At 34.0% G+C, this 72089-nt stretch overlaps 3 protein-coding genes across 4 annotated transcripts; 1 reads left to right on the top strand and 2 right to left on the bottom strand.

Moving 5' to 3' along the window:
* Positions 1-19846: 19846 nt before the first annotated feature.
* On the bottom strand, positions 19847-28916 carry LOC124944123 (eukaryotic translation initiation factor 2 subunit 3-like). 2 transcript variants are annotated; one of them, XM_047484596.1, is made up of 9 exons: positions 28783-28916; positions 26557-26684; positions 26359-26420; positions 26097-26209; positions 22678-22780; positions 21457-21684; positions 20916-21134; positions 20558-20818; positions 19847-20492 (listed from the first exon to the last, which is right to left on the bottom strand). In XM_047484596.1, the coding sequence occupies exons 2-9, from the start codon at positions 26660-26662 to the stop codon at positions 20190-20192; spliced, it is 1395 nt and encodes a 464-aa protein (XP_047340552.1). In that variant the 5' UTR covers positions 26663-26684; positions 28783-28916; the 3' UTR covers positions 19847-20189. The 2 variants fall into 2 exon arrangements, with proteins under 2 accessions (XP_047340552.1, XP_047340551.1); XM_047484595.1 differs by having other exon boundaries at positions 26557-26711; positions 28783-28907.
* Positions 28917-53398: 24482 nt separating this feature from the next.
* On the top strand, positions 53399-53878 carry LOC124943450 (nuclear transcription factor Y subunit B-5-like). The gene has a single exon (XM_047483952.1). The coding sequence runs from the start codon at positions 53399-53401 to the stop codon at positions 53876-53878; it is 480 nt and encodes a 159-aa protein (XP_047339908.1).
* Positions 53879-56759: 2881 nt separating this feature from the next.
* Positions 56760-66323, bottom strand: LOC124942349 (pre-mRNA-splicing factor ATP-dependent RNA helicase DEAH7). The gene is made up of 18 exons (XM_047482829.1): positions 66152-66323; positions 65281-65537; positions 65041-65187; positions 64698-64901; positions 64228-64304; positions 63270-63612; positions 62896-63066; positions 62654-62790; positions 62151-62245; positions 61626-61734; positions 61296-61473; positions 60928-61157; positions 60667-60846; positions 59913-59984; positions 59640-59816; positions 59462-59523; positions 59128-59280; positions 56760-58531 (listed from the first exon to the last, which is right to left on the bottom strand). The coding sequence occupies exons 2-18, from the start codon at positions 65288-65290 to the stop codon at positions 56932-56934; spliced, it is 3945 nt and encodes a 1314-aa protein (XP_047338785.1). The 5' UTR covers positions 65291-65537; positions 66152-66323; the 3' UTR covers positions 56760-56931.
* Positions 66324-72089: the final 5766 nt, after the last annotated feature.

The raw sequence follows: 72089 nt of genomic DNA, 5'->3' as shown, positions 1-72089 counted from the left end.
TAGTTTTATATATGCATCTGCACAAAACAAATAGACATCTTAGCTTTATTCACAACTAAGTTTTAACAAAGATCATCAAAATAAAGTCAACATAAAATAAGATTATTCTCTAGTTTATTTTAGTCAAAATAATTTGACCCAATAATTTTCCCATTTTTGATGATGTTAAAACTTAGTTAGAAGATTAGGAAAATAGACACAATCGACAAACAACAAAAGTTCATATATATATTTGCAAAAGATTTGGAGGAAGATAAACAACTTAATAGAGATTGCCCAAAAGCTACATAAAGTTGGGTCTTTTTCTACCCCTTTCTACCCTTGATTCCCCTCGGGCCTTAGGCCACTTCTTTTCCCCCTTTTTAACATCATCGGGAGCGATAGAGTCCTAATATGCTCTTTGAGCTCTTAGGAGCACCCAATTTATTCTTTTCAGCTTCAGTCTTCCTACCCTAAGAACATAGTCAAGAAATCTTTGGTTGTTCAAGAATTTGGAGGGTTTGAAGTGGACACCATGTCCAATATCTATGAGGAGACAGTAGAGGCGCATGCTGAGAGGAGAATCATATCCAGATGGTTTCTTTGGAAAAGAGATCATCTTCACCAAGTTGTTGAATAAAATCTTCGACCAGTTGATGGCTACTCCCTTAGTTATAGCCACCATCATTTCAAATGCCTTTTTGTAGTAGGTATAGGAGGATCCTTTAGCAAAAAGGGACTTGGTGATGATGTCGTTGAGTAGGGCGAACTCAACTTTGAGGCAGGAGCTCTTCCTGTGAGTTTTAACAGGGATAAGATGCCCTTCGAAAGAATTTTCTAAGAAGATGAGTTTCATCTCAGATAGAACTTCATTAGAGGATGAAGGAAACTCAGATATCCCTTCAGATGGAAGCTTGAAGAAAAGGGCGAAAGTTTCCTCACTAAAACAAATATATTTACTGTGAATTTTTGCACGGATGAACTTATTGTTGAAGAATCCTGCAGTCTTGAAGAATCAACGTACCACCTGTTCGTGAAAAATACAGTGAACGCCCAGAAACTTCTTCAACCCAGAAGTTTCAAAAGATTTGAACATAGTGACCATTTCTGGAATCGCTACAGAAGAGACATTTCGATTTAGTGTTAGGAGAGCTTGGGATTCAGACTACTAAAAGACAAAAGAAGTTTTCTTAGAGAGAGAAGATGAAGATTTAGAATCACAAGAGGGATAGTAAATCTCTTCAAATATGAATGTTACTTTTATAGAGTGAAACTGACACATGACTATAAAAATCATTGAGTAGATAGACCGTCAAAAATGTAGAAACATATTCCCAAGAAAATCATCATTTAAAAAAGTGCAGCATTTAAATATGATCATAAAAGTTTATCATTAATGCTAAGGCGTGAAATAGAGGGACGTCATAAATTTTAGTCATATTTTTTACATTGAGAGACACGTGTCTTCAAGTTATTAGAAAAATAACTGTTCAATTTTTGACGGGAAGCGTACATAGACAACTCATGTAACGGTGGATAGCTGTCCCACTCGTCTGAAGATGAGAAGTCTAAAGACATACGTAGTTAGACGTCTAATTTATTATCTGCATTCCTTGTGTCTAAGTTGGGTAGACGTCTATTTAGACATGGGCATTTAACTACGCTTGTCTCACAGGCGTCTAACACATGTCTGCTTAATACATAGACGTCTAGCCAACCTAAAAGCGCAAGTTTCTTAAACAAGTATACGTCTAAGTAGGTATTTTCTTTAGACGATTGATCTATTAGACCGATTGAGACCTCCGTCTACACACGTCTGTCTAGTTACTTTTAACCAATAAATTTCTCCTCAATTTGTGCATGATCAGTTCAAATAAATTAGTCAAGATCTACAAGTCTTAAAATATTTCTAAAGTGAGAAAGCTTAGCCTCGGGTAGTGGCTTCGTGAACACGTCTGCCACTTGTTTATCTGTTGGGACATATTCAAGGTGAATATGCTTATAACTAACATGCTCTTGAATGAAATGATTTCTTATTTCGATATTCTTTGTCTGAGAGTGCAGCACTGGGTTATAGGTTATTGCAATTGCACTTCTGTTGTCGCAGAAAATCGGAGATTCCTCTGCCTCAATTCCATAATCCCTCATCTATTGTTGAACGCACAAAAGATGAGAGCGGCAACTCCCTACTATAAGCTATTCGGCTTTAGCTGTAGACGTGGTAACATACGTCTATTTCTTGCTGAACTAGGAGATCAGACGATCACCAAGGAACTGGCAAGTTCCACTAGTACTTGTTCGATCAATCTTGCACCCTGTATAATCTGCATCTGAAAAACTAGTTACATTGAAACTAGAATCCTTCGGATACCACAGTCCCACATTTTAAGTTCCCTTTAAATATTTCAAAATACGCTTTGCAGCCACATAATGAGATTGTTTAGGATTAGCCTGGAATCTTCCACAAACGCCGACCGCAAATAGGATGTATGGCCGGCTGGTAGTAAGATAGAGCAAGGAGCCGATGATTCCTCTATAGAAAGTGATGTCTAAACTTTGTCCATCTTCATCTTTGTCTAGCTTGCTGGAAGAACTCATTGGAGTGGCTACAGCTGAGCAACTTTCCATTCCAAAATTCTTTAACAACTCCCTGGTGTATTTTTGGATTGGTTGATGAAAATTCATTTTTCAAGTTGACGAACTTGAAGACCGAGGAAGAAGGTTAATTCTCCCATCATGCTCATCTCGAATTTATCCCGTATTAGCTTGGAAAATTTCTCACATAATTTGGGGTTAGTTGACCCAAATATAATATTATCAAAATAGACTTGAACAAGTAGAATATGAGAATCTTTAACAAATCTAAACAAAGTTTTGTCAACTGTGTCAATAACAAAGTCATGATCAAACAAAAATTTAGTCAAAGTGTCATACCAAGCTCTTGGAGCTTGTTTCAAACCATATAAAGCTTTGTCAAGTTTAAAAACGTGATTTGGTAAAGAGTGATCTAGAAAACTAAGAGGTTGTTCAACATATATGTCTTTATTTAAAGTACAATTTAAAAATTCACTTTTCACATCCATTTGAAAAACTTTAAAATTCTTAAAAGATGCATAAGCTGGGAAGATTTTGATTGCCTCAAGTCTAGCTACAGGTGAAAATGACTCCTTAAAGTTAATTCCTTCCTCCTGTCTATATCCTTGAGCTACCAACTGGGCTTTGTTTCTCACAACTAAGCCATCTTCACTGAGCTTATTTTGAAAAACCCATCTTGTTCTAATGACTGATTGATCAGTCGGTCTTGGAGTTAGATGCCACACTTTATTTCTCTCAAATTGGTTTAACTCCTCTTACATTGTATTGATTCAATCTGGATCAAACACTACTTCATCGATTTTCTTTGGCTCAATTTGAGATATAAAGGCGAAGTTTGTCATTTCATCCAATAATTGACATCTTGTCCTAAGAGGAGAGTTAGGATTTCCAATTATCAATTCAGGTGGATGATTTCTGTTCCATTTGAAGTTTGATCCTAAAGGGTTAGACGTCTGATTAGATGGCCCCGCGACGTCTGAACTATCAACCATCTGTTGATTGGAAGTTTGGACATCTGATTGATTATCAACCGGATCAGCATCTTGATCAGACGAACAATTCCTTTTGACAAGAGCTTCATCATCACTATCAGATTCAAGACTTGTCTCTTCTACTCTGTTAGAAATGTCAATGGGATAGATAGAATTGTTTTCAACAGATTCATCACAAACAACATGATAGGATTCCTCAACAGTTTGTGTTCGATTATTGTACACTCTGAAAACCTTACTAACTAAAGAGTAGCCTAACATGATTCCAGCATCTGCTTTAGCATCAAAAGCAGTCAAATAATCTTTCCCATTGTTATGAATGAAACACTTACACCCGAAGATTTGAAAGTAAGAAACTATAGGAATTCTTCCATAAAATAGTTCATAAGGTATTTTGTCAAATCGTTTATTAATTATTGATAGATTTTGTGTATAGCATGCTATGTTTATGGCTTCTGCCCAAAACATCTGAGGAACACCTATGTCGGCAAATATAGATCTCGCTGCTTCCTTCAGTGTTCTTACTCTTCTTTCAGTAATACCATTTTGTTGTGGATTTCTGGCACTAGACAACTCTATCTAATACCAGAATCCTCGAGATAGGAAGTTAGGCATCTGTTGGTGAACTCGGTTCCCCGATCACTTCTAATCTTATTAATGCTTAAAGATTTTTCATTTTGAAATCTTCTAAGTATCTTAATCAAATTCTCAGTCGTTTGATCAATAATTACTAGAGTGAATCTCATTCGTCCCAAGTTTTTTATAGGAATTGGACCGAAAAGATCCATATGTAAGACTTCCAAGCATTGGTTGGACTGAGGTTTCACTTTACTTTTGAACGATGATTTGCTCTACTTGCATAACTGGCAAGTAGGACAGACCTTTTCCTTTGAAAAATTCAGTTTAGGTAAACCAAAAACTAAATCAAGTGAACAAATGTTGTTAATGATTTTAAAATTTAGATGATTTAATCTCTTATGTCATAGCCATTTCGATCATTTTTGGCAATCATGCATATAAGATTAGATATCTTATTTTTCCAGTTCATTTTGTAAGAATTTCCTACCCTACTTCCGGTCAGTAGAGTGTTACCCTACTGATCCTTAACCAGGTTTGCATGTGTTTGAAAATCAATAGAAAATTCATTATCAAATAATTGACTAATACTGATCAGGTTATAACACAAGTTTTCAACAAGTAGCACGTTGTTGATGGTTAGATTACCATGGATAATCTTATCCTTACCCATGGTCTTACCCTTGCTGTTATCCCCAAAAGTGATCTTAGGCCCTGAACAGTCTGTAATTTCAGTTAGAAGTCATTTATCTCGAGTCATGTGTTTGGAGCATCCACTGTCCAGATACCAAACTAATTCCTCCAGGCAGCTAATATGATGTACCTACACAAATACATATTTACAATCTTTTGGTACCCACATTCATTTGGGTCCTCGATCAATCAGTCACTTAGGAATCCATATTTGAGTTATTCTGATGGAATTGCCTTTTGTGTTGTGATAAGTGCGTATGATTTAGGCTTAGCATACGTCTTCCTGTTAGAAGCTGAGCCCTTAAATTTAGAGGATGGTTTTTGTTTAAAACTCCTTGACTTCTTGTCAGGTTTTGGTTTTCCAGATTTGCTGGTTGCTTCCTTTCTAGGTTTCATCCAGCTTATAATCGGCTTAACATAAGTAATCTCATCCTTTAAGGTTAAATCCTTACAGCTTGGATCAGTTCCTTTATCGGTTAAACTCCCTCTAACAAAGTTTATTGAATTAAACTTGTCTGTTTTTGAGATTAACTTTTCATTGAACTTATCTGGGATAGTTTTATCAAATTTTAAACCGAATTTGCATCCGGCTGGCCTCAGCATACAAATCTGTTGTCTGAAAGCATCTCTAGACCTTGTCCAAGAACTGACTATATACGTTAAACGTAGGTTTTCAGACGAAAGAGTTTGAATATTTTCCTTGAGCGTCTCATTCTCAGATGAGAGCTCAACCACTTTGTTTTCAGAAACTTTTAGTTCAAAAACTTGAGATGAAAGAGAGTTATTAGTCTCATATTTTGATTTCATTTCAATAAATGAGTCTGATAACTTCTTGTACTCAATGACCATGTCATTGAGTGCAGTAGTTAAATCATCTCTTGTAAACTCTTTCGAAGTGAAGTCATTGTCGTCTGTCATCAAGCATGTGACGACTTCGTTATCGCTATCGCTAGATGAGTCATCTGAGTCGCTATCGACCCACTTGGACTTGCTTTCAACGCTCATAAGAACCTTCTGCTCTTTTTAGTTCTCCTTTATTTGATCGTTACAACCATATATTTGAATCAGCTTCTCCCAAATTTATTTAGCGGATGAGCATGACTTGATCTCACTGAATATATTCATGTCAATCAACTTGTAAATAATATCTTTGGCGACATTATCCAGATTGTTCATCATCTTATCTTCAGTTTTCCATTCACATCTTGGCTTCTCAATCTTTATAGGACCATTAGTGATGACATACCACATGTCGTAATCGAGGGATGCCAAATGAACTTGCATTCTCATCATCCAATAATCGTAGTTTTCTTTCGAGAGAAAAGGAATGTGGTTGATGACAAACATGTTTCAGGTTCTTGTTGGTGCTTGAGAATAGAAAACGAGGCTCTGATACCACTTGTTGGGATCAGTGCTAGCAATAAATACTAGGGTCAGACTATTGTTAACACCTTACGATAAACTCTTTGATAATAATCCTATGAGGGATTAGTATCTGTATCTATTCTTCACAAATCCTCCAAACACTTGAAACAAATTCAAGTGTAGAAGTGTCCGTCGGATTTGAAGCTTTGAACAACTGAATGTAAAGGCATAAGGTAAAGAACACGCTGAGTTTTATGGATGTTTGGAGATAAAACTCCTACGTCACCCCTTCTTCCACAACCGGAAGGATATCCACTAAATACTTTTAAATCAAATATAACTCATTGAGCTAGCTAACTCTCTGTTGAACAGAACAACCTTTGTTCAACTTATAATATTCTCACAGCTAGACAGTAATTGAATTTATGTCTTGAACTTTTAGGATGTAATAAGTCAGTAAGAGCAAGATCAGTTTTTGTGAATCATGTAACCGAGAAATTCATCCGTTGTCCTTGAGCATCTATTTGTAATAGAAAGACATCAACGGTCGAATCTTCTTTGTGGACACATGGCATGTGTCCGTTGGACAGCCGCTTATAGTACTAGAGTACAACAGACTTTGAGCAATTGGATCGTGGCCGTACTGAACGAGTAGTGTGCCGAATATCCTCAAATATTGTCTTGTACTAGACATGCAGTTAGAAGGATATTCGCGTATGTGGAGTTCATTCATTTAATATAATTAGCTGCCTTATCAGACTGCACATAAATGAGTGGATTATGATTAGCAGACAACTAGTTGATCGTGGTTAGACGTATGCTTTTTTCAGACGGCTACTAAAGAAAGGCATTAGACGTGCTCTTTTAGACCACATCTAAAGGAGTTAGACGTCATCGTCTAACTACGCATCCCTTTAGACCGCGTCTAAAGGAGTTAGACGTACCCGTCTAACTACGTTTCCCTTTAGATCGCATCTAAAAGAGTTAGATGTACCCATCTAACTACGCTTCCCTTTAGACCGCGTCTAAAGATTTAGACGTACCCGTCTAACTACGTATCCCTTTAGACCGCGTCTAAAGGAGTTAGACGTATCCGTCTAACTACACTTCCCTTTAGCCCGTGTCTAAAGGAGTTAGACTTCCACGTCTAACTACGTTTCCCTTTAGACCGCGTCTAAAGGAGTTAGACGTACCCGTCTAACTACGTTTCCCTTTAGACCTCGTCTAAAGGAGTTAGACGTCCTTGTCTAACTACGCATCCCTTTAGACCTCGTCTAAAAGAATTAGACTTCCACGTCTAACTACGCTTCCCTTTAGACGACGTCAAAAGGAGTTAGATTTCCACGTCTAACTACGTTTCCCTTTAGACCGCGTCTAAACGAGTTAGACTTCCACGTCTAACTGCGTTTTCCTTTAGACCGCATCTAAAGGAGTTAGACTTCCACGTCTAACTACGCTTGACGTTTAAGATAGCCTGCTTTAGACCACGTCTAAAGTAGTATATTCTTATATATGCATCTGCACAAACAAATAGACAACTTAGTTTTATTCACAACTAAGTTTTAACAAAGATCATCAAAATAAAGTCAGCATAAAATAAGTTTATTCTCTAGTTTATTTTAGTCAAAATAATTTGACCTAACAGATTGTTATTTATAAACTGCATTTTCTAGGTTCATGTTGATACTTGTATAATGTTGGATATATATTTTGTTATGCGGGTTAGTATAAAATCAAGTAGGTTGAGCTTTGGAAATTGATAAGAGCAATAAAGAGTTGCTGAAATCGGGTTGAGCTAATTGTTTTGTAAAAATTTATGTTCTTGTGTCTGCAAAATAAAAAACAATAAGTGTCTCCCGGAATTGAATTCTAGTCAATCTTTACCACCTCAAGCTAGTCTAAGTTTTAGACCTTTGGCCACTGCCGTAGTGACATTTATTAAATTAATAACTTTTCAAATAATATTAATTCCTCTAATTACTATAAAAACAAAAAAAAACAAAATATCTCTTAAGGACTAATTTGTTTGCTATTTTCATTTATTCTTTTTATTTTTGTGCTTTTAAAACACTTCAAAAAAATTTTAAAAATTCCAAAAATATATAAAACATACAAATATATATATATATATATATATATATATATATATATATATATATATATATATATATATATATATATATATATATATATATATATATATATATATTTTCAAAACACTAAACAAACTATTCTCTAGAACTCAATTTTGTTATCTCTTTTAATTTTTTATTTTTATTTTCATTACTTATATTAAAATAAATTTCAATATATATATATATATAACATGAAATGCAATTATTTCTAATAAAAATATTAAGTTGTTGGGATCGGCGTTAACAACAACTAGAGGGGTTTGAGTATTGTTGAACGACTATCGACTTTCAATTAGGTTTTAACCCTATTAGAGTTAAGACTTATTTTATTCTCGTGACAAATCTTCGCGAGATCTTGAATCAGATTCAAGTGCGGAATAACTCGCTAGATTTGAAGTGTATTGATACTGTATGAATAAGACAATAAGAAATGGACACAGAGTTGTTTATGGATGTTCGGAGATAAAAACTTCTACGTCACCCCTTCTTCTATTTCCAGAAGGATATACTAGAAGACTTTAAGTTGTATAGCTTAGTCAGAAACTCAAGACTTAACAATGCATGTTCTGAACTCCTAGCTCTCACTCTGTTGAACAGACACCCTCTGTTCAACTTACAACGCTTAATGTTCTTAACGGATGTTTACAACAATTTCTCTCTCAGATTATCTTAATGAAAGTACAGTTTATGTGAATTAGAATTGGGATAGTGAGAGAGTGAATACAGCAAGAACAACAACGTGAACAACAACCTTCTTCTTTATTAAGATCAACTTATATATATGAGTCACAACCGTTTTTCATTTAATGATGGTGTGTTGTAGAGCTCCGCGTGCTGATGTAGCATAGCTCTACTTGAGTGTTGTAGCCGCACTTGAGTATCGTAGCCCTACTTGAATGGCGTGTGACTGTTGAGCTTTTTAGAAGGTTTGTATTAATGATACACGAAAGTTAATGCAATGGTCGAATCTGAATATTAACATGTGGCATTATTCCGTTGATTACTGTGCGTGCTGATGTGGTAGTCTGCCACATGTCGGACAATGAGTAGGGAAGATGAACGGGCGATGCTCTAGTCTTCTATTGAAGCCTAGACGTCTTTTAGCGCTTCTTCCGACCAGAGCGTCTGTTGAAGCCTAGACGTATGGCTGTACAAAAAAACCGGAAAAATGATAACCCAACTGAACCATAACTTATCGATTTCATTTTATCGGTTATTGGTTAATCGGTTCTAACGGTTCCGGTTAGCCAGTTTTTTACCGGTTAAACAGCTCGGTTTTCGGTTGAACTATTTTTTTAGAGGTTTAACTGGTAAATCGGTAATAATTTAATTATATATTTATATAGTAAATATTAGATATATTATAAATAATATTTATTGATATATATTAGTTATTTTAAAATTATAAATTATAATTTATATAGAATTATTTTTAAAAAAATCTAATTTATATTTAGTTTTAAAATTGAGACTTTTAAAATATATTAGACATATATTATAATATATTCCTAAATACATCTATGAAATATTATTGTAATATATTATATTATAATAATAACATAATATATTATAACATAGATAAAAATGGAGAATATAATAAAAATACAACGTAAACAAGAATTTTGAAAGAAAAAAACATTTAATAAATTTAATACTTATTTTAAAAAATTGAATTATCGGTTAATGGTTAGACCAGTTAACCGACCGGTATTGACCAAAAACAGTAGACCCGATATCAATACTGGTCGGTTAATTAGTTTGTAAAATAAGAGGTAAAATTAGGTTAAACTATAATTGTTTAACCGGTTAACCGACCGGTTGAACACCCCTACCTAGACTTCTGCTAGCGCTCTTCTTCAGACCAAAATATCTGTTGAAGCCTAGACGTCTACTAGCGCTTCTTCAGACCCGAGCATCTTTTGAATCCTAGACATCTGCTAGCGCTCTTCTTTAGACTAGAGCGTCTGTTGAAGCCTAGATATTTACTAACGGTGAGACGTCTACTCTTCAGACCACTGCGTCTGATGAATAAGGTCGTTTGAGCGCGCTTTAGACTTCTATTGAGGCAAGACGTCTGAACGCGCTTCTTCACATATATGCGTCTGATCTCATCTTCATCCTTGCACGTTTAATCAAAGGGGCGTCTACTCATGTTTTCTCAACCCGTCTATTGAAGTTAAGCGTCTTCTCGCGCTTTCTCAACCCGTCTCTTGAAGCAATGCGTCTTGTCACAGGATAAATTTCGAACCGTGTGGCACTAGGCTAGATCGACGTAGATTCTAGCTAGTAAGCCCTTTTACATAATACAAGAAGAACTTAGAGAGAGAATTTGAAAATAAGAATTGTATATTGAATACTTGGTTATTACAATGTAATACCTTTGAGGTAATAGGACTTATAACGTACTATATTAGGATTGTCTTCCAATTACAATTTAACTACACTAATTTAGGATATTCATTCCTTAACAAGAATATCCCTACTTAAATTAGAATATCTCTTCTAATCTCTTCCTTAATTAGAATATCTCTTCTAATTTCTTCCTTAATTAGAATATTCATCAGACCTACTTAGGCGATTGAGCCTCCCCTTGGGCTATGAAGATTAGCGCACTGTGAAGCCAAGACTTTAATGAGCCTCGACACTAATGGGCCGTAACATTCTCTCTCATCTAAGTTGTGGTCGTCCTCGACTCAACCTTGGACCGATACTCTTCAATCTTTTTCCTGAATTCACCTTTCCCCCATGCCGCTCGATTTTAAATGGTCCCTCCCATCTGCGCACAAGCCACTTGTGCAAAGATTGTAGAGACTTACATTGATACATTAGTAATTTCCCTATTCTTCGGTCCCCCTCCTTAAACCCGATTACACACCTCTTCAGATCTGTCCATTTCGTCATCTTCTTGGTGTTTTTGTCCAAAGATGTCCAAACAAGATCTGCTTCCTCTCTTAAGGATTTGGCGAGAGAGAAGGTGAACTGACTTTGACCCACGTAACATGTGGTCAAACTTTGTGGAGTTGATGGTTGTGTGGTGTCTTTGGCCTTGAGCCCCTCGAAGGCTTCGACACACTCTATTTGGACTTCATCGGGTACTTCTTCTTTTCCCTTGGACCCATCCCCATCATCCATCCTAGCAAAAGTGGCAAATGTCTCTTTACCATGTTTACAACCTCGGCTGAACCGCATTGCCAAAAACATGGCCATTCCCTCTAATTCTCTTCTTGTTGGTATCACACTAGTCTTCCCGTGATCCAAATTGATTAAGGAATCATAATGAGGCATTATACAAGCACATATCTGATCGAACCACTATAGTCCCAACACTACATCATAGTCATCCATCATGACTAACATAAACGAGGCCATACCCTTCTAGTCCCTGATCCTAGTGTGTACTCTTTTAGCCTCCTCAGTCACCGTCTTGGTTGTTGAATTCACGGACATTATCGTTCCTCTCGTTGGGTGGATATGAAGACCCAACGCCTTAGCCACTCCTTCACACATGAAGTTGTGAGTAGCTCCAGTATCCACTAGTGCTTTGATGTGCCTTCCCCCAATCAAGGCATCCACGAACATCGAACCCCTCATTGTTCCCTTGATCAGTTTCGTAACACTAGCCTTCATAGCATTGAGATGTCTTAAGGATCCCACTCGAGTTGCTTCCTCTTCCTCCGAAGGCTCGATTCCTTTAACCGTTGTAACATTTCCCCCCTTAAATGGGCACATAAACTTTATGTGATTATGAGCACCACAAATATGACAGACTCTTGGCTTACTCAATTCATCGGTTTGCCTCCATGAGTTATTGTGTAGATGCCACTTCTTGGGTGGGCAGTCTCCCCCACCTTTCTCCTTATCATGTGGGCAGTCTCTCCCACCTTTCTCCTCATCATCTCTGATGAACTTCGGCCTGTCCACAAATACCTTGAGCTCGATCAGCCTCTCTGCAACCGTAATTGCCTTAGAGATGTTTTGCACTTTGGCTCTCTATAGCTCTAACTGTGCCCAAGTTTTTAGGCCATTAACAAACGCGAACAGAGCCTCCTGTTCCGTTAGACTAGGTAATCCGAGCATCAATTCTTGGAACTCATTCACATACTCTTTGATGGTCGTGTTGTGCGCAAGTTGACTTAGCTACTTCCGTGCTTCAAAATCAGCGTTCTCCAAAAAGAATTGGCGCTTGAACTCGGTCTTGAAGTCTTCCCATGTTTCCATTCTCAACATACCTCGTTCAATGTCTACTTCACGCCTTCTCCACCACAATAACGTCATCTCTATCAAGAAGAAAGGGGTCGTCTGCAACTTGGTGTGATCATCAAGTATGCTTGATGCTTGAAAGTATTGTTCCATGTTCCAAAGGAAATCCTCAACTTCCCTTGCACTCCTCGAGCCTTTGAATGGAGTCGTCTTAGGAACATACATTCGATGAGGTGTCGCACCTTGAAGTTCCCCTCCATTCCAGCCAATCTGACCTTCCATCGCATCGAGCCTCCCCATCATTTCCCTTCGGAGAGTGTCGATCATCGCATGGGTTTTTTCTCGGATTGTCTCAGTATTTCCTATCAGATATCTTTAATCTCACCTCAAACCGATCCCAGCACTTCGTCACGAATGCTACGATTCAAATTGTTAATGATCCCCATGACCTCGTTCTCCAACTTTTCACCTTTCTCATCCAACACCGTCATTCTATCGGACACCGCACTAAACACTTCGAGAGCTTCTTGGTGCTCGCCCATGCCTTCTTCAAGTCGGGTCATCTGCGCTTCCATGACAGCATTTCTCTCGACAGACTTATCCTTCTTGAATCCCTTGTCCTTATGTTGGACGGTCGGAACCTTAGTGACGGTAGTACCTGAATTCATCTCTTGCAGTTTGAATGCGGAAATACAACCTTGCTCTGATACCACTTGTTACAGGATAAAATTCGACCTGTGTGGCACTAGGCTAGATCGACGTAGATTCTAGCTAGTAAGCCCTTTTACACAATGCAAGAAGAACTTAGAGAGATAAAGAACTTGAGAATAAGAATTATTAATGATCCACATGACCTAGTTCTCCAACTTTTCACCTTTCTCATCCAACACTGTCATTTTATCGGACACCTTGCTAAATACTTCGAGAACTTCTTGGTGCTCGCTCATGCCTTCTTCAAGTCGGGTCACCTGCGCTTCCATGGTAGCACCTCTCTCGATAGACTTATCCTTCTTGGATCTCTTGTCCTTATGTTGGACGGTCGGAACCTTAGTGATGGAAGTACCTAAATTCATCTCTTGCAGTGTGAATGCGGAAATACAACCTTGCTCTGATACCACTTGTTACAGGATAAATTTTGACCCGTGTGGCACTAGGCTAGATCGGCGTAGATTCTAGCTAGTAAGCCCGTTTACACAATGCATGAAGAACTTAGAGAGATAAAGAACTTGAGAATAAGAATTGTTAATGATCTCCATGACCTCGTTCTCCAACTTTTCACCATTCTCATCCAACACCGTCATTCTATCGGACACCGCGCTAAACACTTCGAGAGCTTCTTAGTGCTCGTTCATGCCTTCTTCAAGTCGAGTCACCTGCGCTTCCATGGCAGCACCTCTCTCGACAGACTTATCCTTCTTGGATCCCTTGTCCTTATGTTGGACGGTCGGAACCTTAGTGACGATAGTACCTGAATTCATCTCTTGCAGCTTGAATGCGGAAATACAACCTTGCTCTGATACCACTTGTTACAGGATAAAATTCGACCCGTGTGACACTAGGCTAGATCGACGTAGATTCTAGGTAGTAAGCCCTTTTACACAATGCAAGAAGAACTTAGAGAGAGAAAGAACTTGAGAATAAGAATTGTTAATGATCCCCATGACCTCGTTCTCCAACTTTTCACCTTTCTCATCCAACACCGTCAATCTATCGGGCACCGCGCTAAACACTTTGAGAGCTTCTTGGTGCTCGCTCATGCCTTCTTTAAGTCGGGTCACCTGCGCTTCCATGACAGCACCTCTCTCGACAGACTTATCCTTCTTGGATCCCTTGTCCTTATGTTGGACGGTTGGAACCTTAGTGACGGTAGTACCTGAATTCATCTCTTGCAGCTTGAATGCGGAAATACAACCTTGCTCTGATACCTCTTGTTACAGGATAAAATTCGACCTGTGTGGCACTAGGCTAGATCGACGTAGATTCTAGCTAGTAAGCCCTTTTACACAATGCAAGAAGAACTTAGAGAGAGAAAGAACTTGAGAATAAGACTTGTATATTGAATATTTATAGGACTTATGACGTGCTATATTAAGAATTGTCTTATAATTACAATTTAAGTACACTAATTTAGGATATCCCTTCCTTAACGAGAAGATTAGCGTGCACTGTAATGCCAAGACTTTAATGAGCCTCGACACTAACGTGTATTGTACCTGAAATAATAAAACTTCAATTATTATAAATTTGCACCGGGTGAGATTCGAACCTGCAAATCTTTATTATATAGAATGAACAATTAACCACTACACCATTTAAGATATATTTATATAATTGATATGACTAACAATTATATATATATATATAAAGTTAGTTTTATCCATTCATTACTAACAATTATATATATATATATATATATATATATAATTAAAGTTAGTTTTATCCAATCATTATCAAAACCATTTCATTCATCCTCAATCATCAAAATCAAGTATGTTAATTATACTAAATCAATTAAGACCTTAATCTAACAATTTTTCCTTGTTGATTATTTAAGCCAATTTCTCAAAACTAAGTGGGTTCATGATTTTAACACAATTCAACAATTTCTCTCTTTTTGATTATTTAAACTAAATTATTGAAACCAGGTGAGTTCATAACTTAATCACAATTCAACAATTTATCCTTTTTTGATTATTTAAAATAGATTATCAAAACCAGGTGAGTTCATAACTTAATCACAATTCAACAATTTCTCCATTTTTAATTATTTAAACTAAATTATCAAAATTAGGTGAGTTCATCATTTAATCAGTTTAGGCATTATCGTTATCTAACAATAGTAAAATATTTCTAAGGTAAGAAAACTTAGACTCGGGAAGTGGCTTCGTGAAGATGACAGCCACTTTAAGTTGTTGCTTGTCATATGCTATGTCCGTCAGTAGTCGGTTGTCCAGATACTATTTGACTCTTCCAAGCTGCTTTCCTGTTCAACCTCATATAAACATTTTATATCTTTGGTTTCCAAAATTAATTATGCCCATGGTTCATCAGTCCCTTAGGAATTCAAATATGCATGTTAATGACTTCTTAGCTTTGTGAGATGGTTTTTGGTAAAACTTTCTTGACTTTTTGTCAAGTTTGTATTTGCTAGACCGGTTGACTGTCAACCTCTCAGGCTTCAGTCAACTATTAGTTGACTTTACATACTTTATCACATCTCTTGAAGTTAGCTCATCACAACTGTGATTAGTTTCTGTATTAGCTAAATGTCCCTTGACAAAGCTTATAGTCTTAAGCTTGCCTTTTACTGGGTTCAACTTGTGATTGGACTTGTCTGGACATTCATAGTCAAATCTCAAACTAGATTTGCATTCGACCGGTCTTTGCTGAGTAATCAGCTATTTGACGGATTCTCCAGACTTTGTCTAGGAACTAACCACATAGGTAAGTCTTTGGTTTTCTAAGGATATATTTTTAATAGTTTCCTTGAGCTTCTCATTCTAAGATGAGAGCTCACTCATGTTGTTTATCAGCGAATCTGGTTAAGTATCTTGAGATGAGGTGATATTATCAGACGTCTGCTTCACCTTTATCTCATCAAAGGCGTCTGATAGTTTCTTGTACTCAATAACCATATCATTGAGTGCATTTATCAACTCATCTCTTGAAAACTCTTTGGAAGAGAAATCAAATACATCATCAGTGTCAGCCATAAAACACTGAACTCCTTCATCATCTTCACTTTTGGATGAGGCGCTTTTGTTTGAGTTGTTAGCCCACTGGCTCTTCCTTTCCTTAGCTATTAGGGTCTTCTACTCCTTCTTCTTGTCGAAGGGCATTTTATTGTCTCTCTTCAGCTTCCTGTAGTCTTCTTTGAAGTGTCCTAGTTTATCTCAATTAAAACACTTCAAATTAGCTTTAGACTCGTTTCTATAATTATAGTTGTTTGAGTTTGAGCTTTAGTTAGGAGAAGATTGACTTTTCTTTATAAATTTGCCAAATTTCTTCACAAAAAGTGGCATTGTCTTCACTAATATGTTCGGTCGTCTTTGTGATAGTGAAAGTAGGTGACTCTTTAGTTGACACCAACGCTTTAGTGATGGTTGAAGTTGACTCCTCCTCTTCGTTTCTCTGATTTAGCTCAAACTCGTAAGCCTTTAGATCCTCAAAGAGATCGTGCAGCTCTACTCTGCTCAGATCCTTTGACTCCCTCATAACCAAAGTCTTTATATATATATATATATATATATATATATATATATATATATATATATATATATATATATATATATATATATATATATATATATATATATATATATATATATATATATATATATATATATATATATATATATATATATATATATATATATATATATATATATATTTCCTTACAATATATCATCTAAAAAGTTATCTATATTAATATTAATTCAAGATATAAAAAAAAAAAAATTGTATTATAAATGCACCTACATTTATACTTTTTATATTTATTATATATATATATAATTTTTTTTTATAAATGCACTTAATTTTATAACTTTATATTATATATATATATATATAAACAATTTCTTTTTGTTATAAATGCACGTACCTTCATAAATTTTTATTTATTTGTTACCTTATATATATATTATTATTTTTCATCACTAATTTTATATAAATACATTTTATCTTTTATCATACATTTTTTCTCTCATTATATATATATATATAATATTTTCTTTATGAGTATAATAATTTTTATGTTGATATAAAAATTAATTAATTAGTAATAAATATTAAATACAAAATATATATACATATACAAAATAATAAAATTATTTCAACAACCATAAGAGGTTTAGCGGTTTAAGTGTTCACATTTCATGCTGAAGACCAGGGTTCAAATTCCAAAACATGTGATTATAATATATGGTATCTTAACTTTTAAACAAATGATAGACATCTGAAACTGTGAGTTCGAAATTAATGGTTGGTTTGGAGAGCATTTAAAAATTTAATCTCACGAGATGGAGGTCGTGTGGTGGGTGGAGCATTTAAAAATTTAATGTCACGAGATGGAGGTCGAGTGGTGGGTGGAGCATTTAAAAATTTAATGTCACGAGATGGAGGTCGAGTGGTGGGTGGAGCATTTAAAAATTTAATGTCACGAGATGGAGGTCGAGTGGTGGGTGGTTTGTCGAGTGTGAGGTTGGAATTAATGGTTGATTTGGCGAGTATGTGGTGGGTGGTTTGTCGAGTGTGAGGTTGGAATTAATGGTTGATTTGGCGAGTATTTTAAAGTGTGAGGTCACGAGATGGAGGTTGGATGGATGGAGGTCGGGTGGTGGGTGGTTTGTCGAGTGTTAGGTTAAAATTAATGATTGGTTTGACGAGAATTTGAAAGTAAGAGGTCACGAGATGAATGTCGGATGGTGGTTGATAATAAATATTAAATACAATATATATACATACACAAAATAATAAAATTATTTCAACAATCATAAGTGGTCTAGCGGTTTAAGTGTTCACATTTCATGTTGAAAACTAGGGTTTGAATCCTAAAACATGCAAATTTATATTTTCAAAAATGTATTCTTGACTATAATATATGGTGGTAAAACTTTTAAATAAATGATAGGCATATGAGGTTGGAATTAGTGGTTGGTTTGACAAGCATTTGAAAGTGTGATGTCGGGTGGTGGGTGGTTTGTCGAGTGTGAAGTCGGAAATAGTAGACACCTGAGATCGGAATTAGTGGTTGTTTTGGCGAGCATTTTAAAGTGTGAGGTCACGAGATGTAGGTCAGGTGGTGGGTGGTTTGTCGAGTGTGAAGTCAGAATTAGTGGTTAGTATGACAAGCATTTGAAAGTGTGAGGTCACGAAATGGATGTCAGGTGGTTGGTGATTTGTCGAGTGTGAAGTCGGAATTAGTGGTTGGTATGATGAGCATTTGAAAGTGTGAGGTCACGAGATGGAGGTCAGGTGGTTGGTGATTTGTCGAGTATGAAGTCGGAATTAGTGGTTGGTATGATGAGCATTTGAAAGTGTGAGGTCACGAGATGGAGGTCGGGTGGTGGGTGGTTTGTCGAGCGTGAGGTCGGAATTAGTGATCGGTTTGGAAAGCATTTGAAAGTGTGAGGTCATGAGATGGAGGTCAGGTGGTGGATAGTTTGTCGAGTGTGAAATTGGAATTAGTGGTTGGTATGACGAGCATTTGAAAGTGTGAGGTCACGAGATGGAGGTCATGTGGTGGGTGATTTGTCGAGTGTGAGGTCGGAATTAGTGATTTGTTTGGCGAGTAGTTGAAAGTGTGAAGTCACGAGATGGAGGTCGGGTGGTGGGTGGTTTGTCGAGTGTGAAGTCAGAATTAGTGATTGGTTTGGCGAGTATTTAAAAGTGTGAGGTCATGAGATGGAGGTTGGGTGGTGGGTGATTTATCGAGTGTGAGGTTGGAATTAATGGTTGGTTTGACGAGCATTTAAAAGTGTGAGGTCACGAGATGAAGGTCAGGTGGTTGGTGGTTTGTCGAGTGTGAGGTTGGAATTAATGGTTGGTTTGACGAGCATTTTGAAAGTGTGAGGTTATGAGATGGAGTTCGGGTGGTGGGTGGTTTGTTGAGTGTGAGGTTGAAATTAATGGTTGATTTGACGTGCATTTGAAAGTGTGAGGTCACGAGAAAAATATCGGGTGGTGGTTAGTGATTGGTTTGTCGTTTGTTTGACGTTGGATAAGAGGTCTTTGATCAATTAGGATTGATTGTTAATTTGTTGAAGTGAGATTAAAAGAGAGGTTGACTAAGATTGGTGAGTAATTTTTCGAGTGATAGAGGCATATGAAAAAGTATGAGTTATAAGATTATGGTTAATTGGTGGTTTGTCAAGGAAATAAAGAGGCGTATGAAAAAGTGTGAGTAATACGATGAGGGTCAATTGGAGGATTATTGATTGAGTTTCTGACGAGATATAAAAGGTGTATCATTAATTGAGGTCGACTAAGATTGGTGGATTTTTTTACCGAAAGGATAAAAAATGTATATGAAAAAGTGTGAATCACAAGATGAAGGTCAATTGAGAGGTTAGTAAATATCGAAGGAATAAAATATATGTTAATATTAAGTTTAAAATTAAATTAAATTTTATCTAAAATATTTATAAATAAATAATATTTATATATATAATGGGAGTCAATGAAAATGGGAGTCTATGAAAAGTTTTTTTACATTGAATACTAGCATTATTTTTTTCTCATCCACCACAATTCTTATGTACATTCAATTTGAATCAAAATAAGAACTCTTCAAGATAATTAGAGACTTATTCAAAACAACTTGTCACTGAATTACCCAGATTGAGTACAAGGCTAAAAAACAATCAAAATCAAAGCAAGCAAATCCCAACAATAATTTAAGCCAAAACTCTAATTCCATGTTAATTTGTTTTAAGGTGCAATTTTGTTTCAAATTTCACAAAAGCATCAAACTTTACAACTAGCCCCTTCATAACAACAAACAGGAAGAAAGGACATATTTGCAATGAAACTTTTCTTCTCCACGGAACAAAAGAATTGTACCAATCAGTTAATTCTCTTCCCTTATCCCATATAGAAAAATAAATACCCATTTCTCAAAATCCCTGAGTCCCAATTAGTAGTCAAATGAAACTCAAATCGGGCAGGGGGGAACATCAAGGGTCAGACCAGCTTGGATTTGGCCCCATCCAATTAAACGCCAATGCTTTTCCACTCTTCTGCTAAGTGCAATTTTCTCTCCTTTACTCGTGCAGACAGGCGATGTCAACTGCAATTTTGCCAAATCATTCTTCACCGCAACTACTCTTGCCCCAGTTGACATAGAACCAATATTCAACATTAGAATCTCCCCCTTTGTTAACTTTGCAACCTTTCCTTGCCTCTCTGTTCCTTTTGTCCTCAAACCCAAGAGCCTTCTCAATAAGAAAAAGTTCACCTGCAATTTGAATTCTTCAGTAGAAATGAGTCATTGTTTACCAAAATGAACTATTTTTTTCTTACCTCTAGTTCAACGAAAATATCGGGAAGTGACCCAACCTCCCCAAGAACTTGACCAACCAATCTATCAGCACGAGTCAAAGTTGGGTCCATTGTAGTGCCCACCCCAATGAGGCCTCCCGGCACAGCAAACTGAAGCTCATTTTGCTCAGCATATAATGAAACTATTCTTGAATATATGGGTGTGCACTTTATATTTCCATTCTCATCTTTTACAACAATACCTGGACGAACTTCAATAAATTGATTAACTTTCAACACGCCCTGCACAAATTCAAAACAATCATTACTCAATTACAATGTTCATTGTGCATCATAGCATATGCTTATATGCTAAAACGAATGAGAAAGATAAACTTACTTTGAGAATGCTTCCACCAGCAACCCCACCTTTGATCTCATCAACCTCAAAACCAGGCTTGTTGACATCAAATGATCGGATAACAATCATATTAGGAGGCGAGATGAAATTCCTCTCTGGAATGGGGATCTTTTTTTCAATATATTCACAAACAACGTCGATATTATACTTCAGTTGAGCAGAAACTGGTATCACAGGTGCGCCATCAGCAACAGTGTTCTAATACAAATAATAAGAAAATATTGAAGAGTAATTAGCATATGCAGCACAGTTTAGAACCACTTATAATTTATGTTTTTGTATCTGTATCAAGATTCAGTGCAGAATGAATGTTAGAATAAATCAAATAAAAATATTAAATTTGAAGTAATTGGTATGTAATGTTGATTTTATATTAAACTGCCTAAGTTAGTTTTCAAACATAATCTCATCCAAATACGTTTCTGGATCCAGCATTTTATATCCAATTGTTTTCAAATAGAACCATAAATTACTCTATGCTGATTTACACACATTGAAAGTACCTCTTGAGTTGACAAACCTGTATGAATTTTTGGATAGCTTCATGTTGATTGATAGCTACATTTTCCTGGATTAAGTCAACCTTATTTTGGAGAATGATGATATGCTTAAGCCGCATTATTTCAACAGCAGCCAAGTGCTCTGATGTCTGAGGCTGAGGACAGCTTTCATTAGCAGCTATTAGAAGTAATGCACCATCCATAATCGCAGCTCCGTTAAGCATTGTCGCCATGAGAATGTCATGTCCCTATGAAAAAAGTGGGAAAAATTACCATTTGAAAGCCATATCATAGAAAACTCTAACAATTAGAATGAATATGTAAGAACAAAGGCACATGCTGCTACAATTTACTTAACTAACAGCATAATGATTAAATTAAATGCAATAACTTCTGTTCATGATTAGTTAGTGATGGAAAATAGGAGAAAATTCAATTCAATATTGTTTGAAGTTTGAGTTGTTCAATGAACAATGTTAAGACTTAAGTATAGATATATTGAGCCCATATGTCATCACATTTTGACAAGAAAAATTTACAATGGTTATGTTTGCCAAAAATCACAATGATCTATTAATAATTTGATTCATAATGTAGAAAATACTGTGTATACCAAATGAAGTCAAAATCAAATTATAATTTAGATCATGATCTAAAAATAATTTGTATGCCGAATGAACCGAAAAATTATACTACAATTTAGATCATGATCTAAAATAATCTTACAATGATGTAGAAAATAATTTGGATCATGATTCTGAAACCAATCATATACCTATAGGAAAACAATTACTTTCATTTTTAATTTTGCCTATTTTCCAAGGGAATCTACGAGTTTTCAAATATTATCATTGTTTGTTATTATAAATGGATCTAGCAACAACTCTATTAATACAGTTTTATCATTTCTAAAAAGAAAAAAAAGGCTGATCAATGTGGCTATTATCCAAGATCAAACTAACTACTGCAGGGCTTTAGGACAAGTTTAGCAATAAGGTCTAAATATTGCGTCTGTTTGTCAAAACAACAAAAGAATTTTCATGATCCAAAAGGAAAACTAGATTGTGTTAGAGATCAACAACTACTTTTGCTACATAATAAAACCAATCAAAGTATGAATTCTTGAGAGGATACAAATATGTCAATCACATACATCAATGCATAGTCAGACATCCGAAAAGGAAACACTTAGTTAAAATGTTACAGACGAGAAAGGAACTAGGACAGTGATGAAAACTTACTGGGCAATCAACAAAAGATACATGCCTGAGCAATTTCATTTTGCAGTTCTCAAACCCAGGCACATCACACATAGGAGTATCTTCCTTTCCACTTCCATATGCCCTATGGGTTAAATAGTCACACCAACGTACATTTTATTTTTTGAAAAATGTAAACTTTTATTAAAGAAAGCGCAAGATGCGTTCGAACGTTACAAAGAAAAATGAAAATAACAAAACTTAAATAAGAAAACGTAAAAAATTTAAATGCTAATAAGATCAAAAAATTATCATCTCGTACAAGCTTCCCTTTTTCGGATTGAAATGAACGCGTGTAACATGAATCCTTTGAAACGCTCGTATTCATAACTTTTCTTTTCGAAAACTTATATTTTTTTCTTCCAAATCGTCCACCGCATGATGAGAGAAATTGGTTTTCAGTCGTCCACGATGTTGTTGCTAGAACTCCCTTCAATCCATTTGACCCAGGGTCGGCTACTTTTGTTGGTGTATCCAATTGAAAATGAATGAGGTTATGCCTAAGAGCCCACATGCTCTTAGCAATGTCACATTGAATTTTTCACTCTTCAAACAAATGTTGCATCGGCTAGCGAGATACAATCTTTTCTTTTTCAGTTTGTTAGATTTGTTAGATGTCTTTTCCAGTGATAGCTTCCCAACAACAAAAATGAGATTTTTGATGGAACTTTTGATTTCCACACCTTTTTCTAAGGAAACCGGGATAATGTCCTTTGGAGAGAAACATGATAGATGTAGCTAGTTTTAAAATTAGGAGAGTCGGTCAGAGAAACTTTTTTTCGCCAGTCTCTAGATCAATCGAAACATGGGTAAGAGTATCTATGAGGAGATCCCGTCTCCCTTCCTCTTCGATGAAAAGTCGTCTATTTAAAAGAATTTTCTAAACAATTTGATTAGATGTGAGACGAAAATAGTAGGTCACTTTAGCCTTCTCTTTACTAAAGTTCTGAAAAAGGTCGCGATAAAATTCTAACAATTTTTACCATTACCAACCGTAAAATGAGATGGGATGGAGTTTCTCCCATGTTTTAGTGATACGGCCCCATAAGCTTTTACCCATAAACTATCTCCCAGATAGAGACATTCATTCGTCATCTCAAAGTCCATACTTATCGATGATTGTTTTCCTCTAAAGGTTTGCGTTGTCATTGAGAAATCTACACCATTTACAGAGGAGCGAAGTGTTGAAAAGGGAGAAGTCATTGATTCCGAGTCCGCCGTCAACAAAGTCAAACTTCGTTGTGTTCCATCTCACCAAGTGAGTGATTTTAGAAAAGTTGGAACTGCCCCAAAGAAAATTCCTAATGATTGTGTTAATTTTGTTGGTCACCGATGTAGGTATATGGAAGAGTGACATAGTGAATGTTGGGATTGTGGCGAGGGAGTTCTTAATGAGGATCGACCTGTCGTCTTTAGAGAGAAGTTTGCTCTTCCAAACTCCTTGTAACTGAATTTGGCATCGAGAAGGAAGCCGTGATATTTTGATGGGAGAAAACCGATTTTAAACCCCAGAATGTCAGTCATTAAGCGGGTGTTAGGAACGTTACTGATGAAAAAAAGTTCAGACTTTTCTATATTAATCTTCAACCCTGAGCATGCCTAAAAAAGAATAAGAATTTTCCGAAGAAAATAAAGGTTTTCTGTTGTATGCTTAGTTAGACAAAAAGTGTCATCTGTAAAAAGTAAGTGAGATATGTAGTTTACAAAGTTGTGGAAAAATCTGCTATTAGAATCTCCCTCCTTAAGCCAATTACATCTTGAATTTTGTCTTGCGTTATCTTCTTCCCATTTAGAAAGAAAATCGAGGTTGTCCATGAGGGTGAATCTATAGAAATTTCAGCTTCAGTCAAATCTCGTTTTTTCTTCCAACTAGTCAATGATATCAATATCTTGGGAAACATTAGTAATGTTAGAACGAAGGGAGCCAAAGTTGACTCGCCTCCATTCTTTAATAAAAAAAATAGATTTTTAAGTTTTAGAGAAAAGATAAACGATGGTCTCCCCACAACTGGTGGTGATCCACCCATCACTTCCCCACCTCCGACAAAAAATTAAGATTCGAGAGAACAGTTTTGAATCTGAAAAGAGGTTTAAGCTAAGAGGTTTGGCTGCAGTTTAGGAAAATGGGTTTGTGGTCGGTTTGTGGTCGGAAAGACGTCTCGATCTAGCATATTGGATTGTTGGGTGATAAAGGTTCTCTCATTCTGAGTTGTACAGAAATCTATTGATGTGAGACATACTTCCATTATTGCTATCACTTTTCTTTGTAAATTTAGCACCCTCGAGAATATGGTCAATGAGAAACGAGTCGTCAATGAACGTGTTGAACAAGTCCATCTCTGTTGTGAAACTACTTCAGTTTTTTCTTTCGCTTAGCGCCCTAACCAGGTTGGAATCGCCACAAAAACACCAAGGTATGGGCCATTGATTTTGTAAATCATATAACTCCTAGATAAAAGTAGGTTTTTTTGTTATAGTCGACCGGGCCATAAACAATACTGAATGCCCAAATGTTCCCTTTGGTGAGGCACTAAAACTTAATGGATATTGAAAATGACCCAAAAATAGTTTTTTCCGCTTGAAAGAGATCCATATTTCAAACAACAACGATTCTGCCCAAATGTCCATTAGCGTTTAGTTTCGCCCATTTAAAATTCTACCTTCTAATTAAACCGGTAAAAGACTTTCCTCGAGATTCGAGACCATAATTTTTAGAGGGCAATAATGTCGCAATTACAAGAGTTAATGAAAGAGAAAACGGAACTTATTTTCCTAGAGTTATTCAATCCCCTCACATTTCTTGAGATTATCTTGTTTAACATAAAGAACCTTAGGTTGACTGAGGTTCCAAAATCACCATTTCAAGTGATGTTTGGGCTGTAACGATCGTGTCAGTTGCCTTTACAGGGATCCCGGTTTTCCTATCGTAATCGGAGTTACAAATTCATTCCTTTTATGGTATTTGATGCCTTCGATCCGCTATCTGCTTCAATGCGAACGATATTTGCGAAACTCATCATATCTTCAAATTTCCCTTCGGATTTGTCGTCGATGCTTTTATGAGAATTATTAACAACGGGTGTTGATGCTCTCACTAGACTGGTCCAGAACAACTAGAAAGAGATTCTATAACCACTTTTGGGGAATTCGATATTGAAGGGTTAGTGTGGTGAAAGAATTTGGAGTGAAATGTAGTTGAGTGGTTTTGAGGTTAGATATGGAGGGATAGTTTGCGATAGGGGGTTCAAGAAGTGAGTTTGCGTGTATGGAAAATAGTGAGGGAAATGGTGTTATATAAACGATGGGTGAGAATATGATTGGGGTGGGAGGGGTCTGGAGTCCTACCACATACATAAGATAACCAAAGTGAAAAAGTATTAAAATCATGACAACCAACTTACTTATAAGACATAGGCCTAGGGCATCTTTCATCTTCACATTTATATATCTTTGCATTGGCATATCCAAGCTTAATAGTAATGTTGCGCTCCAGCTCATTTTTAAAACGAACAGTCTGCATATGCCAAGATATACAAAAGTGTAGACCAAATTTTCATAAGAGTTACTTATTTTTTAATGTTACCCATAATTGTGCATAGCCATTGATCTTTAATTTCAAAATAATATGATTTGAACATGAGTTTAGGGTTCGTTTGATAATACCTGAACACCAGATATTGCTTTTACAACGGTTGACTTGCCATGTGCCACATGACCAATAGTCCCTGGAAGACAGATTTAACACCAGGCTGATATTACTCAACCTTAACAATCTATCTTTTATAAGATGAACATGAAAAAAAAAGGATATTTCAAGAAATGAAAATACAGATAATGTATAAACATAAAAAGAAAAGTTACCAATATTTATTGTTGCTTGACGAGAAATCACTTCAGGTGACAGTGGATGTAACTTTGTCACATCCAGCTTACTTAAATCCTGTTCCATTAAGCCTTTCTTCGACATCTTGGCTTTGTTTTTTAAGTAACTTCAAAGTCAAAAGAAAATGTGTATTCTGCTTAGACCAACATGCAAACAAGGATTCAAACAGATACTCAACCCTATTGAAAAACAAACAGAAGGCAGCAGCAAGATACTAGATAATAGAATATTGGGCAGTTTTGATATGAATTTTTTCATCTCGATTATGATCAAGAAAAATCTACACTAGTTATGTTCGTTTGCCAAAATCACAGTGATGTATACAATAAGCAGGATCACCGCGGAGACCATAGTTGTGGATGTCATGCTAGTTTTCCTTTAATTCCAAAAAAAAAATATGGATCACCATAAAAAAAAACTCTATACCAAGTGAAACCAATAATCACATTATAATCTGGACTGTGATTCAGTAAAAAAAAAATCACTTTCTGTTTTAACTTTAAGATTTTTTAATGAAAATGTGATAGAGACAAAATGACAGTTTTCAAATAGGCTAATTATTAGAAATTGCATAACAGTATTTCCACAAATATATGTTCAAAGAAGTTGACAAGAATCTAACAAATTTAAGCATATAGTTATTCCTTTAGTCTCTCTTTCTGTGCTTCAACATAAAAAAATTAAGTTACAGACAAGCTCATCTAATAGAAGGGAGAAAAAACTTGATCTTGGAACATGCCAAGATCCGCTGTCACATAAAATGGGAATTGGTAAGGTGTAAGTTCATAGTTTCACTATTTGAAGATCGATTGGCCAAAATTAGAGAAACCAAATTCTATCATATTTGCTAGCTAGCGTCCTCCTAGCGATAGTACACCATTTATGAGTTTTTATAAATTGCATTGCAATTGAAAATGTTAGGCTAGTGTGTAGAAAATACGAAGCTTGACAACTACTAAATGCAATTAACTAGTTGTTAAGAAGCAGTTTATTAAATGGTTAAAACCACTAACTAGTTTTCATATAGAAGTTGATTGTCAAGTCCTAGAACATGAGAAATTCGGTTAGGTTAGAGTCAGAGTGAATCAGTTCGATTCACATATTCGTTATCGGAATCTATCTTTGTTGATAACGAAACGCAGGTGTATAAAGTGGTTGTGTAGCCCGAACATCCTAATTTTGTGTCTCTTTTATCGGAAACAAACACATTTTTATATCGGGGGAACAAAGTGAGGTCTTTGTCGATTAGGCAAGTGAGTCGATGATAAATTATGGTCAATCAATGAGTCATTTTAATGGTGCCTAGCGGGTGATTGCTAGGGACCATTAAGGTCCCGGTCTTACTTTATTGACATAACTTCTTCAAACAACTCTGCTCTAGTTAAATGTGACCATAATACATTTTCTGCGATCAATCGCTTCTTGCTCGGACAAAAATCTGAAATAGAATGGGATCAGAGAAGACGTCGTCTTGTGACAACGTAAGATAGGGAGGGGGCCCTTCATTGTCTCTAACAATAACCTGTTCACACTCCCTATTTTCGACATCTGGGGTGTCATTGCAACCCAAGGGGTACGAAGACGGATACTCTTAGCCTCATCAAAATTTGTTGAATCAGTTAATCTATCCTAAGCCTGCTGGACATCCCTCCCAACTAGATCAAATCTCCCAAATTTGACATCTAAACAACTATCAACATCCGTAAAATAACCATAAGGATCCGATCAACGTAAAATGGGGTTATCACATAATCTCAACAGTTCCAACACAAACGGATTCAACAAAGATCCCACTTTGTTCCCCGATACAAATAGGATACTAATAGAATCGTTCTGGTCACACCATCCCCTTATATATTAGGGTTCGTTACTAATACAAATGATTTGGGATAACAAATATGTGGAGCAGTGACTCTAACACAACCGGGTAACTAAGTAAATTTAAATGAATGTGAAGTCCTTCTAGTCCTACCTATACAGTCTCTAAAACCTGAGGAATCCGTAAACCTAAAATTCAGGATAAATAGCGAGTCTTCAAGTCCAAACAAAGTATGTGCAGAATAAAATCAGATGAACTCGAAGTTAGAAACAATAATATTTGATATGATCAGAGAAAAACAGCTTAGCAATGGAAATGTCCACAAATCTAAAAGCATAAACACAATAGACATACGCAACTGTGGGAGAGAAAAAGAAAGTCTCACCGGCTTCCACTTTTCAGGGCAGCTTGCAGGTAGTAGTAGTAGATAGAGAGAAGAAGCTATAAGCCAAATCAGACCGTGTGTTTCGCCACAATTACTTGGCCTGCGATTAAGTGATTTTTTCGGCTCAAAATGATTCGGCCTCTAACGATTTAAGAACGATAACAGACTATTTCTTTCCGTTAAAATGGACGGAGAACCATAAGCAGGAAAACTGATAAAAGGACTGCATAAGTTTGGTCAATTATACAAGTAAGTCTTTAAACTTTAAACAAATATATTTTCTATTTTTGAAGTTTCACTTATTTTATTTTTTTCATTTTTATGATAATAATGCTTATTGAAAAACTATTTTTATTTTTAAATTTGTAAATAGTTACATGTTAATTAATTATTTTTTATAACAAATTTATATATTTGATAAGACAATAATATTATGGTGCCATATAATAGTTTCATTTGAATAAAAATAATATTTCTTAAATATTGTGGTACAAATCAATTAAAATATTTAATATTCAGTTTTAAAATTATATGATTTTATATGATGAAGAATGTTAATCAGAGATTTAAATAAACTTTTACGCATTTAAAATTATTATATTAAAATTTTACTGATAAAAGAATTTATAATTTACAAATTAAAAAATAAATAAACTGATTTAATTAATATTGACTTTATAGTGCTATTGATTTTTTATATTAAATTTAATAGTCTTAATTATATATATAAATAATATTAATATAATAAACTCTTATAATTAAAATAAACTTTTAATTTTAGGAATATATAAAAAAAATTATCTCTAAATAATTAATAATCAATAAAAAGCTAAGGCATGTCTCAAAAACCTGTGGGCTATCTTGGTTGGGCTTTGCGAGAAGCCCATATATTTGAAATCCAAAAATGGCAATTATGTAATTTCAAAGGCAATTTAGTTGTTTATATTGAGGATCTAGATCTATTCAATGGAATCTTTACAACGTGGGCTAGAAGATAGGGAAAGAGAAAGTGAACATGGCTGGATATTCCTTAAGATTCCTTTTTGTCATTTTCCTTTTTCTTTCTATTAAAATAATGGGATGTTTTACTTAGATTACTTACAAATAAATATTTTTTTAACAATTATTTTATTTACAAACTAAAAATATTTAAAATATTAAATATTAAGAATAGATTGATTATTAACTCAAATAACTCATTTTATATCCTCAGATAATTTTTTTTATTGTTTCAAAGATCCTATTTTATTTGGCAGGATCTATGTCAATGGGTTTGGTTTGATTTCTTTGGAATTATAGATACAACTTCTTACCTCTCCAACTCCAGGCTAAAGCTACATAATGAATTTTTATTTATTTATTTAGAACTATGATCACTTTTAATGTAAATATGCACAATAATATAAAATAACAAATAAATCCATTAATTTGTCACATATTTTTTTTAACAAATAAATAGATATATATATATATATTTGAAAAGTGTAAATTGAAATATAAATTAAACTAATTACTTTTGGAAAGAGAATATAAAAGATCAAACACTTTTATTGTATTTGACTCAATCATTTTAATATAAAAATATATCACTTACACATAAATTATGGTGAAAAATTTAAACTATTCAAACAAACTTTAAATCCAAGTTATGATGTAATATATCATAGTTAATTAGGTAAAAAAAATTCAAATTACACCAAAAGGCAAAAAAAAAATTCACAAAAGTTACATACCGAATTTTGTAGATAAATTGAAATCAACTTGAAGTTGATTCTTTATGGGTGACCTCTGGTATTCTCTAAATTTCCATATATGGTGAGTCTTAAGTATTAACCATGATTTGATTTGGTAGAAAAAAAAATTATGTTTCTAAATAGTAAGATGTAATTAAAAAGATTACTATAAAGAATAAGGTCTTTAATTTTTATTGTTACTATTACTGTTGACAATTGGAACTAATTGAGGTTCATTTATTCAATCAAAACTAGGCCTAGATATGCATTTTTCGGAATCCATTTAATATACACAAAACCCTAGAAGCCTCCTTGATGGAGGGTTGTGGGAATTACTTTTAAGAAGAAAAAAATTGGGATAAATTATTCTACGTTTTCATAGTCCAATTGCCATACATCATTGTGCCCTTTTAAAATTGGGTACTTTTGATGCATTTTAATAACTTATAAACAAATCAAAAAAATCCTTAAGCCAATGGGATTGGAGAGTTTCACAATCTTGGAATAAGGATAAAAAACATTGTTCCCCAGTTAGAGGAAAGGGCTGTTTGAATCCACTGTTTGCAAGATTCTAATCATAATCTTGTTTCATTCAAATTAGTTTGTTTTTTTTTATTCTAATTATCTTTAAAATATAGTTGTAATGCATATGAAAGTGATGTGAAAGAGAATAAAATTATACATTTAAATAAATAAAAGTTGCTCCCAATAAATTGTGGTTACAACAAAGAAGTCACAAACTGTTATTTATTGTTTTCTTTAAATCTTTTTAAAATATAAATGTTTTGTCACAATTGCATAAATATTTCTACTTAGATGCATACAAATGATCCGATTATATTTTGTTATATCTTTTACAAATGTTATGAGTTTTTAAAGAAAAAAGCAATAAGTGATTCTAACGCAGCAGCCATGGGCATGTTTGGTCTGGAAATTAAACATTAAAAGAATCATTATATTGATTTACAAAAAGAACTATTATTTTTTTTATCTTAATTAATGTTTGCATTAAACTAATATAATTGCAGAGCAATTAGGAAGTCCCAACATGTTTGGGGATTATTTTATCCAAATATTGTCAAGATGGAATATGCATATATATGTTGCCATCCTATTTGACTATGAAAGCCTTAACTGATTGTCAAAATTATCCAGCTTTAATTAATTGAAAAATCCATATAGTTCTATCTTTATTCTAATTAATCTTACAACCTATTAATATCTAAGCATTTATTTGGAATAAGATGATCACAAGAGTGCACAATTTGTGGTTATAGGTTAAATTATATTATAACTAGTATAAATAAATAAAATAGTCTATACCGATCGGTAAACTAATCGATAATACCTTGATTACAAATCGGTATAGGGTAATACCAATTTGATGTAATCCGATTAGTTTAATAACTAATTAATCGGTATAGGCTACATGATAACATTGATTGGTGTAATAAGCAATCGGTAACACCATTGTAATTAAAAATATATATTTTAATGATATTACAAAACTTAAAATTAAACCAAAATTAAACCCTAAATCCTTCAATGAAATTGAACCAAAATTAAACATATATATTAAAAATCATAACAAATGTTCTTAAACAAACACAAAATAATAATCAGTACTACACCAAAATTTAAATTCTAATTATATAACAAATGTTCTTATTTAATCTGTATCTTCTTTCTTAGAATCACCGCCGTCTTGTTGTTGGGGCTGCACGGATGGAATTGTTGTCGATAAACCTTAACCCGATGATTGACCGACATTATTTTAAATTTTTTTTTTTGGTTAGTTTTAACGCTAAAATATTATATATACGTCTATAATATTTTTAAGAGGTGTTAAAAATAAATAAGAAATAAAAATTGCACAAGACTCTTCACTGTCGTCTATAGTAAACTAGTAAAGCACAAGATAATTGTCAAAATTCTAGATTTTATATAAGTAATCATAAGATGGATTTCCACGGTTATATATCATCTTCGTATAGCTGTGGGCCTTGTGGCTGAATAAAAAAGAGTCTCACTTTATCAAAATCAAAGAACAATCTAGTTATAACTTGGTGGAAACTATAAGTTATATATATATATATATATATATATATATGAAAATATATCAAATTACTATCTAGTCTTGATGAGATGACAAAGACATGGTTCTCAATGACAAGTGGATTAAAATGAAATAAAAACAAATTAGTGTTAGAAAATAATGTATACCAGAAGGTTTAATCGAATTAAGAGTCTTTGAGGTGCAACGAATTGAGAAGGTTGTTAATGATCTATCAATAGAGGAAGACAAGACTTAGACAAGACTTGTAGGAATATGAAAGTATTTGAAGTTTTTATGGAACCCTATTGACGCGTGTATAGATGAAGACATGACTTGTGAAAACATGAAAGTATTTGAAGTTTGTATGGGAAAAAAAAATATTGTCAAAAAGTTTATTAGACAATCTAAAAGTCCAATTTATGTAAATCTAAAACCGAACAAAATCGAGTGAATGACAATAAACACACTTTAAGTATATTGAGAAACCCATAATAGGATGGATGAATAGACCCTCAAAAGATGATGGGTGGACCAAATGAGTAATAGGGATCATGTTGATGAGGTAGGTCAGTATAATATACAAATGCATAGGTGACAATAGTGGAATGACACTGAAGACATAACTGAGTAGCAGAAGATTAATTTGTCTGAGTGTAAGGTCTAATATTACATTCAACCATATAAATATGTTGATTGATGTGTGGATATAAGAGACGATTAAATAATTGTAATACATACATTGTTTTATTTTATAACATCAAGATTAATATGTTTTTTTAATAGAATACATCTAACTTATCTCAATAAAATGAATAGAATCCTAATGAAAAAAAAGTTCATGATCAATAATATTTTCATGGCTCCCATATTAAATTTTGTGCATTCAATTGATTGTTGAGACTATGATATAACATACACTAATATATTTGAATTAATGAGATTGAATTAATTCTATCAAGGTTCATTAATTCTATGACTAAAAAATATTTATATATGAATTTTAGGATTCAATAATCATCTTGCATTTATGATCATTGAACTTCATTTGGTACATATTAAGAATTTGTTTTCCACAGATATGAAGATAAATGTTTATACCAATGAATGTGTTTTCTGTAATTGAAAACCATCAATTATATAATACTTCAAATTAAGTGCCAAGAAAATGATCTTTTTGCGTGTCCTTATCTAACAACATTCACATTTATTAACATATATGAAAAAAATATATTTTCTTTTTGTATAGTTAGACAATGATATTAAAATTAATACCTAGAATTATCCACCATTCTTTCCATCACCATTAATATTACCACTAAATTCAAATCAAAATCTATAATTCATCTTAGTTTCCCATCCTTTTCACCTACATACCCAACCAAAATACTTGCATCTACTTTCCCAACTGATATTGTAACATTCATATCCATGTGAATGGACAATATGCACTTGTTTGTAGATGCTATACGTTTGACAACACAAAAAATACTTTGGAATGAAATCATCTCTATCAACATCCCACAACCTTTTGGGGACCTTTTGTGCTTAAGAAAATTACTTTGGAATATGTTAGTTCATGGATTTAAAATCTTACTTTGAGAACTCTATGGGAATATCTTCTTCACCTCCAAATTTTCATTATCACTTCCATAATTAATGATATTCATCAATTATTTTGCACTATTAAAACAATTTGGTTCTCGTCACTATGGACAATTCAACTCTAGTACCGTCAACTTTATTTGTCAATTATGTTGGGATACCAGGAGATGAAATATCCCTTAATGAAAGAAAGCAACTAAAGAACGCATACACAATATTTATAGTGGTTCGGCCAAAACATACTTACATCCACTTTGAAGAACAAGAGGATGTGAACTTTATTAATTATCAAGATTATTATAGGAGTATTACAATTATTCTCTCATAATGAAAGTTCGCACACAACTCACAATGAAGCGATGCTCTCAAGGCGAAGATTCTTGGTTTTCTAAAGTGTCCGACTACACATTTAAATAAGCCTCAATTAGGTTAATATTAATATCTTGTCTAAAACTCTCAAAAGAGACTCTCCATAATATTCTTACAATATTTCCTAATTGTATTTCCATAACAAAATATCTAATTTCTTTTTGTAAATATTAAAATTATACATCAAAATATATAATTTTGTTTTTTTTTAATATATTTTTTCTTTGTACTAAGATGGTGTACTATAATTAATATACCATATTTTAAATTATATTATAAATCAATTCTCAACAAATTAAATTATTTCTATTCTTGTAAATAATACACCACATTCACATACTATGAATTAGTTAGGAGACTTAAACTTAATGTAAAAATAAAATAAAGGTTTAAGAGGTAATATTATGATTATACATCATAAAATATATATATATTATATATTGCTTATCTTAAAACCACAACTAATCTATTATAAATTTTAAAAATATTTAGATACATACAAGTGTAGTAGGTAATAATTTTTGTTTTGAATTGAGCTTAAACTTAGTACAACTTCTATATATAGATCTTCCACAAATCATTTCTTCCTTTGCATTGACATCTATACATGAATGATGTTAGACTGTTAGTATTAACAAAACGTCAAACAAATCCTTTAATTATTATACCCTTCAAACTATCCACTTGAATGTTTATATGTCTAATTTTGTGAAGGAAACAATGGAAGAGGAAGAGCAAACGAGAGTATACTTTAGGGGAAGGAGAGTTTGCTCTTTTCTTTATTTGATTGGATGATTACAATATGCTGTGTTGTTTTATGACAAATGTCTAATTTATGACAAATGTCTAATCCTTATAGATTAGGAATGTCAATTTGTTTGCTTGATGGAAGGAGTTCTTGGTGACTTACAGTGTTGGCATTAACATACCTGGCATGGTGTAGATGTGGTACCTCCTGTAGAGAAGATGTATGATTGAAAATGAATAATTGTATATATGAATGAGAAATGTACAGGTTATTTATATTACAATTTGTTATATGTAAAGTCTAAATATGTGGAGCAATTAGCTGTGCAATCACTAAGATTATGGAGAATATATTGTGATTTGATTGCATCTTTGACTTGCAGATTTTGTGGAGCAATTAGCTGTGCAATCACTAAGATTATGGAGGAATATATTGTGACTTGATTGCATCTTTGACTTGCAGATTTTGTGGAGTAAGATTGTCTGGTTCCTTAACATTCCCCCTCAAGATGGACCTTCCATTGAAGAGGCCAATCTTGGATAATAGGAACTCAAAACGCGGGCGAGGGAGAGGTTTGGTGAGGCCGTCGGCGAGCTGATCATGTCCACTGATGTGTTGTACCCGAAGTGTTCCAGCTTGGACTTGTTCACGAACAAAATGAAAGGCGAGATCAACATGCTTCATTCGAGAGTGAAAAATCGGATTGGCGGAGTAATTTGTAGCACTTAAGTTATCACAATATATAACAGGTGTAGAAGGTAAGTGGATGTCGAGTTCTTGTAGAAGGGATTTTATCCAATTGAGTTCGGAAGTGGTGTCAGCAATGGCACGAAATTCAGCTTCGGTTGAGGATCGGGCTATCATTTTTTGTTTGCGAGATGTCCAGGAGATAGCTTTTTTGCCGAGATATATGATATAACCTGTAGTGTAGATGAAGTTATCAACATCGCTTGCCCAATCCGCGTCACTAAAGGCATGTAGTGATGACGGAGTATTGCGATGTAATTGCAAACCAATGTGAGAAGTCCCGTGAAGGTAGCGGAGGAGCTTCTTGAGAGCTGTCCAGTGAGCTTCTTGCGGGTGTTGCATGAACTGGGCTAACTTGTTGATAGAGTAAGCAATGTCAGGACGTGTGAGGTATAAGTATTGGAGGCTTCCAACAGCAGAACGATAAGTAGTAGGATCACATGGAGGTGTGGAGGTATTTTGTAGCAGTTGAGGGTGAGCAAGCATAGGGATAGTTGATGGTTTGCAGTCAAGCATGTCATGACGTTGAAGGAGGTTGTGTATGTACTTTCTTTGGGAGAGAAGGAGACCAGAAGTGTTGTGTTGTACTTCCACCCCTAAGAAGAAGGAAAGTTGCCTCAAGTCCTTGAGAGAAAAGCGTTTGGCAAAGTTGGAAATAAAGACCGAGACAAAATCAGGTGAAGGACCAGTTACGATAATGTCATCGATATAAACAAGTGCATATAGGAGATCGCCATTTTTTTGTAAATGAAGAGAGAGGGGTCAGCGAGAGATGCTGTAAAACCGAATTGTAGTAGATAGGAGGTGAGGGCTGTAAACCATGCGCGTGGAGCCTGTTTTAACCCGTATATGGCTTTGTTTAAACGACACACATAAGAAAGGTTGTTAGCGTCGATGAAGCTGGATGGTTGCTGCATGAAGACTGTCTCTTGGAGATCACCTTGGAGAAAGGCGTTGTTGATGTCGAGTTGGCGTAATGTCCAGTTGTGTTGGAGAGCAATTGAGAGGGTGAGTCGAATCGTGACTGGTTTGATAACCGGACTGAAGGTGGCAAAGTAGTCAAGACCAGCTTGTTGATGAAAATCTTTTGCGACAAGCCGAGCTTTGTATTTGTGAATCGTGTTATCAGGATTATATTTGATTCTGAAGACCCATTTACAGCCAATGACATTTCGAGCTTCACTAGGTGGTGCGAGAGTCCATGTATTGTGTTTCCGTAGAGCATTGTATTCAGCAAGCATAGCATCACGCCAATGAGGGATGGAGAGTGCTTGTTTGGGGGTGGTTGGTAATGACGTGGGTGAGGAGATAGTGGTAAGTTGGGCATACTTTGGGTTAGGTTTGGTTATGTTGTTTGTGAGACGAGTTACAAGACGAGGGAGAATGGGCGGAGGGGGGGGGGTGGATGTGGTGGCGTAGGAGGTGTGTTTTGTGGGGGTGTGGCAGTGGTGGACGGTGTTGTAGGGTTATGTGATGGATGTCGTGGCGTAGAAGGTGTGTTATGTGGGTGTGTGGCCGTGGTGGATGGTGTTGTAGGGTTATGTGATGAAATAGGTATGAGAGGAGTGGGAAACCATTCGTGAGGTGAGGGAAGCGAAGTTGAATTTTGTTGGTTTGATAGACGGTGGAATGAAAAATCATGCTCAATGAAAGTGACATGACGAGAAGTGTAGATTTTGTTTGTGGTAAGATTTAGGCACAGAAAAGCGCTTTGAGTTAGGGAACGACCAAGATAAATGCATGGTTGAGATCGAGGATCTAGTTTATTGGAAGCATAAGGTCGTAGTAATGGGTAACATAGACAGCCAAAGGAGTGTAATTGGGAATAGATAGGTTTGACATTTAGGAGTCGATAGTAGGGAGAGTCATTTTGTAAGGTTGGTGTAGGTAATCGATTTATGAGATACACAGCGGTGGAGAATGCACGTGTCCAGTAAGTGACAGGTAGATTGGCAAGAGATAGGAGAGAGAGACCAGTTTCGACAATGTGACGATGACGGCGTTCTGCATAGCCATTGTGTTCAGAGGTATGGGGAGATGTAGTAAGATGTGAGATGCCATTAGCGCGTAAGGTGGGAGCCAATTTGATGAACTTGCCTCCATTGTCAGAGAATAGGGTTATGATCGTTCTTTTGAAATAGTTTTACATGATGGACAATGTTACCCATTTGGTCATGGACAAACCGCCTGAAAACCGGAGTCTCATCTTCACTATCAGAATGGATATTGTTGTTTTCCAATCTGTTGTGTAGGTCAAAGCATGATGCAGTATTACTTTCAACCGATTCATCGAAAACAACGTGAATTGTTTCCTCCATGGTTGAAGTTCTATTATTATACACTCTGTATGCTTTACTCACTGCTGAGTAACCTAGCATGATCCCGGTATTGGTTTTTGCATTAAAAACAGAGAGTTGGTTTTTGCCATTTATATGTATATAGCATTTACAACCGAAAATCTTGAGGTGCTTAAGTTTGAGAACTCTATTAAAATAAACCTCATACGGTGTTTTGTTGTGAAACTTGTTTATTAAGGACCGATTTTGTGTATAACATGCAGTATTGATAGCCTCAGCCCAAAATTTCTGAGCAATGCCGGAAACGGCTATCATGGACCGTGCGGCTTCCTTGAGAGTCCGGTTTCTTCTCTCGGCCAGGCCATTTTGTTGAGGAGTCCTAGCACTAGATAACTCGTGTCTAATGCCGGATTCATCAAGGTATGCGGTTAATGTGCTATTGGTAAATTCGGTACCTCGATCACTTCGAATGCTATTAATGCAAGTTGATTTTTCATTTTGCAAGCTTTAAGAAGTGTGATCAGGTTTGATGCGGTTTCACGTTTAGATGGTAGAAATATTACCCATATAAACCTAGAATAGTCATCTATAACTACCATGGTGTACATCATACCTCCTATGCTAACGACCTGAATCGGTCCAAATAAGTCCATATGAAGAAGATCTAAGCAACTGCTAGATTGGATATTTCCTTTGCTCTTAAAGGTTGACCTAGTTTGTTTACCCATTTGACATGCTGAGCAGACCTTATCCTGATTAAATACTATATCAGGAATACCTTCAACTAGCTTTCTACCGCGAATGTAGTTTAAGGTTTTCATGTTCAGGTGGTTTAGTCTCTTATGCCATAACCAGGTTTGATCAGTCTTAGCTATCATGCATATAGGTTGTTCTACTTTAGTTTTCCAGTCTACCTTGTAAATATTACCTATCCTATTTCCGGTTAGTAGTACGATACCTTGAGAGTTCTTAACTAAGCATGCATGTTTAAGAAATTCTACCGTGTATCCAGCATCACACATCTGACTAATGCTAAGCAGGTTAAAACGTAGGTTTTCAACTAGAAGTACATTATCAATAGTTAGGTTACCATGGACAATCTTACCCTTGCCCACAGTTCTACCTTTAGAGTTATCGCCGAAGGTGATTAGAGCACCGGTTTCTATTCTGATGTCGGTTAGCAAATTGTTGTTCCCGGTCATATGCCTGGAGAAACCGCTATCCAAGAACCATTCAGAGTTTCTTAGCCGTTTCTTTGGATCCTGCAAAATGTACATATTTACAACTATTTGGTACCCACATTTACTTGGGTCCACATGCGATTAGTCCCTTGGGTATCCAGACCTTGATGAACCGGACAGTCTTCTTTGCTAAGGTTTTAACCGTCCTTTTGGCACTCGGTCATGTGTATCTCGGTTTTTCTACATAGGTCTTAAATGGTGGTGATCTTCGGTTTGGTGATCTTTGGTTTGACTTATGCGGTTCAGGATAGGTTTTCATATATTTGAGGATTTTAGCTTTTCTTTTCACAGGGTCAAGCCATTTCTCAGAGTCGGTTGGACCAACATAGTCGTATTTTAGCTTTTCTTCCCTATAGTATGCGGTCAACTCTTCTTCAGCGGTCCAGGAGCTTTTAAGGAATCTTATAAGGGGAAGATTACTTCTTGTAAACCTTACTTTCTCTACAGGTTTTTGGACCTTGGAGCTATCTTCTGTGTACCCTAGGCCGAACTTGCAACGGGGATGTCTGTAATGACTACACATTTTCTTTACTATATCACTAGATCTCTTATATGCGGCCATCTTATATTGAAGTCGGGCATTTTCTTCCTCGGTTAGTTCTCTAGCCGGTTCACTGGATTGTTCGGTCTTAGGATCTAACTCGGTTTCTAAGGTATGGGTATCATCAGGTTGTACGACCTCCGGTTCGGTTATAATGGGTATCTTTGGTTCTGTCGGAATGGGTATTATAGGATCGGTTCTAATGTTGAGGTGCTTAGGCAGTATTGCTAGTAGGTTCCTATATTCTTCTACCATGTCATTCAATGCATTGTATAATTCATCTTTAGTAAATTCATCACAAAGAGAGTCAAATACATGTTCCTCATTTGCCATGAGGCATGTGAGTTCATCATCGCTGTCACTGTGAGCCCACAAGCTTCCTCCATCATCGGCTATCAGTGCTTTCGGTACCTCACTTCCTTCACCGGTTTGTTGATAATTGTTTCGGTTATCTTAATTATCCAGTTTCCGGGTATCCCTCCTTGGTTTCCTGCATTCCCACTTGAAGTGTCCCAAACAGTTGCAGTTGTAGCACCTTATATTGGATTTATCACCATAGTAGTTGTTTGTCGGTTGACTTCTTTTCATGAACCTCCCAAACTTCTGTGCGAGCATAGCCATGACATCCTCTGTGAACTGTTCGGCGGTTCTGATCGGTGCTGGAGCAGGAGCAACCAGTTCTATGGGTGTGATCAATGCTCTGGTTGAGGTTGAGGCCGAAACCTCTTCTTCAGTTCTAGATCTCATTTCAAACTCATATGCCTTAAGATCTTTGAATACATCGTGTAGCTTCATCTTGTTTAGGCAGTTTGATTCCCTCATTACCATTGTCTTTATGTCCCACGCACTTGGAAGAGATCTTAAAGCTTTCATGATGACCTCCTTGTTATCATACCTCTTTCCAAGTGTTGCTAGCTCATCTAACACACCAGTGAACCGGTCACTGTACTCCTTCATTGTTTCTCCCGGTTTCATTTTGATGCTTTCAAACTTCTGTGTAACCACCATTATCTTGTTCTCCTTTGTTCTTTCATTTCCCTCAAAGATCTGGATGACCGTGTACCATGTCTCCTTTGCGGTTTTGCAATCTCTGATTTTGCAGTATGTGTTTCTGTCCACACTGTTGGAGATCCGGTTTCTAGCATGGTTATCCAGGTTGTTTCTCCTTCTATCTTCCGCAGTTCATTCTTTTGTCCTTATTAATGATTATCGGTCCTTCGGCCAGAATGGACTCCATCTCATCATCCAAAGTGATTAGGTGTAGGTGCATACGTGCCTTCCAGTTGGCAAAGTCATCACCTTCTAGCATTGGAGGCCTATCCTGAAACATGCTTGCTTGAGTATTGAAACTAACTGCTCTAATACCAATTGTTAGGATCTAGGTAGCCGCTGGAGGACCGGGGTTGGACCGGTTAGCGGTTCTCACTCGAAGGGTGGTGGTTAATCCGGTTAGAGATTAACACCGGGGCTTCAATACTACACAACCTATCACAAACCCTTGAACTAGGTTCAAGTGCGGAAGAGGTTTGCTTTCAGGTTGAAGCAGCACACTTGTATAATAGGCAGAACCGGTTTCGGATGATGAAGGTTAAAGAGAATGGTGGGTCGGTTTCGATAACCTGGTGATTCGGCTTAGATAAAGTTAAGTAGGTTATAGTGGTACGGGTCGGTTAGATAATGGAACCGGCAGAAAGTAAATGACAAAACAGATTTTATGGATGTTCGGAGATAAAACTCCTACGTCACCCCTTCCTCTCGAAACCGCGAGAAGGATATTCACTGAGGAATACAAGTACAATCCGATCGAGACTTATTTCCTGCTCGATAACACTCTTACAATTTACACCGAAATTGTAAAACACACACTTTTACTTTAGCACTTAGGCTTTCTAGAACAACACAGTCTTATCACTTGTAGAATGAATGCTCTTAGAATTTCTCACTTGTCTCACTGTATGTCACTTGTTTCTTGTCGCTCATTTACTCTTCTTCAACTGCCCCTTTTATAGGTGAAATATGCCAACGGTCATATTTCACTGCCTTGAATCTGATTGGTTGAGCAGGGGTGCAGAGGTTCAGTGATTCAGAGATTCAGACCTGCGGTCGTTTCCTCAGACCTGATGGTCAACCTCAGACCTGGCAGTCTGTTCTTCCGGTATGTAAGACAAACCTGCTAGGTTTGTCTTTTACTCAATGTAGGCACTGTCTGTTAGACAATTGTCTGTACTTAGAAGATCTTCTTTCTGGCTTATCCCGAAGTGGAAAGATCCTGTAGGACTGTCTTCTGCAGCCTGCAGACTTTCCTTAGACTTGTATGGATATGGAAGTGTTCAGTCTGTTCCTTTGGTATCATTCTCAACAGATACCCGAATTGTCTTCTTGTACTGGTCGGTCATTCGACTTAACCGGATGGCTTCCGGTATGGGTGATATAGCCGGACTTCTTCCGGTTATTCCCCTGCCTTGTGGCTGGTCGGCTGTCTGATGTTTCCGGTTTTAAGCTTTGGCCGATTCTTTCTTTGTGCGGTCATGTTCCAAGTGTTCCTGGTCGGTTTAATGACTTGACCGGCTAGTTTTCTTTAGCCGGTTCTTTTGTTGGTCCGGTTCCTTGTTCCTGCATGGAATATTTATTTAAGTTAGGTTTATGTGAACCGGTCTAATTTTATCTAATAGTTTTCAACTAATTTTTTGAAGTCAAGAAAGACTGTGAGAGAGTCGGATTTATTTTTGAGAGGGTAAAACCATACATATTTAGTGTAATGGTCCACAAAGATTAGATAATATTTGTAGTTGTCATGTGAGAGGTGGGGTGAGGTCCAAACATCTGAAAATAATAATTCAAGGGGAGCTGTAGACGTAAGAGTGGATTGAGAGAAAGGAAGTTTGTGTGCTTTATTAATCTTGCAAGAATTGCAGTAATCAAGGGATGAAATTGAACCTAAATTACATAAATTTGAAATATAAGAAAAAATTTTAAATGACGGATGGCCAAGACGGTATTGCCATAGGAGAGCAGACGTGGTGGATAGCTTTGAAGTAGATGATGTGAGAGATGTTTGAAGGGCACATTTGTAGGAAGAAGACCATGTGTACATGCCATGATTAAAAGTTCTTTGGAGTAGGATGGTATTCGTGGAGATAGTCTTGAAACGAAAGGAAGAAGAGGTAAACTCAATTTGTGCATTATTATCAAGGCAAAAATTGGAGACAGAAATAATGTTTTGTGCAATTTTTGGAACATAAAGAACATTTTAAAAGAGTAAAGATTTGTTTTGAGAGGTGATAGTGAATTAATCTGTGTGAGAGATTGGAAGAGATGAGCCATCACCGATGATAACATCATCGTTGCCTGTATAAGAGTGTGAAAGGATAGATTATCGAGATCATGTGTGACATGGTGAGTAGCACCGCTATCTATAATCCAGTCACATGGAGGGGCGTGAGATGAATAGGCAGTGTTGGCTTGAGGACGAGTGTAGCGAGATTGACGTACAAAGGGTTTGAGTGTAAAGTTAGGATGGGCGCGAGAGAAGTGGCGACAGACGGAGATGGTGTGACCAGTGTAGCCACAATATTGGCAGACATCAGGTGATTTGGTGTTGGATGAGGGGGAGGGGTTGGGGTAGTGTGGTGAGGACTGTCGGCTGTTGTCTTTAGAGTACTGGGGTCGGGATTAATTGTTTGGGACGGAGAAGGCGTTTGATGACATTGTAGGATCTAGACTTCTGATACCATGTAGAGAAGATGTATGATTGAAAAGGAATAATTGTATATATGAATGAGAAATGTACAGGTTATTTATATTACAATTTGTTATATGTAAAGTCTAAATATGTGGAGCAATTAGCTATGCAATCACTAAGATTATGGAGGAATATATTGTGACTTGATTGCATTTTTGACTTGCAGATTTTATGGAGCAATTAGCTGTGCAATCACTAAGATTATGGAGGAATATATTGTGACTTGATTGCATTTTTGACTTGCAGATTTTGTGGAGTAAGATTGTCTGGTTCTTTAACACCTCCAACTCCAATTTCTCCATCATAAACTCAATTGAAACTACTTTTTCTGATATATAGATTAAGACTATTTCAATAATAACGTAGAGTTGAAGGTCTAGACTTATTAAGAAAACATTGGAGATAAACCTCCATTACAAAACAATAACAACTTAATGGAATTGTTGAGGCCACAAACCACAACTCAGCCAATAAAAAAAAATACATGACATAAGTTACAAGTAAAAGAAAAAACGATCAATATTATATTTTTTTGTGATTGAACTTGGTCAATTATCACCACCCCTTGCATTTGTCGAGATGATTTGTGGGTTCAACCTACATACAACACCACTATATGATATACTATGTCTTACAATCGTGTCTTAAGATAATGCTAACTTAATTATATAATTTTTGTGAGAAAACAATCAAATACAATTTAAATTATGACATAAGTTATGACAAATAAATTGATAATGTAAAATTATTGGATATAAAAATTACAAAGGTACATAAAATCAACTCGACTTTAAATATATCAATAATGGAATTTAATAATTCATAAGATTGACATCAATTTTTGGTGTTGGAATTATTTCCAATATTTGGGTACATATATAATTTAATAATTGTATATTAGTTGTTATCATAATAAAGATTAAAGCTCAAATAAAGTGATCTATTAAAGTATAAAGGTTATGGGCTTATTTGGACATCTATAATAAATATGGGGACATATTTGTGTAGAAGCAGAAATACCATTCATTATTTCGTTGATGGGCCGAATAATAAATGGGTATATTAGGGCTAGGTCCCCAACCCATATAGATAGCCAGCCTATTTGTTCTCTCATCGAACAATAAGGATTTAGTTCATCTCTCAAGAACTCTCAAGAAGGCTATCGATATAGGGTTGGAAGACTTAAACCCCACCCACATCAAACATTCCGATCCAGGTCCAGATCCAGAACGAGATGATCCACATTCAGATTCAGGTCCAGATCCAAGAACAAGAAGAAGAGAATAACGAAGAACGGCTTAATGAACCGTTCTTCATTAAAGATCCAGGTACGTTTCCGCAATTTACAGGTTTTCTCAATTTATCGACATAGAGTATATAGATTATAGACTTAAGGATTAAAGATTTAGATTAAAGAAACTAACAAGTGGTATCAGAGCCCTCTCTATGTCGATCTATTGAGATTTAAGTTTATAAGAATTTTTAAGAATATGATTAGACATTTTTTTTTGTTCTTGATCTAATTTGGCTAGTTATGTTCTTCATCAAATTTGGCTAGAACGGATAATGATAGAATGAATTAATGAATAGTAACAACAATATTTGATGTATATATTAATCTAAAATTTTGGATTAGATTAAAATAAAGAAAAGACATCAAGTATCAAAATAATTTTAGATATTCAGATTAATATATTTTGTTTAAAGAATTATGATTAAAGAATGGTTCATATTCTCTAATTAGATATAATATATGAATATTTAATTAATTAGAAAGATATAATAAAGAAGTTAAAATAAAGAACTGATCATATGTTATAAAGAAAGATATCAAATATTGAAAAGAATTTGTTAAAAAATATTTGTTAAAGCATGAGGAAGATGAACAGTTTAGAAACGATCTTTATTAAATTATATGTTATAGTAAAGAATTAAAGACTCAAGACATCGAAACGATTTTTCAGAAATCAAAAAGAATAAACGGTTTTAGAATCATAAAGAATAAAGAAGATGGAAAAGTTTTATTTCAAGAATTGGATTTAATTATTAATTTGAAAATAATAATTCAAATTAATAACATGAATTTAAGTCAGAGAGAAATATATGGTAAAGAAGTTGAATTTTTTTCTTAAAGAATTGGTCAAATTAATATCTATTTATTATTAATTAGATAATTAAAGAGATATTAATAAATATATTATATATATTTTGGTTATATATATATATTTTGAGTACGAATTAATTAAAGAAATTTGAATTTTAGAATAATAATTTATTATCATTCTAATTATATAATAATTATATAAGTATGTAAGGAATTAAGGAATTCAGTTTTGGAATAATATTATAATTATTATAATTAATTTAAGGAATTAAAATAATAATAATAATATATATAAGGAATTAAGGAATTCAGTGGAATAATAATTAATTATTATAATTAATTTAAAGAATTAAAATAATAATAATTATATAATTATAATTATGTAAAGAATTAAAGAATTCAGTTTTAGAATAATAATTAATTATTATACTTATTATAATTAATTTAAGGAATTAAAATAATGATAATATTATTTTAATTAGTTAAAGATTGAATAAATATTTATTCCTGAAATAATTGTTAATGTATTAATACATTTATATACAATTAAGAATAAAGTAAAATATATTATGGAATTGTAGAATTTTAAAACTTTAATATATATCTATGATATAGGTTATGATTTGAGAATTAAGTAAAGAAAAATAGTTACTTATCATGTTTATAATCTTTTATAAATATTGATTACATTAAGTTTGTAATATATTTAATGAATTAGTATAAAAATGGATGTATCATTCATTTAATTTATGACTTAATTAATGTATGGAATATATTCAGAAATTAAAAAAAAGTCAATTTATATAAATATATTCAGAAATTAAGAAAAGACAAGAATAAAGAGATTATTATTTTATTAATAATAATAATTTACAATTAAAGAATAAATAAATATCAATAACTTATTTATCAAGAATTAAGTTATTTATTCAGAATTAAGGAAATCAATTAACCTAATAATTGATAAATTTAGAATTTTTGAGTAATTTGTGTAATTGATTATTTAATTATTTATTATATTTGGATGAATAATCAATCATGTTATATTACACATTCAAATATATATACATATTTCGGTCTTTATGTATATATTGTGTTGATTGATATTAAGAAATAATTGAGTGATTAGTAAAATCACAATTATTTGTTTTGTGTAACACATATGGAATTTATGCAATTTTGATACATAAAACAACATTCGGATTTTCGGTGTTAATAACACATTCAAAATTTGGTACAATTTTAGGCCCACTTAAATTTGTAATTATGCGGTTGTTAATCGGCCCAAAGGAAGGTTAATAATTGGTCGGATTGCAAATTTAAATAATGTACAAATTATTAATTTATAGAACATATTTGTTTTATAAGATTAAGACGGTTGTGTTTGTAACTATGCGATTATTAATCGGACAAAAGGAAGTTTAATAATTGGTCGAGTTACACACTTAAAGTATGTACATAAGTTATTAATTTATTAAATCAATTAATTGAAGCAACATCCTACCAAAGTAGACTCTCTTGTGAAGGTTAATATGTTTTATAAATTAAGAAGGTAGTGTGTATGTATTTCATGCGGTTATTTAATCGGCCCAAAGGAAGATAAATAATTGGTCAGAATAACATTATGCACATGTGGTAATAAATATGTAACAATTATTCGGTGGGCCATGTGAATAATTGGAATATCCAAAGATAACCAATTATTTGACAGGACTTATTGTTAATATTTGATTACTACAAAAGAGTACCGTTTGCAAGTTAATATTTAATGTCCAAAGACTAAATATTAATGTTGCGTTTGGTATCTTATGATGAGACGTACCATTATTTTGAATTTATGTGATTATTAAAATTTTGTGAGTATGGTTGTTCATTTGTTTTGTTATCTAATCAAGTTAACACTTCTGCTTATACGGATTATTTTTTTGTCAACATCTTAAGTTCATTTTATATGATATAATTTTTAAGACATATTTAGAATTTGTTGTATTTTTAAGAATTATATCTAAAATGGTTAAAATTGTTAAGGGTATTATTAGAATAAAGATTTCATAAATAATATATGTTTTATTTTGTTTCAAAAGTAATGCATTAAAGTCAGAGTTACAATAATGTATTCTCATGCATCTAATTTGGATTTTCTTATTTACACTTAAGTTAATTGATGTGAATTGTAGTTGTCTAAAGGGAGACATAGTTTCTATATGAACTCACATCAATTGTGTGTAAGAAAAATAAAAGATTGAAACAAAAATAACATAAATAGTGTTCACTTAGCAAATACCTTAATACATAATAAAGAAATGAAGTTGTAAGAATTGCAGATATTACACCTAAAAGAAAATTACTAAAGAAAGTGGTGCATAAAAGAATACATATTATAGTTTGTTTTGTTTGTTCTAAGAGTAATTTAACTTCAGTACTCATACACATTTAATGGTAACTTCAGTATTACTAAAGTAAATGTGTTGATGTACGGTTGAGTTAATTGTCAAAAGTCAATTGATGGTGAAAGAAACATCGGCGTGGGCATTGACAATTCATATTAAAGATGAAGAAATAAAGAATTACTTTAGATATTTTTTTTATTTGGAAACAAACATTTATGGAATATCTTCATGTAATTGATTCATTTGGAAGGAAGAGTTAAGAATTACAACTTATATATGGAATAAAGATTCAACTAAAACAACTAGTAAATTCTTTTGGGGTTGTCCAGTTAAGGTCAGGCCTTATAGGTCTAAAGAAAATAAACTAGACTAAAGAATTTCTAGATGTTAATTATTGGATATTTTGAAAGATCTAGAGATAAATTTAGTCTCATAAGTACTTCAAGATTAGCCTTGAAAATAAATATATATACATAATACTCCTTAAACAAGAGTTTAATGTATGCTCTAGATTATATGAATCAAGAAATTAAGAATATTTATGATGTTGGACAAATACTTGAAGGATCCTGGTTTGGATCATTAAGAAAGCAACCAAACAACTAATGTGATATTTTAATAACAAAAAATTGCATACTCATATAGTGAAATCGAATCGGATAAAGATCATTTGGTATATTGATTCGAATTTTGTTGGATACTAAAACAGTCGAAAATTCGTGCCACATCATTTTAGTTTAAAAAATTAATTTTTGGAAGAGTGTTAAGTAGACACTCGAATTATTTCAAGTTGATGGCAGAATTTATTAGGTATTTTGTGGTATCCAATTAAAGAATCTGACTGCAAAATTTTGTCACGAGGTTGCAAATTATGAATGATATAGAAAGAACACTAAAGTTATTACGTGACAATAATTTGCAGTTCTTTTACTTTAATAGTAATATGAGTTTGACTAAGTCGAACTATTTGGAAAATAAAGAATTCAGAATGTTTATTTATCTATTGAGCATATTTGGACAAACTCTAAAATTACGGATCCGTTCTCTAAATATTTGCTATCCAAGGTCTTTCATGAACATATTGTTCATATGGATATTACATATTTAGATGATATACAGTTTTAGTGGGAGTTTGTATTGTGATGCTTGTATAGATACAATTTGGAATTTATGTGCACATTAAAGAATTAGTTTCTAAAGAAATTAAAGATTTAGTTTTTAAAGAAAATCAAGATTTTAAAGTTACTCAGATTGATCTCTATAAGGAATAAAGGAGGACCAGTTGGTATTAGACATGTTAAAGATCACACTACATGTTAATCCACACTACACACCCATGTTTAATCTATGTCATTTGATTGTATTGACATATGTGACTATTGAGGGTTTAGTTACGAATTAATGTAACAAAAACCGCTTTAATCCTATGTTGTTATAATTGATGGACGAGATTGATATAGATGTATTTGTAATGATAACAATATTTTGAGCTCTTAAGGTTATAATATACAATTGAAGGAAATATTATATGACCCAAGTGGGAGATTGTTGGAATTATTTCCAATATTTGGGTACATATATAATTTAATAATTGTATATTAGTTGTTATCATAATAAAGATTAAAGCTCAAATAAAGTGATCTATTAAAGTATAAAGGTTATGGACTTATTTGGACATCTATAATAAATATGGGGACATATTTGTGTAGAAGCAGAAATACCATTCATTATTTCGTTGATGGGCCGAATAATAAATGGGTATATTAGGGCTAGGTCCCCAACCCATATAGATAGCCAGCCTATTTGTTTCTCTCATCGAACAATAAGGATTTAGTTCATCTCTCAAGAACTCTCAAGAAGGCTATCAATATAGGGTTGGAAGACTTAAACCCCACCCACATCAAACATTCCGATCCAGGTCCAGATCCAGAACGAGAAGATCCACATTCAGATTCAGGTCCAGATCCAAGAACAAGAAGAAGAGAATAACGAAGAACGACTTAATGAACCGTTCTTCATTAAAGATCCAGGTACGTTTCCGCAATTTACAGGTTATCTCAATTTATCGACATAGAGTATATAGATTATAGACTTAAGGATTAAAGATTTAGATTAAAGAAACTAACATTTGGATCTTTATTTTCAACTCTATTTTTTTTGTGCGAAGATTTTACATCTTTGTTTTTATAGGTGATACTCATGCATGTGCATCTTCTATTTTTTTTTTTTTTTTGTATGAGATCTATCTTTGAAGGCATCCAATAAATTAAATTGTAACGATACAATAAAAAAAAATTTAACATATGCCAATAAATTATTCAAATTTCAGCACTCTATTCATTTGACCATGATTTTGGCTTTCTAGCAATTTTGTAAGCAATAGTAATAGATACACATTTCAAGGTACAAATAAAAATAGATTGTTACCGTCAGTTCCATTGGTCGGATAATGTCAGTCCATATTTTGAGTGTTGTTAATTTATAGTTCTTATTAAATCATGTTACTTTAATATATAATAGGTTGCTTGAGAATAGGCAAACCACTTTATTGATGCTTCATTGTCGTATTAGATTACTTTAATGATCTGAAGTACAATTTTACACTAGTTGTTCATAGAATAATAGTAAACCATTCTTAAGACTGGGTCCACTGATCGATCTGCTGTGTGACGCACTAATTCATTTTGCTAAAGTACTAAATAATATTGCTCATTAATTTAAACCCATTAATGACTTTTTCTTCATTTTTTTCTCTTAATTAATTCATGATTTTATCCCCTGAAAAAATGTCATTTTCATGTATAATATTTTAAAAAGAAGGTCATTAATCTGTCGGCAATATCATTGGCTGCGTGAGAAATAAGCTGAAAGAGATTTGTCTTCTTGTTAAGCATATATATATATATATATGATGACATGGAAATTAAAATATATAAATTGTAATTGGGCATTTGTTTTTGTTTTAATTTATTGAATATTATTTTTTTGGCAATTGCAATTCTACTTTTTAAACATATGGGTTGCCTTTGATCATACTAGTAACATAATTTGTTTTGAAAAAACATTGACGATCCAATTGGGATGGTAGAAATAATTTTTTTTATTGTAAGAATTATTCTAATTTTGTGTATTATCTTATTTGAATAATATATATGTTATTATATTATTTATTAAGAGATTGAGTCCAATTAACTATATTTATTCAATATAATTATAATTCATGAACAATAATATTATTGTCATATATATATATATATATATAATTTTAAATATGATTCATTTTTATTTGTTCTGATCATGTTTAATTGAGTTTTATATTCAATTATTTATACTTAAAAGTAATGTAAAAATAATAGAGTTTTTTTTAACTCATTAAGTTAGTTCAAGTGATAAAGAATAATCCTTGAAAATAAAAATTGCGGGTTAAATATAATTTAAAAGAGATTAAATAGAAAAATTATAAAATATTTTGTAATTATTTTTTCACATGTTAATTTACCTATAATAATTAGTTATATATAATTGTGTATGTCCAAATTCATGCAATAAAACTTCAAATATAATTTTCAAGTAGATGATTAATATAATATCATGTATCGATTAGAGAGAACAAAAAAATATTTCACATACCAAAACTACTTTTAAGATAAGTCTGGTAAAAAAAATGGACTATTCATAATAAACATTACAAAAGAGACAACACATGCACCAATAAAATCTCAATTATTATTTATGATTAGTAAACTCATATTAATATTTGTAAATAATGTAATTTTTGAGACAGCATGTGTGTGCACCAATAAAATCTCAATTATTGTTTTTGATTAGGAAAATCATATTAATATTTGTTACTATAAATTTTGGATGATATAGGTTCAAAAATATATTTTTTTTATGAATGTGAGTATCTTGTAGGTGATTTTGTTTTGAATAATAAGTTGTTTATGTTTACAAATAGAAGATAAAGGATATGAAGACCCTAGTTGGGTTTGCAGATAAGATGAGTAAAGTTCATGAATCTTTAGTCATTAATTAAGGCACCGATTTGCCAATTTAATTATTCTAATGGGTTAGAATCATAATTAAATTCTATAAATTAGTCTCACTATTTTCTTCTTATATGGAGGATCAAGGATTTCTTTTAAGGAGGTGTAATTCAAGTTGAAACTAATCGAAAAAATATTACTAAATATATATATGCATAATTAATATGTGTTATGGTAATATTATCTCATTTAAATTAATACTTTAATGAGGTTAAAAATGTTTTTAAACAAATATGAATATATATATATATATATATATATATATATATATATATATATATTTTGTTGAAATGTAAATTCAATTCGAATTTGAGTATTTTTAGTAATGATCTTGTTTAATTCGAAGAAAAATAATACCAAAATAGATTTCACGTGGTCTTGAGCCCAACCCTTTCAACACATCGGGATGAGATGAATCACAAAAATAAATGTGTTTAATTAAATGTAAAAAATCATGTAAACATCGTTCATTCATGAATTTAATAAGGAGAATTTGAATAATCTTTCGCACGTAATAGTCTCTCAAAATAAACCCTCAAGAATGACCATGAATTGAATAGGAAAGTTGCATGCAAATTGAATGAAAACTATTGTTCATGAGATTCATTATTTTTATTTTTGACAAAATAGTAACGAATCCATTTAACAAATAAGAAAAATTATTTTGAATAGTGCCAAAATAGAATGAAAAGAAACAAAATTAATAAATTTGAGCTTTTTTTTTTCATCTAATTAACTAAAACAAAATTTTCACTCAAAATTTATCTTAAATATTTCACTTTTCATAAAACAATAAAAAAATTAAGTAAATATTTCTTTTTATCATGACACCATCACATGCCATATATGTTGCATAACATACATGTAAACATGACATATATGTACATGTTAATGTATGTATGTATATAATATATATTTAAATATAAAGGGAGGTTTGACTAAGAGCAGGCTTTGGGTAAGATCAAGTTCATTCATTCCTTCCTCCCTCCCTCCTCCCACTATGGCTGATAACATAGGAGATAGATCTTCAAATAACGATGGATACATCAAAGAACAAGACAGGTTACTTCCAATAGCAAACGTTGGTCGAATCATGAAGCAAATCCTTCCCGCAAATGCAAAAATCTCAAAGGAATCTAAAGAAACTATGCAAGAATGTGTGTCCGAGTTCATAAGCTTTGTCACGAGCGAAGCATCTGATAAGTGCAAGAAAGAGAGGAGAAAGACAGTTAATGGGGACGACGTCTGTTGGGCTCTTGGTGTTCTTGGTTTTGACGATTACTCGGGTCCATTAAAAATGTACTTGGATAGATATAGAGCATTGGAAGGAGATAGATCTTCTAATCAAGAAAAGATCAACAGTACTAGTGAAGACAAGGATGAACCATCTAATTCTTCATATGGAGAAGCATCTTCTTTCGCCAAAAGGTCTAAAACGGTACAAAATAGTAATACCCATAGTACTTCAAGGCCATTTTAGTGTATTATTGTAGGAGATATTAGAAATTACAAAAGATTCTTGATCTTGATTGTTATAGTAATGGATATTAATATGTGTTCTTGCTTCCTTTTTTTTTTTTATATATATTATATGTGGGTATTTTCAGCTAAACTGATGTTGTAGTTATTTGTGATTCTATGAATGATCTAATCAAAGGATATTTTAATTAAGTAACTTGTGATTCTATGAATGATCTAATCAAAGGATATTTTAAGTAAATTGTGGGTAATTTATAAGATTAGGGTTTCCTTGTTTTTGCCTCAAAATCCTGTACAAAAGTTAAAGTTGCAATGTATTCTCTCACTAGCTAGGTTAATTGATCGATTTCAATAAACCATGTCAAGTTTGAGCTAGCTTTTCAATGGTACACTATTGGCTGCTTTTCCCATAATAGATTGCAATTGGCTCAAGAAATTTGTTGTCTTTTGTATCAATGAAATTGCAGATTTAATTAGGTCATTATTAATGGTGATCTTTATAACTTAATTGTTTGTACTTCTTGTCATCTTCCAATTGCATGTTATCTTGAGACAAATGGTTAATTAGTTATTTATGTTCCATTTGGAGTAGTGCATGCTTCAAAGTTAGGTTTTCTGGTTAAGTGGAAGGAAAGAAGAATTATCTAGTGCATCTATTTTTTTTTTGTTTGACAACTCACGAGGCCTTGATTATAATTCTGCTTTCATTTTCCTGTTGGATTTTACATATGGGTTTTTGAGTATTATTATTTTATGTTTGAGATGTATGTTCAAAGAACTCATCCTCCAAACTAACTTCATATTCTTTTAAAAACCTTTCCATTGGAGAATTGAGTTGTTTTTTGAATGTTTTCGGAGCATTGTATACCCTTTCCTTTGCTCATGTTCTCGTACTAACTTATGTCATGACCTGTATTGCATTGTTTTCATCAATTTAATGAGAGTGTATGACAGTTGAAGTATCAAAATGTTTACCCTTTGCATTGTATTTATAACTTTATTTTTCCCTGTATACATGATTCATGCTCCGGTATTTCCCATGTTATATTTAACCATATAAACGTTTTTGAAATCCGATGGATAAAGGATGCATGTTAGATGTATATATACCTTGGAAAAAAATGATAAAGGACTATGGTTGTTTAATGGATAAAGGACTAGGACTATGGACCTTATCTCAATTATGATTGAGCTTATGCATTTTTTAATTAATGGGGTTTTGTCAAATAAAGTACCATTTCTTACCTATTTATTCTATATTATTTTCACATAAACTCCCCTCGCATGTAAGATAAGTATTCTTTTTGTGAAAAAATTTCTGTAACTATTATAGATAATATAGAGTATCTATCTAAATCCCATCTATAATAACATAACTACTAATTATATACTATTATACTAAATATCATTGGCCATACAGTCGTCAATCTAGTTGTTGTCGCATCAACCTAGGCCACTCCATTCGGAATTGCCACTTTCGAAAAAGTGGCTCTAACCGTGAATCATACTTTGATGGAATTAAATTGCAGCATGAACACCATCGCGAAAAGGCATATGCAAACCATATTTAGATTTGTGGGAACCATCCTTTAAAATTGAGTTCATAGATAAGCATCGGTTGAGAAAGTACATTTGAAAGATTATATTGGATGTTAGAAGAATCTTTAAATAAAGAATCCTCTCAAGTTATATCTTTGTTACCGCTTGACCTAAGCATGAAAACAAGTCTCGGGAGTGTGAGTATGGATGTCTCGAATGCCGAATGTTAGGGTGAGACTAGAGATGAAGTGGCGGATGTGATTGAGGAAACCACAAACTTGACAATAAGTACAACTTTATACATGCCATTTGTTTCCATCAGCTTATAAATTCTTCGTCGATGGACCTAAGTTAAAAAATGTTGAATGAGAAATCACAAATGTAGACAAAGACTTGGATGATACTATATGTCTACTAAAATGCAAAAAGATGGTCTTCTATCATCTATCATGTCCATGAATATTTTCACAAAACTCCTAAATAGGGACATAAAAACTCTTGAGGATGAATAAGACATCATGAAGGTTGAACACAAATTGAGATAAAAAAAATTCAAACAAAAGAACAAAGTATAAAGGAAGCTTCAAAACAAAGGTTAATTATAAGTCTAACATAGCTAAAGTCTCAAAACCTTATAAAGAAAAGAATATCCAAATCTATTCTGACTTAAACTGTTCGAGAATCTCGATTTCATGGACTGGTATTTTATTAAAAGAAGATAAAGATTACAGCCTTTATGATGTTTTTATTTTATTTTATAGATTTTGTTGTTTTGTTTTAAGTAATTTGATGCTTAAAATTTAGTACCAATTTAATTTAGTATATAGAATTATTGGATAATAGTTAAATCTTTCAACAAATGTGACATAAGAACAAAAACATAAAGAACAAAAATGAAAGTTTGCTTTCTTTTATCATTTTGTAATTTATTCATCAAGTCATTTGGTTAGAATTTGCTCAAACCTCACATTTACTCCAATTTTTCTTCCAGTATAACTATGCAATGCCAATTTTCATCTCACTCTATATCATATTTCGATATATAAAGTCAACTTTAATGGAATATTTCATAACCAAACAATGTTGAAATTCTTGCTCATATTAACACTAACTCCATTCAATATATTCTCAAATAAATTCACAAACTCATAACTAGAATATGTATCACAATAAAACCTATTTTACCCCGCCAAGTTAAATTATTTAAAAACAAGCCAAGTAGAATGAATAAAAAGAACATATAGAAGAAATTCAACTTTTACACTCTTTCTTATATGTTTAAAATATGAAATAAACACAAGTAAAATGTTGAAATTCGTGTTTTTACCAAGGAAAGATGTGAAGAAACAAAGGACATTATTCCTTTCCATATGAAGTTACAATTTTGGTTTATGCTGCAACTTGGCACAGATTACAGAACAGAAGAATACATCATAATAATAATACACAATTTCTTTGCCTTGATTTTGCATGCATACATTCGTGAACTAAACTTTGTTATTTCATAAGAAAAATTCACAATCCAAATTTCTTAGGCCTCAAGTAAGTTGAAGAACCTTGCTTCAAACCAGGCATAGAAACCCTCTGCTGTTGCTTTTCCCTCTTCGCCTTCTCCTTCTCCATCCCCTTCCTCTCTTCCTCAACTTGAACCTTCCTCAAATTCTCCATCTCCTCTTCCATGGCAGTTTTCTCCTCTTTCTGCTTCTTCTTATGCTCCAACATCGAAGTATCCGAATCCTTAACCGAGAAAAACATTGGCCCTTGCTCTGCCAGCCAATGAGCCTCAACCGCGGTTGCACACTGCATATACTCCTTCGTAGTCAATATCAACTCGTGGTAAACAACGTAATCAGGCGTATAACCCAGCCCGTAAAGCGCACTGCTCGGATGCAAATGGCAAGGCATCCCATTCCGGCAGTTAACGTATTCCCCGACACCTTTAAGCCTGGCCGCGTTATGAAAGTAAGCCGAACATATCGCTTTCCTCACGATATCCCAATCGGGCCCACACGAAGTTAACGGGATTTTCAATGTTTTTAGAATGTCCAGAAGTTGGGACCTCACTTCCCTAGCTTTACGTAAACCTTTCACGTGAAGATAATGGTCATTACACCAATCTCCTCTGTATTGATTCGATTTCCATTGTTGGTAAACGTTTAGCAACGTTAAGTGGTCTGATTCCGGGACAAAGAACTTTTCCCTAGCAGCGTCGCTCTCTTCGGCTCGGTCTTTTGGTCGGAAGAAAACCGATGGGACCGAAAGCATGGAAACCACGGTTAGAACCTCGTTTAAGCATTCGAGTTGTTCGCCCATCAATAGCATTTTCGCTAGCGGTGGATCTAACGGGAACTCAACCATTTTCCATCCAAGATCGGTTAGTCCTCCGACATTATTAAGTGCGGCTAGAACCCATAACTGGTACATCGAGTTGAGAATATTCTCTTGAGGAGGGGGATCCATGAAGTCGAAATCTAATAGATTTTCAATCTTCAACGATTTTAGAAGTAAAACGACATTCCCAAGATTTGTTCTTTGAATCTCGGGAACAGGACTAGGCAACATCTCGTTTAGATACGCGTTTTCTGTGTAGAGACGATAGCAAGTCCCAGGACCTGTTCTACCTGCACGACCAGCTCGTTGATCAGCTGCAGCTTTGCTTATCGGGAAGACTTGTAGTGCGTCCATTCCCATTCGGGGATTGTAAACCTTCATTTTTCCGTAACCTGTATCAATTACGTAATAGATACCGTCTACGGTTAGTGATGTTTCGGCAATGTTGGTTGCAACTATGCATTTTCGAGCTCCTTCTTCAGCTTTTTCGAAGATTTTTGCTTGTAAGTCGGCTGGGAGTTGGGAATAGATGGGGAGTATGAGTAGTTTTGGGACATCTTGTTTGGATGATGAAGCCAGCTGTTCCATTCGCTCTGTGAGGGCGTAACAGGTTGCTTCAATCTCATCTTGGCCTGTCATGAATATGAGTATGTCTCCAGCGGGGCTGGTAATGTGTATGGTCATGACTTGTTTTACTGCCGCTTCGACGTAATCTTCGCATGGTGTTTTACTGTATAAGGTGTTTACGGGGAATGTTCTTCCTGGGATGTGAAAAATTGGGACGCTGCATCAAGAAACACAAGTAGTCATGAAAAGAAGATTAGCAGTACAAGAAACTTTGTACTTGTAGTCTATCTTTTATTTTTGTAATAAAGAAAAATATTTAGGTTGGATAATTGCTTCATTTGAAAAAATGAAGGTGGACCATGATCTTACTTTTGAAACAGCTATTTTTTTTTAAAAGTAATACGCTTTACCAATTCAGTGTAGCTCTTTGGATGTTTGATGTAGGTTTTTTTTGATAAAAAAGTCCGATTATTTGAAAACTTTATTTTGATGAAAATCGGATTATATGGGTTAAATTTTATAAAAATTAAAGGCTAATATAATATTTAAGTTGATGATTCGATTAATGATATCAGGATAAAGAGTTATTTAGATTAAATCCAAATAACAGAAGACATCCTTGTGAGACACTAATGCAAACTTTATATCTGTAGCTGGGTTAGATCAAGAGCTTCATTTAAGAAATATATTTGATAGAAAAGTACAGTTAAATTTGAAGTTGGATCACAAGTTTAACCAGAAAATAACCTAAGATGGATTTGAATTTTTATCTAGCTCAAAGAAAACTCATACCAAAAGGGGGAATACACATACCTTCCAAAGAAATTTGAGAACTTCTGAGCATTTAGTGTTGCAGATGTGACAATAAGCTTAAAATCCCGACGCCTTGCGACGACTTTCTTCAGAATGCCAAAGAGGACATCTGTGTTTAGCGACCTCTCATGTGCTTCATCCATCACAACAACACTGTGTGTGTGTATATATATATATAAAATCAAGCTGGTCAATATTCAGATACAAATGCAAAGAGATTCTGAAACATATGATATTAATTTTTTTTTATTATAAATAATAATAAAGAAGTATCTTCTCCTTTGCAAACAGGCATGTGAAAAGTTTAATTAACAGGGGAAAAGGAGGCTTTTACCTATACTTGTCGAGATCGGAATCTTTCAAAGTCTCTCGGAGGAGAACCCCATCAGTCATGTACTGTACGCAAGACAAAGAAATAAAATAAAAATCAAAAGATGAGCACAAAAAAATTTCTATCAATGTAAAAAACTCATATTCATTGCAAATTTAGGAATCATCAACCAATTAATTACCTTGATCACAGTGTTTGGACCAGTCACATCCTCAAATCTAATGGCATATCCAACTAGATTACCCAGTTCAGTCTCCATCTCTTCACTGACTCGCTTGGCAACACTCATAGCAGCTACACGCCTAGGTTGAGTGCAACCAACAATTCCATAGTTTGTGTAACCATCTTCATGCAGATACTGTCAAGTATATTGATCCATTTGTCAGTCAGGTCACATGTGAATATTGAACTTACCAAAAACGGAAAAAGAAAAAGAGACTACTACTAGACAAACCTGGGTAAGCTGGGTTGTCTTTCCGGATCCTGTTTCACCAACAACAACGGCCACCTGATTCTCACGGATCACCTACGCCCAAGTAAGAGATAAGAGTAAAGTCAAAAGGTGCAAAGAGAATACAAAACACAAAAGATCCATAAATTCTTACACCAAATAGTGATAACTAGCTGCTTTATATTCATGTTGTAAGATGCTCCTATTTCATTACCCAGAATAAGAACAATTTCCCTTCTCCACTACATATTATGCATTTTCTAGCCTAATTGTAGTATCCACGGCCATGCTAGCCACAAGATTACGAGGGAGTAGGCTAGCACAACAACCAACTACCATCACCTCCAACCTCAATCTGGTGCTTTCATTGAGAATCGAACTTGAGACCTCAGGGTAGTAAGTACATTAGTTCAAGCCTTTTGCCAATGAGCTACACGGGTGGGGTACAAAATACTCATTTTATTCTTTATAATATTTTAAAATATTAAATACTAAAGTGATTTTGGTCATTCGATCCAAGTAAACTACTTCCACATCAAACAGGATTTTTTTGATCAAAAAAATATCAAAAGATATCAATGCAAATAGCTAACAGTATAAGATATGGCTTCCAGAAAATTCTACCAATTCAGGATACCTATTAAATATGGTATAAAAAGTTTATATGCAAAGATTAAACATAAATAAATAGGGAAAGGGATCATTGGGAAAAAGTCCTTAAACATGAAGCTAAACAAAAGGAAGGCAAAAGTCAAACCTGTAATAACTCATCTCGAACAGAAAATATAGGAAGGTATTGCCGCTGTTGAGAAAGAGTTTTTGACTTAGCAAAATCGCTCACAGCTTCAACCCCCTTTTTCAAATGCTGAGCGAATTTGGCTTCTTCCTTGAAATCCACTTCACCTTCTTCACCTACTACAGCAGTATCTGCATCAACCTGTAAAATGGTAAACACACTATTTAGGCCTCAGAGATCCCTACAAAATTGTCCTCTTTAACGCATTCAATTATACTTTACCTGGTCTGCTGTCTTCTCAACACCAAGTATGTCACCTAGTTTTGACCCAGCAAGCTCCCAAAAGCGCTGCCGAGATTTATTCATACTTTGCTTCTCACGTATCTCTCGGACAAGAGTTGAACCTTTTCTAGAAATTATTGCCATGTCTGAAGTGGGATCTTTAATTGGCATTATTGGCTCTGCTTGCTTGGTGAATACAATCCTCCCATCCAGAAAAGGGGGCTTTGTATCTGTTTCAGGAAGACATTTTTAAACAGTTACATGGGAGTATGAAGGAAAAAAGTGTAAATAAGTTACAGTTACATTTTTATTCAAACAATACAAGATTTCAACAATAGATTGAGAAAAAACTCCATTTCGTCCCATACCATGTACAAGTAGAATTACTTTCTTTTCTTCTTCATTGTCAAATTCTGTCTGCACTTCAGTTCCTCTAACAGCACCAGATCTCAAAAGTTGTCTATCCTCCCACTGAGCGTTGTCAGCAGTTAGCTGTGATAGCTTCTTGCTCTGCGCTAGACTCATATTTGTTCCATCTCTTCTAACCTATGCATTTAAAAGCACTCAATTTTGAGAAATATCATAAGAGAACTAACTCAGGTTAAAATATCAGCATATTTAGTGTAAAGACTAAAAAAACCTGAAAGACATTTCAAAGATCAACAAAAGGATGAGATCAGAAATCCATTAACATTTACCAGTCGTTTAGCCAGCTCAGCCTCCTTTTTCTGGAAAGAAGACTCATCGCCCAGAAAAACAGACGAGGTATCTGCATCAAATGTGGTATTACCTTCTTCTCTATCATACCTAAGCAGAAGTCAGAAGTATGTTATTGATGCGGTTCCAAAAAATAGAGATAAGTAAACAAGAAAAGTCCTTAGAAAGAGCTAAGATGTGAAAAAAGATTCTCAAAAAAGCAGAGAAGAAGTCCTTAGGAGAAGATTCGTTCCATAATTCATCTTTAACATAAGACAACAAATAACCCCTAATAACCACTATAAGTACTAACTACGTATACAATAGCATTAATAGTATTTACTATCCTAATGCACATCAAATATGAGTTATATATCCATTATAATATCAAGACTTATACATGCAAAAGCAAGAAAAATCACCTAACTACACTACAACAATCGTAAATATAATTTTTAATCCACCTTTTACAAAATCGGCAACAAATATCATATACAATTATTAAAATTATAAAAGTAATTAGTTACCATGCACGATCAGAATTGTACTCCATCTCAAGCCTCATACTCTCAGTGATCTCAGCATCAACTTCCACTTCATTGCCTCTTTCAACTTCTCTGTCCTAGATCCAACAAAAGTACATAGCAAACAAATTAGAGAGCAAAAATAAACTAGCCTTATCGCAGTCCAGAAAACAAATAGAAAACTATGCAGGAACTATCAAATGTAAATATGCCTTGACATTGACATAATCTTTGACTCATCATATAGATATAATAAAAGCTAGAAGAAAAAAAAATTACTTCATTTGACATTAGCTTTTATTTTCCTTTTGATAACACTGTATGTGAGAACTTTGTGCCAATTCATGAATAGTGAACTGTTACTAAAAAAACTGGAGATGAATTGATATGCCAAATGATCAAACAATGAATTGTAGGGATTTTATAGATAGAAAGTATGTGAGTATTCAAAATAGCTATGTGAAATGATTCAAAAAAAGAATGATTCAAACTGAGACTGTAAGTACCTCAGACAGATGAGATCTTTCGACAGAAAATGTATGCTTGTGACCCCTTCCAATGGATCGAGAATTAGATGATCTGACAGAGGATCCAGATGCTCGTACAGGAACAGGTGATGGTGATATGGTGTCCCAAGGTGAAGCTGGTCCAGAAAATATTACACAGTTCACTTAATCATAATTAAAAAAATATGTAAAGGAGCCTTCCTAAATTCAGATACCATAGCTAGTTGACTAACTGTCCTTACCAAAATGGGGAGTATTGCCACCCATCCAAGGAGAAACTAATCGTGCATCAGGAGATACCCCAATTAACATTGGAGCTGGTGAAGAATGATGTGACCTGCTTCCATTTGATTGAGTATCCCGATGTGGTGTATCTTCCCATTCCCACCTTCCATCATCCCAATCAGATCTAACTGCAAGATTGAAAATCACGGGACGGTGAAGTGAGCATCAAATAAATATCCAAATAACACAACCATTCTAGTTAATAAAATTGAAACATAAAATAAAGGTAATTAATAAGTAATTGGCTGAATATGGAAGGATTTAAGAAATTAAGTAATAACATCCCAGAAATAGGAAATGGCAATTGGATAGAGAATGAAATGATAAGTACCAGGTGTCCTCCTTGAACCTTCCTCTCTGCTATACTTTCTTGCATGTCCCCAATCTCTCTCATCCCTTCGGTTCCCATGTCTTTCGTCTCTCCTGTCACGATCTCTATCGTCCTTCCTGTCACGATCACTTTTAACCTGATATCTGTCATTACTTCTATCACGAACTCTATCATCCCTCCTTTCCCAATCTTTGTAGTCCCTTCTATCCCAGACTTTCTCATCCCTTCGGTCCCGATCCCGTCGGTCTCTGTGCCTTTCCTCTTCATTACGTATTTGGTCATCTGAATCATCCCTAGGATCCCTGGTTCCAGATGATTTTCGAACTGGTGAAGCTCTAGTCTTCTATAGAAATCAAATTGAGCAATAAGTTAGGCCATCTAAGGGCTCTAAACCTCATCTAAAATTTGCTGAAATAAATAAAATAACTAGTACTTTTAAAAATGGCAAGAAAGCAAATGTGTCATGGAAGTAGCTTGATGAGCAAGAAAAAGATGATCTCTAACACAAGAACTGATTCCTATGTTCATTTAATGAAGTTTCATGTACCAACCATACTGTACTAAGTAAATTTAAGCAAATTGTTGCAGCTTACAGAATCATCATAGCCCTTTTTTCTTAATAAAAATACATAAACATCATAACTAACTATTCATAAAATTCTAAATCATGGCAAGTGTCTTGATTTCTAATTACATGTCACTAAAAAATTCAGGTCAAAGATGGATAATGGAAATTGTATAAGGAATTTTGAAACAAAAAGCTTGGAAAGAAAAACCAGTGACCATTTATGAATCACAATGATGATTTTAGGGAAGACGGTGATGAGGAGGAACATATTTATGAGATGAGCATGGACTTGGAAGATGAGACTGAGGGAGAGAAAGACAACAATGGAGGAACTAAGTATGAAGACCTTGAGGATGAAACATTTCAAAAAAAGGTTGTCTTGGAATTTACCTCAAAAGTGTTGTATGCGTTTGAATTACGGTGGGAAACAGGAGTATCAACAACTTCACTTTCAATGGAAGGACTATCTGCAACATGAATTAATAAAATTGGTCATTGCAGATAGTGGCATGTCAAATATGAAATAAGAGAATATGGGGAGAAGAAACAAGAATTAGCATGAAGGTCTCTTAAAACAATGTACACATAGAACACATCTTTACTCTTATTACCACTATATTCTTTTTCACTTATCCAAGTTCTTGTTCAAACAGACAAGAATAGCCCACCATTTTCATAATATATATTTCAAATAGAAGATTATTTCACACATAGAGGTCTTCCTTTGCACCACAAAACTTAACAGAGGTCCTCATATAGGTAGATTTATTATGAAGCAAACATCAATACCTGCTGTGGATGCACCATTTGTAGATATGAGATTGTTTTGGATAGTGTTATTATGAAGTAAAATTAGATACCTGATATGGATGCTCGCTTTGTAGATTCTCGATATTTCCTTCCAGTAGCATTATGTGCATTACTAGCAATGCTGATATCTGAGATGGTAGATGGAGTGTACTCCTCTTCTTCAGTTGATAATGCCATTGAGGCAACTCTTGGAACCTTGAACACACCATCTACATTGGATCCACTTCGTTTTTCACTCGCAAGGATGTCTAGTCCTGGAATGGAATCAGGCAAAAAGATACAACTCAATGGACAAATTATTGATAATTTTTGTACTTCATACATTTTTTTATCATACAAAGTACAAAAGAGATTGGGAATAGAAAGTGAGGTAAAATATGTAAATGCAAATACCTAGAAGAGATTTCCTTTCAGGAGCTTTGAACATCATCCTATCCTTTCCAGGGATAAATAATCCACCACCTCCTCCTTTCTCTGGCTCTAGCATCATCGTGGTCTTCTCCAAATCAACTGGCTCCATGGTAATTTGTGTTTTAGTTTCTGCATGGACCAGGTAAAGGTATTGTCACAACCTACATGGGAATGCTATGAGATACTAGTAATTACAAGGTGTGGCTTGTGTGTTAGTTTTACCTTCTTCCATACCCTTTCGACTGGCTGTGATTGCTCAATTGGTCAGCCTAAGGTACCCAAGACTTATATTTCAACAGGCAACAAACATGCAATTCAATTCCAGTCTCAGTCAAGAATCATTCTTTTCGTTTGAAATCTTTCATGACAAATCAGTAGTATCAGCACTGCTGTTTGTGCTTGACTTGAATAAATGGGTTCAAGTGTACCTCTGTTGTGACTTGTGTGAAGTCCAGAGCTACCCTAAGCCACTTTTTTCTCTGAAGCAAAAGAAAAATCATAGAAAATAAAGCAACTATGCTAACTATAAGCTGTAAAGCAAATATATACTGGAAAACAAATATGCAAGTATAATAACAAATCATGGTTATAGTGCTTTTTAATTAGCACTGTCAGATTCAATGAAAACAACTTTTCCTAGCATTTTTTGAAGCAAAATCTTCAATCAAATATCATAATCTAACATTACTAAATATTCATTTTCAATTGATATCATAGCCAATCCACTTAATCTATCTTGTGACAGACAATCCATTTTTAAATGTGAAACATACAACAAAACAAACAAGATCAAAATATCTAATTTATCCTAAACAATGTAACTAACCTAATTAAACATTTAAACTAATCAATTAAACAAACTTATTAATAAATAATAAATTGTAACTGTAACTAAATAATTGATTAAACATTTAAACTAATCAATTAACCTAAACCTGCTGAAATTGTAACAAAATCCTCTCATATCATCAGTTCATAAAGTTCTTGAGCAATTAAACAAACATATTGATAAATAATAATGACGGTGTTTGGATTGGTACAATCATATAAAAAATCTAGGCTGAATTTTAGAAGAAAAAGAAAAGGTACTGACCTGGAGACTGGACAATTGGCAGCTCAAAGAAGTAGGAGGAAGCAGAAGGTGGACGACTGGAAGCAACGGTGGTCGGAGCAGGCACCAAGGTATTACCGGAGCCGGGCGGGATTCGTTCTCGGGAGAGAAGGAGAGTCGGAGTAGGGACCGGACAGGAGTTGTGGGGGGCTTTAGTGAGGCTACAAAAAAATAAAAATAAAAAAAGACTTGGGCGGGCCTGATTATAAATACTTGGGCGGGTCTGGGCTGACCATTGGGTTATTTCTTAAACAAAATCTATATGGAGGTTATATAAAAATAATTAATTATTAATAATCTGAAAAAAAATTTCGAATCAAATGATGATTTGATTTGAGATCCGATTTAAATTAATAAAACATAATTAATTAAAAAAAAATTATTTATTTGAAAATGGAATTGCCAATTAATTTTAGAAAAATCAATAAAATATACGTGTACAAAAGTATTTTATACCAGAGTTTCCATAAGGGGTTCATTAGTTACGCTCGGAAAAGGGCTTACGCGCTATGTCCTTCACTCCCTTTGAAAACAATTTTATTTTTTTAAAAGTCTGACTATCAAAAAATTTAATTATAACATTTATTTCCTTTAATTAGAAGTCTAGGGGTCCTAAACAAGGATAAATTTAGATTACGTAAATAATTGTAAAAAATTATTTGAAATTACGTACATGCGATTGCGTTATAAAAGATTGAATAAAAGACCTGAAAAATATCAGAAAAATATTAAAATTTTAAAAATAAATTCCAAACAAAACCTTAGTCAAAATATTTGTTTAGGAAATATCTTAAAAATATTTTAAATCATTTTTCGACCTTTCGTGATTATTTGAAAATGGGTTGGGGTTCTAAAATTACAAAAATAATTTTAGGTTTTGAAAAGTGAAACAAAACATTTTTGTTGGTCTAGAACTAGAGAGACTCAGTCTAGGCTGAGGGAGCTCTCGATCGGGATTCGAGATACTCAGTTGGAGGACCATAGTCTCTAGGTCATGCTGCCAAGGACTCCTGGTCCTTGGCTGAAATTCCCGTTCCGAGTGTTAAAGCCTATCGGTTCAGGACTAGCCTAAATTTGGGAGTCTCGGTCCCAAGTCAGATTTCTTGGTCCTATATGAAAATTCTCGGTTGGATTTCTCGGTCATAGCTTAAGAACATCGGTCCTAGGGCTCGGTCCTAACTCAAGAACATCAGTCATTGGTCTCAGTCCTAGGTTAATTTTCTCGATCCTTGGTCTTGGTCAGGACCAATGATTTTCGGTCCTACGTCTTAAATGACTTGGTCCAAAAAAACGAGTGTTCTTCATTTGGTATGAAAATTGCAGGTTTGGAACTTTTAATACATGTCACAAAAACATGATCTGTAAATTGTTGATAACTTAGCTGGATGTAGGGATCATATTCCCTAATCCTAAAACAGTCGATCGAACCCTAAGACGATTGCTTTTTTAAAACGATTTCCAGGGCAAAATTTGGGAACTTTCGAATTAGGCCATCTCATGGCCTAATTAGTGTTCCAACAGCTTCCAAATGATGTTTATAATCGAACACGACCAAAACAAGAACATCAAACAAGTTTGATTACATATTTTAAAACTGAAATTTAAGCTTTTATTTTTAAAATTTTAAGTTCGATAAAACATATTGGGATGTATGTAATATCATTTGAAATTCATCATAACATGTTTACAAACATTCTAGGCAACTATTTGAATCAAAATTCAAGCTCAAAAGCTCAATAACACGAATTTCAAAATTTCTAGATTTTCAAATCAAATTTAGGTCTTTATGATTGAGGTTGAATTGATGAAATCTGTTTCGATAGAAAGTTTAGAAATCATCTAAGGATCATTCCAACTATAAAAATTATAAAATTGAACACTAAATAAGATCAACCCGATCGAACTTGAAAAAATTCAAGTTTGAATCACATCTTGAATTACAGATGGTCTGAAAGCTTATTTGTGATTAGAGAACACTCATATGATCTTAAGGAAGCTTTCCAAAGCTCTAAATTGAAGATTAGAACGCCGGAACAATTTCTTCAAAAAATAGGCACATGAGTTCCTTTGAAGATCTTCGAATATGCTATCATAGTTGGATTTTGTTAGATGGATTGTAAAAAGAAGACATATGGAGTATTTATACTCAAGCTAGTTCGATTTTGAAGTCAAATTTGTATTCGATTTTGCTTATGAAGTTCTTCTTCATTTCTGTTTTGTCTTTGTAGGCCTAGTTCTAGGATAGGTTTTGAATTCAAACCTTATACAAATTTAGGGCGATGGAGGGATAAGGATGAGTAATGGCGAAGATAAGGTTTCTAAAAGGATCGTCGACGTTGAGCGCAACTCTCCGGCATTCGCCTTGTCTAAATAGAAAATACAAACAAAACGATGTCGTTTCATTTAATATGAAAGGCGTTGTTGCGTTCCGTTGACGGTCCGTTAGTTGTTGAGCGTCCTGGCTAACAGGGCGTTAGCCGTTCTACTGCGGCTCGGGCGCGCGTTGCTCTAGTTACAACTGGCTATGCGGCATGTTTCATCCAGAGCTAATCCAATGGATGAAATTCTCGCTACAACCAATTTCTTTAATTTCGACCACACTAGTTATCAGTTTTTATTTATAATAAAAATGTTATTTGAAATCGTTTTTTAACATTTTCTTTTATTTTTCTTCACCAAATTAATACAAAAAAATATTTTTGACAACATAATAAAAATTATGTTAATTTATTTTAATTTTGGGTATTTTGGAATATTTATTTAATTATTTAGGCTATAAATTACACATAATTTATGTTTAAAATTATAATTAAATTATTTCAACCCCCTTTTGGGTTTAATTTGAGTAAAATAAATACAAAATTTTAATCCTAAGTTATTTTTGGTTTTTAATTGATTTTTTAATTAAGATTTAATTATCAAAATAATTAATCCTAATTTAATTTTATCCTCTCTTTTAGATTATTTTGAATTAAAAAAATTCAAAATATAAATTATCAATATTAATATAAATTGGGGTATGCCAAATTTTCATGCTTATAGAATGCCCCTCTCGAATCGAGTTTGAATAAACCAAACTTTGTTCTTGGAAAACGTGGGTTTGAGGTTGAATAATTGAAATTTGTACCCCAATCTATAAGGTAGAAGGATAAAACCTAGATATCAACAGATATTGGGGATGAATCATGATTCATAAGTGGATCACTACAAGATCATTCGTTATCGGTTGAATCCTATTGGGGATAGACTATCACAAATAGTCTTGCTTGTAAGATGATAAGGCTTTGGTTAGGGATTATCATAATAATCCCGAAGGTTGCCTGAGTTAGGGATTTATCATAACAATGACCGATAATACCTATCAAAAGATAGGACTTTATTGGGTAATAGTCTTATCAACTGCTGGTAAGACTTCTTTTTGGATACATATCAACAAATAGGATTCTCTTAGGGAATAATGACAATAATCACGCCATGTCTATCAAGAGATGGAATTTACCATTAAAGATTGGTCATCATAATGACTTCCATGGATGCCATCATACGATAGGACTTACTTTGGGGGATGGTGATAACAATCACTCTGAGGGGATAGGTTATGACAATGACCTTTATAGATGCCTATTAAAAAAGGGCTTTATAAATCATAATAATTACCTATTATGCCTATCCACATATAGGGATTTAGAGAGCTCTTATATAAAGTGACATTCACAATTAGGCTAAAAACACTAGTAAAAATAGGGGTAATAGCTAGCAATAATAGCGATTGGCATAAAGACCAATCACTATTATCAAGGTATTAGCGATTGCTTTTTATTACAATAACTATTACTTTGATAATTACGATTGGTCTTTATACCAATCGCTATTACACTACATATAACGCCGATTGGTTACAAAACTAATTTGTATACCCCCAATTAAAAACCGCAAAAAAAAAGACGCCAACTTTTACCGCGTTTTGGAAGCATTAATAATATTAGCGATTGGTACATATACCAATCACTATTACCTATAAAAAAAGTAAATTAACCTTAGAGCCTCCCCTACACCCAATTTGTTTCCCTTTCTCCCTTCCCCTGCGCGTCGGACTGCTCAATAGATCTTACAATCTTATTGCTTATCATCTGTTTCTAGAAAGCATCAACACTGCCAATCGACCAATCAAAATTGGACCTCAAAGTTCAAGGCTAGATTTGAGGCCTACAATCGTCTACAACCAACAGCGGTTGCCTTCGGTGAGAAACTCCCTATCCCTAAGATCATTGTCCAAGGATCTCAGTCCGACGACAAGAGCTCGCTCTTGGAAGATCTATTGGTCTATACGATCATCTCTCTATTTATTGCGTCGACTTCTGTTGTTATAGTGGAGGACGTCATCATTTTCTCAGCCTAAAACGTTTTCTTCAAAGCTTGCAAGTCAAGATCAGGGTAAATTACGATCCCCTCTTCTAGCCTAGCGGCAACAAGAGGTGGATATCCCCCATGCCTCCATGAGGTCTTGGGTTCGAGCCCGCCGGGCGACAAGTTCTGCGCCTGGTTAAGTGTGTTTGCGGGCTATGTGCTTAACCCGCGGGGATTAGTCGCACTCCATAGGAGCAGCGGAACCCAGCGTTCTCAAAAAAAAAAAGATCAGGGTAAATTATGTTCCTCTTTGCCTTCCTTTACATGTTTTCTGTTTATATTTCATTCTTGTCATATAAATTCGATGAGATTACTATTATATATTTTTTATTTTTTCAGTATGGGTGCTTAAAACCCTAAGAAGTAGTATTATTTTGTCATTGGTTGAACTTTCTTCTCAGGAAGCTATGGGTGCTTAAAACCCTAACCAATAGTATTATTCTTTTGAGTTTGAATTTTGTTTCTTTGGCAGCCTACTTGTGAAGTGAACAAGAAAAGAATTAGTTGAATTATTTGGATACACGAAAATGGTGAGTTCTAATACCTGTTTTTTGTTTTCGTTATCATCTTTCAATGACTATCTAAATGAATGAGACACCATTTAAGGCATATTTGCACCCTTGTATTGTATTATAATTGCACAAGACATCATTTTTAGACCTATCTATTTGAATCATTATTTAATTATACTTGTTGTGTGTTGTATGTCTAACTTATCAGTTGGATATTCGGAAGTGGTTTATGAAAAAACATGACAAGGACAGTGGTAGTACACAGAAGCCATCATCATCTGAAAAGTCTTCATCAGTTGCTTCACAGCATGAGAAAATTATTAGTGTACCAAAATTTTCTATGTGGAGTTATATAATGTTTCATTTGTATCCATAGTAATTATTGTAATTTGTATATATGTCTTTGTTCTTGTGTTTAGGATCCTGGAGACAATGAGAGCTCCGGTCAAAAGAAGATTAGAAAATATTTTGCCAATGATAAGACTAAGAGTGACAAAGAGCAAGAGATTGAGATATCAAGAAAACGGAAATCTCTAAAGGAAGAGGCTGAATTGAAACCACTTCCTCACAAGAAACAACACATAGTTGATGAGAAGGATGCTGATGAATTTGTGGAGTGGAAATGGGCACTAGAAGACCTCTCATTCTCCAAATGGTTTGTTATTCTTTAAAACAACTCTTTCTATTGTTTTCGTGTATCTAACATTTTGTACTAGTGTCCCGCATTTAGGGTTTATCACTGTTGCGCACGTCTTCTCAACGAATATGTTACTTTTTATTGTAGTTCTGATGTTATTTCAGTACATATTGCTTTAAACTGATTAATCAACTGGATCATTTGCCTTGTAGCAATTGTAGGATTATTTGGTGCTCTAGGAATGATGTTATTTTTAATTAGTCCATTTTCAATATTCATATTTCAACTAATTGCCCATTTTGGATTGAAATGGATACCCCGATCACAAAAAAGCTTCTATGTTCTCGACTGTTTATTAGTAACA

This window comes from Impatiens glandulifera, chromosome 6 (genome assembly GCF_907164915.1).
Source record: "Impatiens glandulifera chromosome 6, dImpGla2.1, whole genome shotgun sequence".
NCBI classification, from domain to species: Eukaryota; Viridiplantae; Streptophyta; class Magnoliopsida; order Ericales; family Balsaminaceae; genus Impatiens; species Impatiens glandulifera.
Note: the sequence above shows the minus strand (reverse complement) of the source record. Positions and strands in the feature narration are given on the sequence as shown.

Coding starts and splice junctions, on each gene's coding strand:
- LOC124944123 (XM_047484596.1), bottom strand. CDS start 26,662: ATGTCGAAGAAAGGCTTAATGGAACAGGATTTAAGTAAGCTGGATGTG. Junction 26,210..26,358: donor AAGCAATATCTGGTGTTCAG/GTATTATCAAAC, acceptor TGGCATATGCAG/ACTGTTCGTTTTAAAAATGA. Junction 20,819..20,915: donor CTGGTGGAAGCATTCTCAAA/GTAAGTTTATCT, acceptor GAATTTGTGCAG/GGCGTGTTGAAAGTTAATCA.
- LOC124943450 (XM_047483952.1), top strand. CDS start 53,399: ATGGCTGATAACATAGGAGATAGATCTTCAAATAACGATGGATACATC.
- LOC124942349 (XM_047482829.1), bottom strand. Junction 62,246..62,653: donor AAAGATCTCATCTGTCTGAG/GTACTTACAGTC, acceptor TGTTGGATCTAG/GACAGAGAAGTTGAAAGAGG. Junction 59,281..59,461: donor TCCGATCTCGACAAGTATAG/GTAAAAGCCTCC, acceptor ACACACACACAG/TGTTGTTGTGATGGATGAAG.